Source organism: Lissotriton vulgaris, chromosome 2_1, assembly GCF_964263255.1.
Source record: "Lissotriton vulgaris chromosome 2_1, aLisVul1.2, whole genome shotgun sequence".
In the NCBI taxonomy this organism is placed as follows: domain Eukaryota; kingdom Metazoa; phylum Chordata; class Amphibia; order Caudata; family Salamandridae; genus Lissotriton; species Lissotriton vulgaris.
The window spans coordinates 951,568,992-951,641,080 of record NC_141687.1 but is presented as its reverse complement, the minus strand read 5'-3'; the positions used below and the strand labels follow the sequence as shown (position 1 = coordinate 951,641,080).

The 72,089-nt window shown below is 47.9% G+C and overlaps 1 protein-coding gene across 2 annotated transcripts; it reads right to left on the bottom strand.

Annotated features, from left to right (window-relative positions):
• Positions 1-25,951: 25,951 nt before the first annotated feature.
• C2_1H1orf216 (chromosome 2_1 C1orf216 homolog) lies at positions 25,952-59,063 on the bottom strand. 2 transcript variants are annotated; one of them, XM_086956504.1, is made up of 2 exons: positions 58,928-59,063; positions 25,952-29,634 (listed from the first exon to the last, which is right to left on the bottom strand). In XM_086956504.1, the coding sequence occupies exon 2, from the start codon at positions 29,621-29,623 to the stop codon at positions 28,778-28,780; it is 846 nt and encodes a 281-aa protein (XP_086812630.1). In that variant the 5' UTR covers positions 29,624-29,634; positions 58,928-59,063; the 3' UTR covers positions 25,952-28,777. The 2 variants fall into 2 exon arrangements, with proteins under 2 accessions (XP_086812630.1, XP_086812629.1); XM_086956503.1 differs by having other exon boundaries at positions 28,335-29,634; positions 58,815-58,952.
• Between the last annotated feature and the right edge of the window lie 13,026 nt (positions 59,064-72,089).

Below are 72,089 nucleotides of genomic sequence, written 5' to 3'. Positions count from 1 at the left end.
GTTTGCGTAGGTTTGAATAGTTAATTTCAGCCATGGCAGGGATAGTAGGGGCCAATTGGATCCCTAATTATGGGACCGCAGTCTATTCCCATACCACCTGATGTTCCTCCTGCAGATGGGCAAGAGTATGTGACGATAGAGAGATGTCCAGGGCTATGGACTTGTCCATGTTTATCTTAAAGCCTGACCGCCAGCAAAACTATGTAATTCAACAGAGAGGGCATACATAGCCGCAATTGGGTTGGAGAGGGACAGGAGAATATCGCCCGCATATAAGCTAATGGTATGGGTATCTCCCCCAAACTTAATCCCTGTTATGAGAGGATGTTGCCGAATTCTGAGTGCTAGTGGTTCCATGTATAGTGCAAAGAGGAGGGGTGACAACGGACACTCCTGCCTTGTGCCCCTCCCAATGGGGAGCCAAAAGGAAGTGTCGCCATTCACACGGACTGTTGCCCAGGGGGAGCGGTAGCAATTTAAGATCCTAGTCCCTAGCTTCTCACCTAAGCCAGCCGCCATCAAAACCATTTCCAGATAAGGCCAATGCACCCTATCGAAGGCCTTCTCTGCATCAATGGTCAGAAGCATGTATTCCCCCTGGGTGCGGGAAGCCAGCTCAATCTGATGGAGGATGCGTTTAGTGTTGTGGCTGGTCTGCCTTTGCAGGATAAAGCCTGCTTGGCCAGGTTCGACCAGTTAGGCCATGTACAGAGCAAGGCGGGCAGCTATGATACTAGTGTAGATCTTAAGGTCTATATTTAAAAGAGAAATAGGCTGGTATGCCCCGCAGGTCGTTGCATCCTTCCCTGGCTTGGGGATAACCACTATTGCTGCCTCTAGCATGTCCCCGGGAATGGCTCCCTCCCGATCAAAGGTATTATATGGGGTCGTCAGGATTGGCACCAACTGAGCACAAAACGTCTTATAAAAGGCGGCCGAGTATCCGTATGGGCCTGGAGATTTACCCAGTTAAGACGGGAGATTGCAGAGATGACTTCTTCCTTCTGGATCGCCCTGTTTAGATGCTCAGCCTGGGGCTGCGTCAGAGAAGGCATGTGAGCTTTAGTTATGTATTTAGCACTGTCCTGGTTATCTAAAGTGGCCCCAGCGTAGAGACCGGCATAGTAGCCCTGGAATGTCTCTGCTATGATAGCATCCTCGTTTACCAGTTCTCCTCCAGATGTCCGGATCGTGTGGACCCCCTATCACTGTCTAACCTCCCGCAGTTTATTTGCTAAGAGGCGGCCACATCTATCCCCTCCCACATAATAGGAATGGCGAAGTCGAAGAGCAGCTTATTCGGCCTTGTCCTGGTCTAGGGCAGCCAGGTGCTTTTGTTCCGTGCACAATTGACTCCTGGCCCGAGAAGCACCAGTGCGCTGATTCATCTGTTCCAAATTAGAAACTCTCTGCGTGAGCTCGGCTCGCTTGCGTTCCCTCTCTGCATTATCAGCAGCAGATATAGCTATAAATACTCCCCGCAAAACTGCCTTTAGTGCTCCCCACTGTGTGGTGGGTGTAGTGTCAGTATTAGCATTGAGATCTAAAAAGTCTGTGATGGCCTTCTGGACTTGTTCTACCACAGAGGTGCGATGTAGCAACGCATCTCGCAGGCGCCAGTGTCGCTGAGGACACGTCGAGGCTGGCAGCAGGAAGGAGGCCAATACCGGGGAGTGGTCTGATAGGGAAGCTGTGAGGATATCAGCGTCTAATACATGGGCCCTGAGTGAGGAGGAGTAAAGGAAATAGTCTAGTCATGCATACGTTTTGTGTGCCCCGGACTAGAATGTGTAGCTACGAGAGCGGGGGTGTAGATGGCGCCAGAGATCGGTTAATCCCAGCTCCCGAAGGCAGGCCTTTGCCCTCTGGATGTGAGTACCCCTGCCTGGTGTGTCCTTTGACAGGAACGGTCTAAGTCATTATCAAATACAATATTGAGGTCTCCCCCAACCGTCAAGTGACGGTCTGTAGTGGCAGCTGCCTCACTGAGAGCCTGAAGGAGGAACTTGAGCTGCCCGTCGTTGGGCACATATATGGACCCCACCACAAATATCATCCCACCCAGGGAGAATTGATAGGTAAACAGACGGCCCCTAATCTCGGCTTCCTTCTGAAGGACCCTTCCTTGGAAGAAGCGGAAGACCAGTATGGCTACCCCAGCTGTTTTAGAGGTACTAGAAGAGAATAGCTGTGTCTGGAAAGCTCGGGATTTTAGCCTGTGGTGGTCATTAGAGAGGAGATGCGTCTCTTGTAGCAAACATATTTCTGTTTTGGAATGCTCAAGGTAATTGAGGACAGCCCTTCGCTTAATTGGATTATTCAGGCCTCTTACGTTGAGCGTGAGGATGTTAAGCGGAGCACGTGTCACCTAAAGGCGGTGTGATGGGTGGAACGCTGTGCACAGAGCGAACTGATAGGGGGAATAAGTGTCAGCAAAGGACCTACATCACACCGATGCTGGGGGAGAGCAAAGCCAAAAGCAAAAAAAGGAGGTGGACGAGGGAACCCATACCCCGAAACAAAACCCTAAATGAGGAAAGTCCCATTGAAAATACAAACAACAACTTGGAAACGGGAAACATGAAAAAAGGATATGTCCAGAAAAAATGTCCGCCATCCCGTGAGAACCAGGAGGTCGTCATGGTGGGCTCGGAATGTGACCAACAGAGGGGATCATGCCTCCCCCCGCCGTCCGCCGCCCTTCAAAAAGCCAGAGCCAAGTCCGCTGAATGTCCCTTTATCCCTCAGCCGTCTGGTTCTCTCCTGCTAGGGCCTCGGCAGCCGAAGCTAGGGCCTCTTGCTGATTCTTAGCAATGTCCACTTTATCCGGCTTCCGAAACCCCCTGCGTCGTCTCTGGCGTTGCCACCCTGTGGCTGTGACCTCGGGCCCTGAGGTGCCGCTCTGGGTATCGTCTTCACTCGGGAGGGTCAAGCTCAGGAGTCGACAGGAGTCAACAAGGGAGTGCATCTGATGCAGTTTGCCGTTGAGGTGAAATATGAGTCTGAACGGGTGCCCCCAAGAGTATTGGATACCCTGCTGTCGTAGGTGCTCCGTCACAGGTTAGAATTGGCGACGGCGTTGTAGAGTAATCAGAGCCAGGTCCTTGTAGAGCACTGGGTTGTGCCCCTTGTACGAGATAGGGTGGAAAGATCTTGCTTTGGAAAGGATAGTCTCCTTGATCTTGAAATCCTGGAGGCACACCAGAATGTTGTATCTACGTGACCTGTTTTCTAGGTCTTCGAGGTGTACTTGAGTGTCCAGGTGCTGATCCTGAAGACAGAGGATTTCATGCTGCAACATGGTGAAGGCCGGTCGTGGTCGCGTCGCACCTTTCTTCCAATGTAGCTACTCTTTCCCCCACCCCGTCAACATCTCTGCGTATCTCCTTGAGTTCGGCTGTTAATTCCGTTTTAACAGTCTGTATGTCCGCTCGGAGGGTGTTGAAAAGGGACTCCATGAAGACTTTAGTAATGGGCTCACCGCTAGCGTCAGGAGCTGCTTGCGGGGACGCCATCTTGGGTGTGAGCGCCGTCGCGCCATGGCCAGGGTGAGCTTTGCCAAATATGTCCGTTTGGGCCTTCGTTTTCCGGGTCCTGGACGATGACATACTCAGAAGCGCAGCAATGCGCGGAGATTACCGACCAGCGCTCCGCCGATGTGCTTGAACCTTCCTTCCGCGCTCGTGGGGCTTGATTATCTCGGCGATGGAAGCCCACCAATATGCGCAGTCTCCTCTCCAGCAGGGGCTTGTCGCGGCCCAGGGGGCCGTCTGACGGGAATATGCAGCTCTGTCAGCCGAGCGATTGCCTGGTTGTCGCCAATCATCAAAGTCTACTGCGGCCCCTCTTAGACCCAGGCTTCAAAGGATCCCACTTTAGTGTATTAGGGCAAGCGAAGCTTTCAAGCCCCCCCGCTGCTGGCACCTCGCCGTGGCTTACCGCTATGTGGACTCAACATGAACATCCCACTCCGTTGCGAGCAGTAGAGTCACCACACCAACCAATCCGCTGTGGCAGGAGGGCTCCGCCGGCAAGCCCGGTTCCGGCCGCACCCAAGTCACACAATTGCACCCATCTGCCACGCTTCACAGGTGCAGCTCCAGTCACTCCTGTTACCTGCGCCCCTCGTCTGTGGGCCTGTGGCATCTGATCACCTCGCTTAAAAAATGGCGGCTCAAGGTCCGTAACGCCAGCTATGTAGGGAGGTAGCAGGACGGGGGACTCAGGGGGGCCACACCTATCTGCTTTAGCGCTGCGTCCCAACACCTCCTGTAGCGCTAGACGTGCCTCTTCATCTGTCAGCCCAGGGTTCGCTGCGTCCCGCGGTTCTGGGTCTCCGCCTCCGGCAGTCCACCACTGTTGCGCCAACGACGAATCACCCACCAGACAGCACCCGACCCGACAACTGGCGCAGAAGGGTGTCGAGCTGCTGCCAGCCCTGTTCTGGGGTCCGGGTCCGCGGCCTGAGGCAGGGGCGTCTCTCGTGCTCCGCTGTGGCCCCTGCGGTCCCGCCCCGCCCCACCACGGCTCTCAGCGCCGTCTCTCTTCAGCTCCAACCCGGTCGTGTGCTCCGGGGCTTCCGCCAGCAAGGTCCCGGGCAGTCGGCACTTCTCTCTGGGGCAGGTAGCCCGCGACTTACAGGCCTCCGCTGTTGATGCCGGCCTCAACAGCCCACAGCTGCCCCTAAATCAAGGCCGCAGCGTGTCACCCTGGCGGGAGGCCTCTCCCCTTGTCCGGTGCCAGCGCCCGTGTCCCAGAGCAGCCTGTCACCAATAGCCTGTACCGGGGGGGAGTTCGGACTTGTTCACGGAGCGATAGGGACACACTGGGATCCGGTGAGTGCTGGGAAAAGCTGATTTGGCGGACGGCGAGCAGGAGCCCAAAAAGACTTGTCCTAGCTGTCCGCCATCTTGGCCACGCCCCTCTAAGGTGTGATTTTAAATTGAGAGTTCAGTGGCCCGAAAACTTGAAAAAGAATCTCCCTTCACAATTTGGGAATTACACTTAAAATATATAATAAGTTAATGACAATGTCATCCTACGGGAGAAATAGGTCTTGCAGTAGTGGAAGATTAAATTGGTATTTTTTCACTACCAGGACATGTACAACTTAAAAGTACATGTCCTGTCTTTTAAATACACAGCACCCTACCCTGTGGGTAGGCAGGGCCTTAAGATTGACTTATATGTATAGAAGGGGAAGGTTTAGGCCTGGAAAGAGGTTTATCATGCGAGGGTGAAGCAGCAGTGTAACTGAACACACAGGCTCTGCAATGGCAAGGCTGAGATTAGGTTAGAGAGCTATTTAAGTGGGTGGCACTAGCAGTGCTGCAGGTCCAGTAGTAGCATTAATTTACAGGCCCTGGGCACATGTAGTGCATGTTAATACGACTTATAAGTAAACTAACTATTCCATTTGGGTAAGCACCAATGTGACCATTTTATGAGGGGAGACTTTAGCACTAGTTGCAGTGGTAAAGTACTCAGAGTCCTTAAGCCAACAAAAACAATGTCAGAAAAAGGGGAGGAGGAAGGCAAAAAGTCTGGTATGACCTTTTAGAGAGGACCATTTTCCAACAAACATGTTAGCTGAGCTCAACCCAGATCTTTTCTTCATTACTGAAATCTGGATAGGAGATGATGTTGCACCCATACTTCCTGTCGTATACTTACTACTGTTCAGAAACCACATCCATAAAAAATAGCAGGGGAGGCTAGCTGTGACATACAAAAATACTTTACCAATCTTCAGCATTAAAGTACACTATTGCTTGGGATGTGATTACATGTGTGCTGCACATCCGTATCAACTTTCTCCACCTCCTTCCTTCTCACCTATCAACCCCGACTTTTATAGATGCTCTCAGCATCTTACACTGGAATAACACACTGCACTACATATCACAGTCACTAAGAGGATTTGTAATAGGATTCTGCAGCCAGTATGAAAATTGTTTATTTTTACTTTCATACAAGGGAGTACACAGAATAGTCAACACAAGAGATATTGCACATACTATATGTGTGTGTGTATTCACGTTTTATGACGCTTAAACAGGTGCTGCACATATTTATAAATGCAAGTGGTGGAGCACTGGCAGACACAAAGAATGAATGGCCTATAAGCAGGGCCACTATAATTATGCGGTAGCCAAGGGCCACATTGTGTGACAGGATTCATTAAATAATGCGGTAAGAAAAGGCAAATTGTGTTGCATTATGCAATGCGTTCTGTGTCATAGTTACCTCCCTATTTTGTGATCATGAAAACATATTGATACAAAAAGAACCCAAACAAAGCAAAATACTAATGTTTTCTAGGATCAAAAAGTATACACATTCATAGATCGTACTAAAATGTAATTCACCCACAAATAATGATTTTGTCTTGCCCGGAAGCACAGGAACACAATGTTATAACAACCATCTCTTACCACCTCCAAGAATGAAATAGTGTGTGTGGAGCTATAGACTTTTTGCCAGCATGAGTACCCTTCTTAAAATTAAAGAAATGTCTCTTTTATTCAGCATATCCAAGTTATATTTGAGACCTTGTCTTCAGTTTGGGATTTAATATGAGTCCACATCCGAAGCAGTCTTTTCTCTTAAGAAAAATCCCTGCAGATCCGTATTGTACATTAAAGATGTATCATGAGTGTCGCGCTAGGAAGCACCTTAAGATTCAAGACAACAACCTTTAGAATATATGTAAAATGTTTTGGATTTTTCTACATTCTGAGTAACTTCTTGCTCAGAGAATAGTCCCTCTGGTCTAACATAAATTTACATGAATATTGAGCTTAAAAAATGTTCATGACAGAGGAGGAGGAGTCATTTCTACCCTGCTTGAATAACATTTAAACACTTAAGGTTCTTTTTAGGTCTCGCCTGTCGATGCGCATGCGCATCGAGCTTGCGAGACTATGGGGGCTTAAACAGTCTTTAACCAACTTGCAAGGAATCGTGGCGATTCCTTGCAGTGCCCGTGAAATTCAAGCTCAGTGCGCATGCGCATTGAGCTTAAAAGCGCGTGCACATGCCCCCAGCCGCCTGCCTTGCATGTATTTTCCCTCAGGCGCACTCCTCCCACACCCCCGCTCCGCCCCCTCCCCTGCCTGCCGTGTCGCATTTCTTCAGTTCCCTCAGCCGCACTCCAGGCCCCTGCTGCTTTCACACCCTCTCCCCGCTCCGCCCCCTCCCCTGCCCGCCGTGTCGCATTTCTCCTCCCCCCTCCCCTTCTCTGCCTTCCCTTCGTCTTGTCTCTTTTGGTCTTATTCTTGTTTTAACTTTTTTTTCATCTTGGTTTGCCTTTCTTCACTTTCTACTGCAGTACCACACTCAGTTTGTCCCTTCACGCGACAGCATCTCTCAAATTGCAGTAAGTCTACAGCGGGTCACTTGTTCTTTTTGATGCTCTACTTCGTTGCAGTTTGTATTTTAAATTTGCACACTTTTGATGCGGCCCCTGCTTTCACTTTCGCGTGCACAGGGACGAGTCCTCTTCACATCCACCCCCTACAGGTGGTGCCTCCCGCTCACGTGCTGCTGGGTGGCTCTTGTTTACCCCACACTACCCAACCTCCCATCTTCGGGGCACTGCACTGTCTCGCCCGCCAGATTTGCATTTTGCCTAGCACCCTTGCCTTCAGTTCTCGTTGACAGTAAATAATAAAGCGTTTCCGCTATGCCGGCTCTGCAGTGCAGGGCCATGAACCATGTATGATAACATCACCCAAAGTCGCCATTCACATACCGTCTATACTACCGACTTTCAAAGGCCCTCATGCTTGTCTGGCTCCTCCCTAAGTAAAGCAATCCAGAAGTACAACTCTGAATCAAAGACTCTCTGCCTCATCTCTTTTACGCTGCGGTATCACCAGGTTAATATCAGGTTAATATCAGCGCTCAAGAAAACTGGATCTTCGGTGCAGTGAGGAAAGAAATCATTACCTTTCTGTTTATTTCTATTTACAAACGTCTGCCATCTAGCCCCCCTCCGCCCCCGCCCCTGCCTGCCGTGTCGCATTTCTTCAGTTCCCTCAGCCGCACTCCAGGCCCCTGCTGCTTTCATACCCTCTCCCCGCTCCGCCCCCTCCCCTGCCCACCGTGTCGCATTTCTCCTCCCCCCTCCCCTTCTCTGCCTTCCCTCCGTCTTGTCTCTTTTGGTCTTATTCTTGTTTTAACTTTTTTTTCATCTTGGTTTGCCTTTCTTCACTTTCTACTGCAGTACCACACTCAGTTTGTCCCTTCACGCGACAGCATCTCTCAAATTGCAGTAAGTCTACAGCGGGTCACTTGTTCTTTTTGATGCTCTACTTCGTTGCAGTTTGTATTTTAAATTTGCACACTTTTGATGCGGCCGCTGCTTTCACTTTCGCGTGCACATGGACGAGTCCTCTTCACATCCACCCCCTACAAGTGGTGCCTCCCACTCACGTGCTGCTGGGTGGCTTTTGTTTACCCCACACTACCCAACCCCCCATCTTCAGGGCACTGCACTGTCTCGCCCGCCAGATTTGCATTTTGCCTAGCACCCTCGCCTTCAGTTCTCGTTGACAGTAAATAATAAAGCGTTTCCGCTATGCCGGCTCTGCAGTGCAGGGCCATGAACCATGTATGATAACATCACCCAAAGTCGCCATTCACATACCGTCTATACTACCGACTTTCAAAGGCCCTCATGCTTGTCTGGCTCCTCCCTAAGTAAAGCAATCCAGAAGTACAACTCTGACTCAAAGACTCTCTGCCTCATCTCTTTTAAGCTGCGGTATCACCAGGTTAATATCAGGTTAATATCAGCGCTCAAGAAAACTGGATCTTCGGTGCAGTGAGGAAAGAAACCATTACCTTTCTGTTTATTTCTATTTACAATTTAGAAAAGGGGGTGGTGATGAACAGAGTGTCTGAGTTAAACAGACCACTCTTACCCAGTCCAAAGATCAGGGCTTGATCCATCACCGTTATTTATCTCACTGCCCCATCCCAGCTCAGAACCTGGCTATATGCAAATCAGTCTGTCCCTGGCCCAGTGCATCATGGGAACAGGGCAGACTAAACTACCAAGCCAATTCTTCACCAGAAAGGAGACAAGCTACCGGGGACCGGTTTCTGGCATTTCAGCCTTCTTCGGCCCGGCTTGCTTGAATCCTGATGGAGCAGTGAGAAAGGGACTCATGTCTGAGTATACCCTGCCACACCTATAGTGGCCAAAAACGATTTAGAAAAGGGGGTGGTGATGAACAGAGTGTCTGAGTTAAACAGACCACTCTTACCCAGTCCAAAGATTAGGGCTTGATCCATTACCGTTATTTATCTCACTGCCCCATCCCAGCTCAGAACCTGGCTATATGCAAATCAGTCTGTCCCTGGCCCAGTGCATCATGGGAACAGGGCAGACTAAACTACCAAGCCAATTCTTCACCAGAAAGGAGACAAGCTACCGGGGACCGGTTTCTGGCATTTCAGCCTTCTTCGGCCCGGCTTGCTTGAATCCTGATGGAGCAGTGAGAAAGGGACTCATGTCTGAGTATACCCTGCCACACCTATAGTGGCCAAAAACGATTTAGAAAAGGGGATGGTGATGAACAGAGTGTCTGAGTTAAACAGACCACTCTTACCCAGTCCAAAGATCAGGGCTTGATCCATCACCGTTATTTATCTCACTGCCCCATCCCAGCTCAGAACCTGGCTATATGCAAATCAGTCTGTCCCTGGCCCAGTGCATCATGGGAACAGGGCAGACTAAACTACCAAGCCAATTCTTCGCCAGAAAAGAGACAAGCTACCGGGGACCGGTTTCTGGCATTTCAGCCTTCTTCGGCCCGGCTTGCTTGAATCCTGATGGAGCAGTGAGAAAGGGACTCATGTCTGAGTATACCCTGCCACACCTATAGTGGCCAAAAACGATTTAGAAAAGGGGGTGGTGATGAACAGAGTGTCTGAGTTAAACAGACCACTCTTACCCAGTCCAAAGATCAGGGCTTGATCCATCACCGTTATTTATCTCACTGCCCCATCCCAGCTCAGAACCTGGCTATATGCAAATCAGTCTGTCCCTGGCCCAGTGCATCATGGGAACAGGGCAGACTAAACTACCAAGCCAATTCTTCACCAGAAAGGAGACAAGCTACCGGGGACCGGTTTCTGGCATTTCAGCCTTCTTCGGCCCGGCTTGCTTGAATCCTGATGGAGCAGTGAGAAAGGGACTCATGTCTGAGTATACCCTGCCACACCTATAGTGGCCAAAAACGATTTAGAAAAGGGGGTGGTGATGAACAGAGTGTCTGAGTTAAACAGACCACTCTTACCCAGTCCAAAGATCAGGGCTTGATCCATCACCGTTATTTATCTCACTGCCCCATCCCAGCTCAGAACCTGGCTATATGCAAATCAGTCTGTCCCTGGCCCAGTGCATCATGGGAACAGGGCAGACTAAACTACCAAGCCAATTCTTCACCAGAAAGGAGACAAGCTACCGGGGACCGGTTTCTGGCATTTCAGCCTTCTTCGGCCCGGCTTGCTTGAATCCTGATGGAGCAGTGAGAAAGGGACTCATGTCTGAGTATACCCTGCCACACCTATAGTGGCCAAAAACGATTTAGAAAAGGGGGTGGTGATGAACAGAGTGTCTGAGTTAAACAGACCACTCTTACCCAGTCCAAAGATCAGGGCTTGATCCATCACCGTTATTTATCTCACTGCCCCATCCCAGCTCAGAACCTGGCTATATGCAAATCAGTCTGTCCCTGGCCCAGTGCATCATGGGAACAGGGCAGACTAAACTACCAAGCCAATTCTTCACCAGAAAGGAGACAAGCTACCGGGGACCGGTTTCTGGCATTTCAGCCTTCTTCGGCCCGGCTTGCTTGAATCCTGATGGAGCAGTGAGAAAGGGTCTCATGTCTGAGTATACCCTGCCACACCTATAGTGGCCAAAAACGATTTAGAAAAGGGGGTGGTGATGAACAGAGTGTCTGAGTTAAACAGACCACTCTTACCCAGTCCAAAGATCAGGGCTTGATCCATCACCGTTATTTATCTCACTGCCCCATCCCAGCTCAGAACCTGGCTATATGCAAATCAGTCTGTCCCTGGCCCAGTGCATCATGGGAACAGGGCAGACTAAATTACCAAGCCAATTCTTCACCAGAAAGGAGACAAGCTACCGGGGACCGGTTTCTGGCATTTCAGCCTTCTTCGGCCCGGCTTGCTTGAATCCTGATGGAGCAGTGAGAAAGGGACTCATGTCTGAGTATACCCTGCCACACCTATAGTGGCCAAAAACGATTTAGAAAAGGGGGTGGTGATGAACAGAGTGTCTGAGTTAAACAGACCACTCTTACCCAGTCCAAAGATCAGGGCTTGATCCATCACCGTTATTTATCTCACTGCCCCATCCCAGCTCAGAACCTGGCTATATGCAAATCAGTCTGTCCCTGGCCCAGTGCATCATGGGAACAGGGCAGACTAAACTACCAAGCCAATTCTTCACCAGAAAGGAGACAAGCTACCGGGGACCGGTTTCTGGCATTTCAGCCTTCTTCGGCCCGGCTTGCTTGAATCCTGATGGAGCAGTGAGAAAGGGACTCATGTCTGAGTATACCCTGCCACACCTATAGTGGCCAAAAACGATTTAGAAAAGGGGGTGGTGATGAACAGAGTGTCTGAGTTAAACAGACCACTCTTACCCAGTCCAAAGATCAGGGCTTGATCCATCACCGTTATTTATCTCACTGCCCCATCCCAGCTCAGAACCTGGCTATATGCAAATCAGTCTGTCCCTGGCCCAGTGCATCATGGGAACAGGGCAGACTAAACTACCAAGCCAATTCTTCACCAGAAAGGAGACAAGCTACCGGGGACCGGTTTCTGGCATTTCAGCCTTCTTCGGCCCGGCTTGCTTGAATCCTGATGGAGCAGTGAGAAAGGGACTCATGTCTGAGTATACCCTGCCACACCTATAGTGGCCAAAAACGATTTAGAAAAGGGGGTGGTGATGAACAGAGTGTCTGAGTTAAACAGACCACTCTTACCCAGTCCAAAGATCAGGGCTTGATCCATCACCGTTATTTATCTCACTGCCCCATCCCAGCTCAGAACCTGGCTATATGCAAATCAGTCTGTCCCTGGCCCAGTGCATCATGGGAACAGGGCAGACTAAACTACCAAGCCAATTCTTCACCAGAAAGGAGACAAGCTACCGGGGACCGGTTTCTGGCATTTCAGCCTTCTTCGGCCCGGCTTGCTTGAATCCTGATGGAGCAGTGAGAAAGGGACTCATGTCTGAGTATACCCTGCCACACCTATAGTGGCCAAAAACGATTTAGAAAAGGGGGTGGTGATGAACAGAGTGTCTGAGTTAAACAGACCACTCTTACCCAGTCCAAAGATCAGGGCTTGATCCATCACCGTTATTTATCTCACTGCCCCATCCCAGCTCAGAACCTGGCTATATGCAAATCAGTCTGTCCCTGGCCCAGTGCATCATGGGAACAGGGCAGACTAAACTACCAAGCCAATTCTTCACCAGAAAGGAGACAAGCTACCGGGGACCGGTTTCTGGCATTTCAGCCTTCTTCGGCCCGGCTTGCTTGAATCCTGATGGAGCAGTGAGAAAGGGACTCATGTCTGAGTATACCCTGCCACACCTATAGTGGCCAAAAACGATTTAGAAAAGGGGGTGGTGATGAACAGAGTGTCTGAGTTAAACAGACCACTCTTACCCAGTCCAAAGATCAGGGCTTGATCCATCACCGTTATTTATCTCACTGCCCCATCCCAGCTCAGAACCTGGCTATATGCAAATCAGTCTGTCCCTGGCCCAGTGCATCATGGGAACAGGGCAGACTAAACTACCAAGCCAATTCTTCACCAGAAAGGAGACAAGCTACCGGGGACCGGTTTCTGGCATTTCAGCCTTCTTCGGCCCGGCTTGCTTGAATCCTGATGGAGCAGTGTCCTGTTCCCATCATGTACTGGGACAGGAACAGACTAATTTGCATACAGCCAGGTTCTGAAACTGGGATGGTGCAGTGAGCTAAAAAACGGTGTTGGATCTAGCCCTGATCTCTTGACTGGGTGAGAGCTTTCTGCTTAATTCAGAGACTCTGTCCCTCACCACCCCTTGTTGTAAATATTTTTGTCCACCCTAAGCGTGGAAGGGGATTCTCAGATGTGAGACCCTTGCTCATTGCACCATCAGGATTCAAGCAAACCGGGCCGAAGACGGCTGTAATGCCAGAAACCGGTCCCCGGGAGCTTGTTTCCTTCCCAGTGTAAGAATTGGCTTTTGTAGTTTGGTTTGCCCTGTTCCCATCATGTACTGGGACAGGAACAGACTAATTTGCATACAGCCAGGTTCTGAAACTGGGATGGTGCAGTGAGCTAAAAAACGGTGTTGGATCTAGCCCTGATCTCTTGACTGGGTGAGAGCTTTCTGCTTAATTCAGAGACTCTGTCCCTCACCACCCCTTGTTGTAAATATTTTTGTCCACCCTAAGCGTGGAAGGGGATTCTCAGATGTGAGACCCTTGCTCATTGCACCATCAGGATTCAAGCAAACCGGGCCGAAGACGGCTGTAATGCCAGAAACCGGTCCCCGGGAGCTTGTTTCCTTCCCAGTGTAAGAATTGGCTTTTGTAGTTTGGTTTGCCCTGTTCCCATCATGTACTGGGACAGGAACAGACTAATTTGCATACAGCCAGGTTCTGAAACTGGGATGGTGCAGTGAGCTAAAAAACGGTGTTGGATCTAGCCCTGATCTCTTGACTGGGTGAGAGCTTTCTGCTTAATTCAGAGACTCTGTCCCTCACCACCCCTTGTTGTAAATATTTTTGTCCACCCTAAGCGTGGAAGGGGATTCTCAGATGTGAGACCCTTGCTCATTGCACCATCAGGATTCAAGCAAACCGGGCCGAAGACGGCTGTAATGCCAGAAACCGGTCCCCGGGAGCTTGTTTCCTTCCCAGTGTAAGAATTGGCTTTTATAGTTTGGTTTGCCCTGTTCCCATCATGTACTGGGACAGGAACAGACTAATTTGCATACAGCCAGGTTCTGAAACTGGGATGGTGCAGTGAGCTAAAAAACGGTGTTGGATCTAGCCCTGATCTCTTGACTGGGTGAGAGCTTTCTGCTTAATTCAGAGACTCTGTCCCTCACCACCCCTTGTTGTAAATATTTTTGTCCACCCTAAGCTTGGAAGGGGATTCTCAGATGCGAGACCCTTGCTCATTGCACCATCAGGATTCAAGCAAACCGGGCCGAAGACGGCTGTAATGCCAGAAACCGGTCCCCGGGAGCTTGTTTCCTTCCCAGTGTAAGAATTGGCTTTTGTAGTTTGGTTTGCCCTGTTCCCATCATGTACTGGGACAGGAACAGACTAATTTGCATACAGCCAGGTTCTGAAACTGGGATGGTGCAGTGAGCTAAAAAACGGTGTTGGATCTAGCCCTGATCTCTTGACTGGGTGAGAGCTTTCTGCTTAATTCAGAGACTCTGTCCCTCACCACCACTTGTTGTAAATATTTCTATTTACAAACGTCTGCCATCTAGCAAAGTTAAGAGGCAGCTTCTAAATGCCTTAGCTGAACACCTGTTGTTTCTATCATCCACTATTTCCCACAGAATATTAAAAAGATAAACCTGTACTCCCTAATATGAACCTTTTGTTTTGCCTCGAACTTGTTTCTTAGTTTGGAGGCCATTTCCTGTAATATAGCTTGTGTCCTTATAAAATGGCAAAGTGACTGAAGCTGGCGTATTTTTTTTAATGTCCTCGTGGGAGTGACCAGAAGCCCTCTAACCCCCTCTCCCTGCTCTCCTCTCTCTCTCTCCCTCACTCACTCCACTCCCTCTTCTCTCCCTCCTTCCCTCTCGTCCTCCCTCTTTCTCTCTCCCTCCCCTCACTCTCTCACTCTCCCTCTCTCTCTGTCTACCTCTCTCCCTTTCCCTCACTTCCCTCTCACTCTCACTCTCTCCTCTCTCCTTTCTCACCCTCTCCCTCTCCCTCTCTCTCTCCTCTCTCCTCTCTTAACCTTCCCCCTGCTCTCCTTTTTCCCCCTCTCCCCATCTCCCCCTCTGCCTGCTCTCCTCTCTCTCTCTTCCTCCCCTCTCTCCCCCCTCCGTCCTTCGCTCTCGTCCTTCCCCTCTCTTCTTACCCTCCCTCTCTCCCTCTCCCTTTCCCTCTCTTCCTTTACCTCACTTCCCTCTCCCTCTCTCCCTCTCCCTCTCTTCCCTCTCCTCTCTCCCCGTCTCCGTCTCTCTCTCCTCCATCCCCCTCGATCTCTCCTCTCTCTCCTCTCTCCCCCTCTCTCTCTCCCCCCTCCCCTCTCTCTCCCTCTCTTTACCCTCTCCTTTTTCTCCCTCTCCCCATCTCCCCCTCTGCCTGCTCTCCTCTCGTTCTCCCTCCCCTCTCTCTCCCCTCCGTCCTTCGCTCTCGTCCTCCCTCTCTCTTCTTACCCTCCCTCTCTCCCTCTACCCTCTCTCCCTTTCCCTCTCTCCCTCTACCCTCTCTCCCTTTCCCTCTCTCCCTTTCCATCACTTCCCTCTCCCTCTCTCCCTTTCCCTCTCTTCCCTCTCCTCTCTCCCTGTCTCTCTCTCTCTCTCCTCCATCCCCCTCTCTCTCTCCTCTCTCCTCTCTCCCCCTCTCTCTCTCCTCTCCCCTTCTCTCTCTCTTCTCTCCCCCTCTCTCTCCACTCTGTCCTTTGCTCTCGTCCTCCCCCTCTCTTCTTACCCTCCCTCTCTCCCTCTACCCTCTCTCCCTTTCCCTCTCTTCCTTTCACTCACTTCCCTCTCCCCCTTTCCCTCTCTTCCCTCTCCTCTCTCCCCGTCTCCGTCTCTCTCTCCTCCATCCCCCTCTCTCTCTCCTCTCTCTCCTCTCTTCCCCTCTCTCTCTCTCTCCCCTCCGTCCTTCGCTCTCGTCCTCCCCCTCTCTTCTTACCCTCCCTCTACCCTCTCTCCCTTTCCCTCTCTCCATTTCCCTCACTTCCCTCTCTCCCTTTCCCTCTCTTCCCTCTCCTCTCTCCCCGTCTCCGTCTCTCTCTCCTCCATCCCCCTCTCTCTCTCCTCTCTCCCCCTCTCTCTCTCCTCTCTCCCCTCTCTCTCTCCCCCTCTCTCTCTCCTCTCTCCCCCTCTCTCTCCCCCCCTCTCTCTCCTCTCTCCCTCTCTTTACCCTCTCCTTTTTCTCCCTCTCCCCATCTCCCCTCTCACCACTCAACACTCTACCCTCTCACCACTCACCACTACACTCCCTCTCCAATCCCTCTCTCTCTCCTCACTCACCTCTCTCTTGCCTCTCTCCCCTCTCCTCACTCACCCCTCTCCTCACTCTCTCCAGGCCTGACTCTCTCCTCCCCTCTCACCACTCTCCCCTCTCACCACCACTCTCCCCTCTCAACACTACTCTCCTCACCACTCTCCCCTCTCCTAATTGCATTTTTTCACGGCCGCCTGGCCGTGACACCACATCAAAGGGCTTCTCCTCCCCTAATTATTTTTTTACGGCCGGCCGGCCGTACTTTAAGTTTCACGCCCGCCATACAACATACAACCACACATACAACCACATGCACAACCAAATCAGTGCACGCTTTCACCAGTCACACACACACCACAAGCCGTCGGTGCACGCTTTCACCAGGCATACACCACCAGCGTCAGTGCATGCTTTCACCAGGCACACACACCACCAGCCGTCAGTGCACGTTTCCACTAGGCACACACACCACCAGCCGGCAGTGCACACTTCCACCACTCAGCACCACCACAGCACCACTCAGCACCACTACAGCATCACTCAGGGGCACCACAACATCACTATGTGCTACAACAGCATCACTGAACGCCACAGCATTACTTGTCCCCAAAACAACATCACTCAGCGCCACCACAGCATCAATCTGAACAACCATTCAACAACAACTGGTTCAAATATTTTCTGTCAATGTTTCAAGCTTTATTACAAATGTCATAAAAAGATGTTAAATGTTTTCACTTCTGTTCTTGTTAAAACATTGTGATTTGTCAAATCAATACATGTAAAACAGGGGAAAACTAAACATGTACCTTTACTAATGCTATGGATGTAACATTTGCTAACTTTATAACTATTGGCATTTCTAATAACAAAATTAATACTTTTATATTTTGAAAAACATAAACAAAAAATAAAATGTATTTACATTTTACACACCAAAAGCTCAAACTTTTCACATCCACAACCACATCCACCGCCACATCCACCGCCACCAGATCCACCACACCCACCACCACCACCACCACATCCACCACCACATCCACCATCACCACCACATCCACCACCACATCCACCACCACATCCACCACCACATCCACCGCCACATCCACCACCACATCCACCACCACATCCACCACCACATCCACCGCCACATCCACCACCACATCCACATCCACCGCATGCACCACCACCACATCCACCACATCCACATCCACCGCATCCACCACAACCACATCCACATCCACCACATCCACCACCACATCCACCACCACCTCCACCACCACATCCACCACCGCATCCACCACCCCATTCACCACCACCACCGCATCCACCAACACCACATCCACCACCACCACCACATCCACCACCGCATCCAACACCACCACATACACCACCACATCCACCACCACATCCACCACCACCACATCCACCACACCCACCACCACCACATCCACCACCACATCCACCACACATCCACCAACACATCCACCAACACTTCCACCACCACCGCATCCACCACCACCACATCCACCACCGCATCCACCACCACTGCATCCACCAACACCACATCCATGACCACCACCACATCCACCACCGCATCCACCACCACATCCACCAACACATCCACCACCACCATATCCCCCAGATCCACCACCACCACATCTATATGTGTGTGTGTGTGTGTGTGTGTGTGTGTGTGTGTGTGGCTCTGTGTGTGTGTAGGTGCACATGCAATGTTCTTGGATTTTCGTCACAATAAAATACACTGAACATAATCTTCACAAAAGTTATTTACAAACGTTTAAGGTATTGCCATTATAAATTACAATAACTTTTATTTAAGTATTAATTATTTACAAAAATAAAAGCCATTGTTATTTGTAATATCAATACATCTAAGTCACGTAAATACAACACACATTGCATTACAAATGCTATAGGTGTCACATTTGCGAAAGTTAAAACTATTGACATTGTAACTGACAAAGCTATTAATTTTGCTATTTTCAAAACCAACACATAAATAAAAAAGTGTCATTTACAATAACAATCGCTCAAACTTTCCTAATGCGAGACCTATTGCATTTCCAATGCTTGTTAATTTTGCAGACAAATGTCCTTCCCCAGTCCATCAACTAGAGACATTATTGCCCTATGGCAATAGTGTTGGCCAATCTAATATGTTTCTGGACAACAGGTTCACATCTTCTGCAGAAAGACTGCATGTTTTGGCCTACGAATATATTGCCCTGGCCTTCAACTAACACCTCCCATACTTGATTGGTTACAAAACAGCTTCATTAATTGAGTCATATTCTTTTTGGTGAGGCCCTAGCAAGATGTGTCTGCACACTGAACACAAGCTCCCCGCTGGTCTCACTTTCCACACTTAAGCAGGACTTATCTTTAGAATAACAATATCTCCAAAGTTCGTTGAAACCAAGAAACAGAGAGGAAGGAAGGAGGAAAACCAAAATAATTGGTGAAAAGGAGATTAATGGTCATTACAACTTCATACCGTCTCCTCGTCATACTTATCTTGTACCTGACGAAATGTAACAGCAGCAGTAACACCAGTAAACACCAGTAAAGCAGGACACAGCCCACATTAAAAGAACAATCAGTAAAGTTCAAAATGGAGAACATTGGCCCAAAGTTCAAAGGATCCCAGATCTGCAACTTTAACTAGAAGCGGATACCCAAATATTTATTCCACGAAGGTCTGGCAAAAGGACTAATTTAGATTCTGTAAAGCAAGCAGCTACTCCATTAGTGGATCTACCATGAACCAGGAGAGTGAGCTAACAAGCATGTGGGCGCAAGTGGTAGAGCAGACCATGGAAAACAATACACTACAAGGCACCAACGGAAGCTTCAAAACCAAGACATCCTTGCCAAATAAATCCACATAAAACAACTTGTAACACAATCTTTGGATTTTGATTAATTGAAGAAAGGGCCTTTGTCAGAAAAGATGGACCAGGCAATGAAGAGCTTGACACAGCTGAGACCTCATCTCCCATCAATCTCGCCTAAATGTCTGGCTGATGTTCCAACCATCAACAAGAGCATCTTGTCAGAAAGGTGATTTAGGAGAAACTCCAACAAATGCTGTACTGTACAACACTGTAAAAGTTGTAGGGCCACAGAAAGATTCCATGGCAACAAAAGAGTGAGCTGGGAGAAGCTTGCTCTGTAAAAGACAACTGGTATCCGTGTCCATCTGTAGCAACACCCTTCCCTGCTCATTTATCTATTATTTATTTTCTTTTACTTGCAGAACACGGAATCACCCATATATAAAGAGTTATGCTCCTTAATTATGAAAAGGAGGGACTGTGAATACTCATTCTCTACAGTTCATGAAAAGTGTAAATTGCAGCCCACCATCTATTAAAAACTGAAGCACATAAGTGGCCTCTCCATGAAGGCCAGAATCCCCGTGGAGCGTGCTGTGCTGAAAATAGGACCAAAGCTAGACCTACACCTGCACAGTCGAGGAATGGTAAAAATGTTGGATTACCATTGATGGGTCCTAATTCTAGATTTCTCCTCTTTCAACCTCCAGGTCCAAAAGCGGAGATTGAGGCAATACTGTAACCATAGAACCCAAGACCTAAAAGATGAGAAACAACTGGAAGAACCAAATATTAGGCATTTCTGTGGCATCCGAAGCCACTGCATCTGTTGCCAGAAATAGACACTCATCATAACCTGGATCCGTTTTCTCCTGGCCTAAGTGATAACCTGAAAAACGTAACAGAACCTTCGAAAGGAGGGGATAGTCAAGTGAAGTAAAGAAAGCCTATCGGGAAGATCTGAATCACCTGCAAAATTGACAAGAAATATTTGAGAAACGGCAGCAGCCTTACAGAAATCACCGGTTAGGGTACTGCACTTTCACATTGACTCCACTCCACTCCACGGATGTGAACAACTAACCAAGAAATCAGGTGTTCTTTTCAGGAATTGATATGAAAAGTCACCCTTGCTAGACCGTTTATCATGAAATTCACAACCAGGGCCGGTGCTAGGCATGGGCAGCATGGGCAGCTGCCCAGGGCCTCACACTCAGCTCACCAGCATGGGGCCCCGCCCTGGTGGTGTGTCCTGTTGTTTCCCTGGCGATCCATTTCAAAGAAAGGTGTTCCCTTGCAATTAAGGTCCTTCGGAGGGGCCCCCCTCTCCGGGCCTCTCAGGGATGGTGTCTTGAGGCATAGGGGAGGGAGACGCTCCCTTCAATTGCAAGGAGACCCATTTAAAGACACAGTGGGAGGCCTATTGTCCAGCATTTTGGCACCCCCACAGGCTTAACTTTTAGCCCACAAGCAATTCTCACACCTCTCGGACTGAAGGTGTGAGAAATGCTTGTGGGCTGAAAGTTAAAACTGGGGGGGGGGGGGAATGCTGGACAATGGGCCTCCCACGGTGTCTGTGATTGGTCTCCTTGAAAGGGGCCACTTATCTACATTAGAGGGGCCTCGCACATTCCCTTTTAGCCCAGGGCCTCGCAAATCCTACAACCGGCCCTGTTCACAACCATAGTGTCCGTTCGGATCTGGATATTTGTCCCACTAGAAGTATGTTTCTGCATATTATTTGCTACAAAACATACTTTTATCTGCTTATTGTCTGCTTCATCAAAGTTACAGTTCTAAAAAAAAATCACATGATTTGCAGAAGCATGGTGTCCATTTGGATCTGGACTGGAAGGCCCATCAGCGGACAGGGAAACATCGGAAGGGCATGTAAAATGACAGCCAGCCCCTTCATAGGCAGGGAGTGAGGAAGCCCATCACACCTGCCTCTATTGAGTTGAAATGAGTCAATTGATTAATCAGATTGAGCTGCGAAGATAGTGCACAGTCTTTTAAGGATTGAGGGGTCTAATAACTGTAGCACAGCACCGTAAACAGCAGGAGATGATGGAACTAACTCCTAATATCCCCAGACCCTGGCCATTAGTGTCAGTAAATATATGTCTTACCAAGGCTCTAGATGAAGCATGCTCAAGGTTCCACGAATATCCAGGCCCCTTTGCCCGCATGAACTGGTACCCACCTCTGGGCGAGAGACACCTGCAGCTGATGAACAACAAAAAAGGGACAAGAAATCAGCGTAACTCCGCAAACCTCAGAAATGCACTCAGATCTGTTAAAAAAAGAGGCTTGAAGAATTCTAGTTTGTCAGGAAATATTTTGTCATACTGAAAAGCAACCATTGCATCTGAAGAATGCTGAAGACCACTTGTGTGTCCACATTCACTTGATGAAACATGAGTGACTGTATGACACATTGGTCTGGATACAGCTGCATGATGATGGCCAGGTAGTGCAGAATGGACACCAGCAGTGGCGGTTAACACTATTATAACTTCAGAACAAAGGGGAAGACTGACCTGTCATTCAGGGCCCTGGACAATGATCTTCAGGAAGTATTGATGATATGAATGGATAGGAACATGCATAAGCTAGGCGAGTGCACACTGCTAAATGACCTGCTCATGTACTTTGCAGGCAAAGTTGTGCCGCAAAAAAGGGTTTTGTAGAAGGATTTTCCTATAAAAGCTTTCTTGTACCACAAGAGTATGTTGGATATTTGTCCCACAAGAAGTATGTTTCTGTTTTGTTTTTTTTTTGCTAAAAAACATACTTTTATCTACTTATTGTCTGCTTCATCAAACTTACAGTTCTAAAAACATTCATATGATTTTTAGGAGCAAAGTTCTGCAGTTTTACAAACTCCGAGAAGTTTCAGTTCCTGAAGGTCAAGAGATATCATAAACCACTCTAGGAAGTACCAGAGATACTCCTGGCAGGGGTACATGCCCACCACCATGCAAAACATATTCCATTTTGAACGAGTGAATCCATCTTGAAATTATCTTTAGAAACATGTTGGCACAGTTTAGATCTAGCGCTGAACACATATGTTTCTATACCTTCTGGACAAAGAACAGGATTGAATAAAATACCAGACCCTGTTCACCAAGCTGGGCCCCAACAGTGATCTGATGAAGGAGAGACAGTATTTCTTCTCCAAAAATCCTTGTCTAGCTGCTATTCCCAGGCAAAGAAGTGTAAGTAAATGCCCAAATTTGGTCTGGAGGCTCACAAATGTGATGACATAATAGTTGCTGAACCCTCCCAGGGCACAATGATCGGAATTAGTGCCCATTTTAAACAATTCAATGTAATTTGCATTGAAATAGCTAAGGAAACCAAGCACTTCTGACAGAGTAGTCAAAAGAGCTATTGCTTCACGGGAGTCAAAGGGCCTTGAAGGAAAAACTCTTACCTTGAGGCCTCTACCTCTACAAGTCCAGGGCATCTAAAATAATTCCCTGAAGAAGGACAGAAAATGAAAACATGGTTATCATTCAGATCAAAACAGAATAGCTCACGATCAAGAAATGGAGGATTCAACAGCTTAGACTTTTGGACAGTATTCAACCTTTCATTCACAACCTCAAGGTCCAATGAGACTCCCACTGCTGAAGCCATTATACAAAATCCATCAAAAACAATATCAGATAGGGACTGTACTTGAGACTCCATCTTGAGCCGAGCAGAACATTGTACACTGTCATGAACTACCACAAAAATTGCCTAAAGTTCTTTCAGCAATGACTGAAAGGCACAATCAACATTGCATATCACTTCTAGATGGTAGCCTCGATATTTTTGACAATTGCATATCCAGCAAGCACCCTGTGAAGGTAAGGTAACACCAATTGCTAGATTTGATAAACAGGGAATTTGTCTGAAGAACTTCTGACAATCTTCCAGAAGTCTCTCCAAACCATATATTTGTGCAATAGACTTGAGTTTTGGCATCCTGTAATATTTACTTAATTGCTAGAAGATGGCATCCAGACAGTGGGGCAAAGATGAATTTTGAGTGTGGGTCCTGGTGATAGCACAGGAACACACCTCCCCCCGAGCTGCAAACGCTTTAGAATGTCTTAATTGATTTACATTACGCTTTTTTTTATTTTATGGTCCAAGTCCACCTCGTGAGTGGGAGAAAAATGGGAAAAGAATGGAGACTCATAGCAGCCAGCATTCGAGAAACCTCCTGGGAAGCAAATAACTTGCCCCGTCTATCAGAAGCTTGTTTTGCTCCTACGACAGAGGCGCATTGGGGAAATTGGAAGAAAGAAATGGTCACAAGGATTGGCGAGTGCTTGCATAGTGGAGGTTCTTTGCATTTCTTATGCAGAGAAAAGACATTGTTCAACAGCCATGTGTCTGCTATTTGGGCTTTTCAGGCTATATCCTGATAGGTGCTTTTGGTCTTCTTTGCTGGGAATGTACGGCGTGAAATAACACCACTCTTTCACTGCCGCCCTATGCCACAGAGTCCAGTGACACTTTACGTGCAGCTCAGGAGCGTAAGGGAAGATATTTTCTTACGTAGATCATTGGGCAGAGGTAACAGCTTTTTCAGACAGACCCAGAGACAGGATACTCCAGTTCTGTTTTTCCTATTCAGAAATTAACCGATAAGACAGAAAATTGTTGGATGTTATGGCACAGTACCCCGCAGCTCTACCTTACTAGATTTGCTTATTCTCGCTTGCATAGGCAGTAATAGAGTGGTTTATATTAAACCCCCTCAGACCCCCTTTGAAAATGTAGTGTTGACAACAATTGCATAAGTTGGATCCCTCATTCCAACACAGGACTCGCAAAGGAATACGCACTCTGTACTCTGCATCAACCTTTCTTATGTAAGTGCTGCAGCACAGCTGTCAGTGGGTCCGGTTTTTCGCTGCAGCTCCACAACTCCATGCCTAAATGGCGCACTCGGGAGGGATGGTGAGCCCCGCCATGTAAAATTATTCCAATTAGAACACCAGTCTCAGCCGCTTTACTAAGGTTCTTTTTTAAATCAGTATTGTTATTATCCCTACCTATCTGCCACAGATCATCAAATACACACTCACGGTGTCTGAGGGACTTTTAATAATGTTCTTATTTGGTGGTGGTTTCACTTTGGGGAACCAATTAACATTGATTCAGAAGCAAAATTCCTATTGCTGATTACCACGGGTGCCCTGGATTTGATGAAGCCAGAATACGGTGCGTTTGCTGGAGTGCAGCATCCTGCACAGTATTGGTATTCATCTCCCTGATAAAAAGCTCACTTGGGCCAGAGTACCTCCTGAGCAATCAAGATGCCTGGGGAGGATGAAACAGGAGCACTAGGCCAAGGAGATGGATAACTGGGCCAGGGAATGCAATATCCATCCCGCCACTGGCTCAAAAAGACCTACTTCGGATTATAGATACACTACTGCTGGTTTTATATGTATAAAATATAAGTTCAATGTGTGCTTCTGCTAAGCAAATGCCTATTTACAAGTTTGTGGTGAATGTATTCATCTCTTTTTTTTCCCCACAGGTTTGGGATACATGAAGCACATAAACCATACCTTGAGATTTCTGTGACTAGGAGGCCAAGATGCAGGTCTTACCGCTAGGGTCAACAAACGATGTTTTTTTAATTTAACAGTTCTGCTTACGCATAATTTGGTGGGATTGATTCCCATTAAGGGCTGTTTAAGTTCAAAGTCTCATCGCTATAGAGAGTACACCTAAATAAGCCCTGAATAGAACTTTCTTTCTACTGTATATATTAGATGTCCAGACTGTGTGGGGATGTATGGCATCCCTCGCTTGGTATAAGAAAAGATGGGGAAGCAGAAGAAGGGGCTGGCGACAATTGGCACTTCTTGGTTTGTATTTCCCCACTCAGGCTTCCATGTTTGAGGAGGAAAAGAACGGAATCTTGGCCCCAAAGTAAAGAAACTTTCGAGTTATAAACATCCTTGCTGAAGCCTCCAATGGATCTTGTTGTTGTACTGTATTACTGGGTTACACAGGTCTGCCTTGCCTCAATAAGCATACAGACGCTTGCACTGACTGTCATCACATAAAAGACTCCTATACGGCAAAAGAGGTCTCCAAATCACATAGGAGCAGCAAGCGGGGATCAGTGTTGCAAGCCTCATGGGAAATGGATACCAAGGTCATGTGGTGTTCGAATGACCCAACAAGGGCGCAATACCTAAAGGAGAAGGACAGCTTTCCTTTCAGGGATGTCCATCTCATCTTGAACCAAAGACCTTCCTCAGGGCCACGATCCTTAGGTGTGCTAGAAAAGCGGGTTATTTTCAAGAGTAGTTTACCCAAGCCGCTCCGCAGAGATCAGAGTCTGGACCAAGTAACTACAATGCAAACATCAACCCCAAATCAACCAAAGGCCACAGAAGAGATTTTATAACAATACCCCCCCCCCCAATGTCACAGAGAATACGGGAACTCATCTGCTTTCTGAGACAACCTAAACAAGGGGAACTAGTGAAATACCCTAAAGAAGAAGAAGCAGGGAATCTGGTCCATTATCTAGGCACTCTGGAAGAGGTGGACTTTATTTAAGAACAAAATCAAACTGACCAGCGAAAAGCCAACAATGCAGGCTGCCTGCCTACATGGTGAGAACTCACCTCAGGTGAGGGAAGGCTGCAAGGAGGAGGCGGGTGTGGTGAAAGAGAGAAGATTCTCATGGTTTACATACTTTTTCTTTTGTAAATTGGAAAAACATACTCTAAAATATAGCACATTGCAGAGAAGAGCACCGTAAAATGAGATACAACGGCTCTCACCGTTACACAAACAAGCCGGTCGATAAGATTTTGATGCAAGCCAATTTTAATCATAATTTCTTGATGCAAGTAAAGCTAATCCTCATAGAAATAAAAACATATTTACATTTTGAAATGGCTATTTTTCTTATAGTGAATACTGTCTTGTTAGTTGGCAGTACATATAAACGGCAACATATTTCAATTAAAGACCTTTCTTTATCTGATAAACCGAGAATGATTGCAATTAGGCAAAAAATCGATACCATAAATTTGATACCTATTTGTTATATTATATGTTATGCTATGTTATACCACATTACATTATATTAAATCAAAAGCACATTAACACTGTTGACATCATTCAATGAAATGAGATGGCCAGAAATTGAGTTACCCTGCCTTGTTTTACTGCATTACTGTAGATTTAGCTTTAAATGGAGAATACCATTCATAACCTGTGTATCTGCTTTTTTCCTATATTTAAATGCACCAGCTCATTATGTCTGGCGTTAGCCTAGACCTTTTGATTTTACTAAAATTATACGTATAATATACTAATTTCTTGGTGCTTTCCACCAGCCCCCTTTATCTAACGGTCTGTCATTTTTCCATCACATATTTCTTCTGCCCATTACAGAATACAGCATGGGGCAGTGGCTCAGCCCACTTCATCTATTGGCAAACTTGACTGTGAGTGACGGTATTCTGCCTTTCACAAGCAGCACATTCAAACAAAGTAGTTCCTTTCAGTGCCAGGGACTACAATGGCAAGGAGTGCTTATTCAGACCAAAAATTCAAAATAATTGTAACTTTTAGCTAAATATTTTTCAGATTGACGAGTGTCCGTCAGTTTTCCCAATAATACAGTTTTGCAGAAACCATGACAATACAAAGCAAGTACTGGCAAAACAAAAGGTTGGCATACAACCCCAGACCTATTGGCTTTGTCAATGCGTGTTGCTAACAAGCATCGCTGTCCCGCACTATGATACAATATTACCACCATTTTGCATGCAGTGATTGCACATTACTTTGAGAACTAGGGATTTTTTTAATTTCCCGCCTTCTCTAAAGGAGAATGCAAGATGGATTATTGGCCACGCTGAATGATAATCTGTTTATATATCATTGGTAGATTTGATGACATTCCTTGTGCGGAGTTTAGATGACATGCTCCTGAGCAAGTCATATTAATCCTAAAAGGATCTACCTCCAAGTCATGCCGGTCTGAAAGAAACAGAAGACAACAAGAAGACCACCGCAGGACTAAAAAGGAGGATTATTCTGGACTGCACAAGAAGCAGCAATCCATTGTCAAATTAGCTCAAAGATCCAGGCATATCATTTTTAACATCATCCTTTCTGCTCCAGAGCCAATGAAGAAATTTTAGAGGAGTGGACATTGGGCCAAATTTCTGCAGTTTCAGCATTACCATGCCCTGAGGACGCTGGATGTCCCTGATGGCATAGCTCGGAAGACCACAGTCAAGGCGAGAGGATACAAGCACATTAATGGCCAAGAGCGAAATGGGAAAAGCACTTAATCTGCTTAAGAGTCCACACAGATTGCCAGACTCCTGGCTTAGGCAAGCAGGCCCATTTGGTGGCTGATGGAGGGCAGAACCTACTTCCCAAATGAGGAGTTATTTGAGTAAGTAGCACCTGAGAAACTCATAGCATCCAAGCAGTATTCTGCCCTTCGATGGAGCTGATTTCCCATTCTGGTGGCATGGACAAGAGACATCAAAGGGAAGGAGCAGCCCCATGGTTGTGGAGCTGTGAATACACACCATGCACAACATACACAGTGCACTTGGTTCAACTTTGAATCTGTAAATTATGCTTTAAGATTCAACAGGTCCCACAATTCTTCCCACTAAATTCCACTGATTACCCACTGGAGACCTAGACCTGTTGTAAGGGCTCGTGGATGCTACACAGTGGCGGCAGGACTCGTTATGACACTATCCCCACCAGCTGCTCTTGTGTAAGGTTACCAGATGATCCCTGTCACCAAGGACACTATTTCCCAGTACTGGATTTTATTTTACAACCCAGTGTATTCTGGTAGTTGCAGTCCTGATTCACCCACTGAACCAATTACACTGAATTTCCAGATTACAGTAGTTTGTAGAAGGGAAGATTGAGTTGAAGTAAGATGCCCCTGACGACAATGATCCATTTTGTAACCTTAATCTTGAGACTGGTAGATCCGGCATGTTTAAAAGCAATATTGTCATGGTAAGAAGCTAGAGGCGAGACAGATTCCACCCAACAGCAATACATAATGTTCAAATGTAAGTGGTGGGTAGGCAAAATGGCGCTTGCATTGGCTCGGACTTGAAGAATCACTTTTCCTTGGCATTGAAATTAAGCCTGATTACCAAGACAGCTGACAAACAAGAAAAGGCCAGACACGCCTTAATTAGACAAAGCACCATATATAATAAATGATATTATTCTAGATATGCAATGTTCATGGCAGACAGTAGGATGAAAACACATGTGCCAATCGCAATTAACAGTCATGCAGCTTTCCAGCATACTCTTGAGTTTTTAGAAGTGTAATACGTCACTGAAGCTTGCTGCTTAATGAGGCAGCCTCAGGAATTGGCAACATTTGGCATCCACTAACGTCTGCGGGGTTGTGGTGTAGTAATGTTCAACACACGCTATAAGTGTGCCATTTGGACCTGGTTTTCTGACTGGCATGCAATTTGGCTTTTGCATGCTCGTTTACTCAATGAAGAGAGGACTACAATGACCATGATGCAGTGGGATGCAAGCATGAGAGTCAGATGCCTATCCTTATTGCACACCGAGGATGTACTGATTTGGCAGAGGTGTATTGGGGGTCTTGATAATGGTAGATCACAGGGTCTCCATTGTGCTCTCCTTGGAGCAACCAACGCCATGCTGGATATAACGGAGGAGCTCCTTGCGATTGTCCAGGATGGTGTCGAAGCTCTCCTGCAGACGATTCTGCTGGTCCACCACCCTCTGTTGGAGACCCCGGATCCAGCGCAGAAGGGCCAGACGGCGATACATGGTCAGGTGGACTTGATGCTTCTCCTTCTCTTGACGCTTCAGTTTTTCTTTGTCCTGGAGGGCCTCGGCCAGCGATGGAAAGTAAGCATCTGAGTCAGAAGAGGTCTCGGCATCTGCTTCGATATGTTCATGGTCCTCAACCAAAGCCTTTTGCTCGTTCAGAGTGGTGGCAGCAGGGAGATCCCAGGTGTTCCCAGTGATGCTGTCGGGGCTGTCAATGCTGAGGGAGCTGCTAGCGTATCCGTTGTCCTCCATTGGAGACCCCGCAGAGTCCTCACATACTCTGACTGTGTCTTCAGCAGTCTCAGCATCTTCCTCCACAATCCTGACCTCTGCCCCTTCAGGTGGGCTGCGGACCTCCTCTTCGGATGAGAGACCGATGCCTTCAGATCTCATGGCCTGTGAGAGGTCCTTCAACATGTGTTTGACTCTCTGTTTCTGGTTGTCATCTGGGGAAGAAGTGCCCTCTTGTTCCCCGGCCTTCTCGTCGCTCTGGGGCCTGGCCAGGTTCCAGTTCTTGTTGCGGTCACAGGCCTCCTCCACAATGTTAAAGTTCTTGTCCTGCTTCATCTCCTTCTCACTGAGGAAGGAGTTCCCAGCAGCGGGCTCCCACTTCACTTCTTGAAACATTGACTTCTGGGGCATGTTGGACTTGTGAACAGCAAGCATCTCCTTCAGTGCTAGCAAAGAAAGGAAAGATATCATTAGATAAATATAATAACCGTCTGTACAGCACTCACGCAAGCGTCATTGACTATAAATAAGAGAGGATATAGGTTTACCAGTGTGTCCCCTGTGTAAATACCTGTAGTACCACAGATTGCTTCAGTCAGCAGGAATAAAAAAGCCTGTCGGCCTAGAGCAGCCAGAAGAAACATTTATTATGCTTTTGGTCTCCATTGCATTCACCTGTGTCATAGTGCAAGAGCATTCGCCTTGTGTCCTGTAGTGCCTGGTTGGTTTACATCTTGCGATACACCCCATAGGCCTCAACCTTCACCTCTTGAATAAACATGTGCTGAGGCTCCTGAAACGTCTACAGTATTTTTGTGAAAAAGAGAAGCTGACATGACACCATACCATGCCAATTCAAGCAGTGGAAGTGGCTGTTTTGTACACTATACCATTGAATACACTTCTCTTACAAGAATGCATGCTGGCCTAATTCTAAACGCAGGATGAAGCCCATTTGAGATGCCGTTCACTGCTCTACTTAAGCAGGAATGCCAGGTATCCATATTGGGTACCCCCTTCCTTGTATCTGAAAACGGCAGCTAAAAGAGGACGACATTAACAGGAACGTGTAGCTGGCGACTGCCATGCTGCACAAGCCCTGCTTACAATGAGCTCTGGCCAATGTTCACCCCCACTGCTTAATGTGTTACATAAATAAGTGTAGGGGCCTAAAGTTTATCTTAGCAGTTGATTTCCAGCACTGCCAAATGCAAACGTACCTAATACCACAGCTGCGTAGTCTTAATTCCACCTTTATACCTCTTTCTTCCACCATCCTACACTTCTTGTCTCTATCTCACACTTACTGGTTCTCTTCATCCCTACTTCCTCCTTTGGCCACAGTTTGTCTATCTTTCTCCCTCTTGCTGTTTTCCGCTCTCTTGTTGTGGGTCAGTGTTAATGTGCACCCTGCATAGTAAATCAAGAATATCAAAGCATTCAAATATCAAGAACAAAATGTTGAATCTAAAATATCGAAAGATGAGTAAGTATAGATTTTCTATACCTGATTCCACATATATGTGACTTGGTGACATATATCTGCAAGGTACGTAGAGGTGAAGTTAAGAATATTAAATATATACTTCCCTACATGCACTTAGCTTTTGATGTTTTGTCCCTCTATATTTTGTCCGCAGTATTCTTGTATGTTGATATTCTTGGGCTCAATATTCAGTAGTACAACCGTCAGTGTTTGATGAAGAAAAATAAATCCTGGTCCCCAAAAATGAGTGCCAGTACCCACTACCAACATCTATGGGCATAATATAAATGGAAAGGCTGAGAGATGTCTCAAAGAGATCAATGCCTCAAACTTATTCCCAGGACAGGACTCAGATGTTTTGGGGACAGGGTCTACCTTGTGGGAGAGTCAACATTGCAGTATGGGGGAGAAACGATGCTTTATGCCACCACTATATCACCCGAAACACAAGGGAGGGAAAAGAGGAACTAGGAGAGATGGTAAACATCCTTTACCACAAAGTTTTTACCACGCGGTACCTTTACCACGAGGCCGTTACAAGGCAAGTCGTTACCACGACTTGCGCTGGAGGGCGCTAAAGGATTAAAAATAGTAAATTTACTATCCCAACACCTTCCCTAGGGTCCACGGGGACTGGTGTTAGAATAGTAAATTATACTATTCGAAATCCGCGCCCCCAAAGCAAGTTGTGGTAACGACTTGCGTTGTAAGGGATGCGGTGTAAAGGGATGCGTTGTGACGGTACGCGTTGTACCGTCATACATCCGGAGAGATAAGCATGGGAAAAACCAATAAGTTTAACGTGTGTGTGGTGGGAAGATTGAGCATGCATTGAGCATGCATGCACCGTACAAACGTCAAACCACATACTCGCTGTCTTAGTGTATGAAAAAGGCTACTTTATTGAAAAAAGGTGCACATCACACATTTACCCCTTGGCCTTAGCCTTACAAAACTACAACTCACTATACACCATGTCACCTACGACAGTACCTCCTACTATGGTAATCCTCCTCCCCTTACATCTTTTACCTTGCAACTTGGTACATCCTATCCTGTTAGGAAACTGTTGACCTTAACTCCTTTAACCTACACCTATTAACATCTAAATAAGTATCCTAAACCTTAACTTTACATTTCTTACTTCCTCTAGATGTAACTTATTGCCACCTCCATTGTCCTGATTCACTTATGTTCACAACAATGAACTTAATCTAGCAACATGTCAACTTAAACTGTAAAGCGCCTTGCACCTGCTCCAAGTGACAAACAACTACAAACCTCTTCCCCTGCGCACCTGTGCCCAACAAAAACTGCCTACAGCCCATGGATAAACAGGAAACCCCTTCCCAAGGGAGAGTAGGTGGGAGCATTTCTCCTATCTAAGCACCGGCCACTGTGTCAATTTACCCAAAATGGTGTCCGGTGCTAGAAAATGGACGATTATATCAAGGGCCACCAGTCCAAACCAACCAGCCCACTTCCAGCCCAAATGTAGCCTTGGCTGTATCATCTGCTTAAAACCACGAGGGCACACCTCACAAGCTCGGCGGCCCCCAAAGTCCATTGTTTACCTTACAGCACAGGTAGCGAGTGTAGATAAAAGCACATGTAAAATGGATGCTACAGAAAATACGGCTAGCGTTTTTTTTTGTAGCATCCATTTTTCACATGCTTCTCTGTCTGTGCTAGCTTTCTAGTGCTGCTGCCGGGCAAACAAGCATTGGCAACGATGGTTGTACAGCATGCACAAGCCGAATCCGCTGGCCATACAAACTTCAAACCAATTGGCTTCACCAACGTTTTCACTTTTGGTTTCTCATTTGTATTTCTCCAATTTCAAGATTATAAGGAGGTTCAATAGCATTTTTTGCATGTGGGATTTAACAGCAGTTGCTTTGTAGCGATGTGTAGTGCATATTGAAACCTGGAAAGGTATATGATAGTGTGACTAACTTTTAATGAACAGTTTGCTTTATGTATTTTCTGGGACCTAGTCTGTTAACTTTTACCCTGTTCGTGTCATTCTATACAAAAAGTAAAATGGTGCCATTGAAGTTATTGGTGATAAAAGAGGTGATGTCCTTCATATTATGATGTATTATTACTTGTATTATATTTATAACATAAACTTTACATTGTAAATTAGTTTACATGCAAAGAAAAAACTTTAATAAGTGTTTCATGGCCAAAATATAAAGTAAAACTGTGATAGAACAGATCAGAAAAGCTTGCTGTCACAATTCTGATCAAATAATGGTTGTGTTTTGTTATTCTCATTTGTATAGCGCCAACATACATTACTGTGGCATGTTGGTGCGTACTCTGCCTGGGGGCCTTTTCGTACGGATGCAGGAAAACTTTTTTGATAGTATATGTTGTGTTGTTGGCGTTTGTGTGTGTGGTTAGTAGATAGTTCGTTCAAAGGTAAGTTTCAAAGTAGTTTATCTGAGTGTAAAAGTAAGAGAGTTTGGTGTCTGAAGATCTTTCTGCAGTTTTATATTTATATTTTAGATTTATGGGTGGGTGCGCCAAAGGACTTTACATGTTTCCTTCATTCTGGAGTCAGGTGTGCATTGCTGTCCTAAAACCTACTTTTCTACACATGCACCACATTAGAAGCTGGTTTCTTTGATGTGATGTGTGCACAAGGATGTAATCATTTCATGCCTGTTTCATATGGTCTGTATAGGATGTTTGTGTGGCTGTTGGTGACAGTGCCCCTCGGTTGGCAGCGCTTTGACAACTCTATGTCTATGGAGCCTGGTATGTGCATGATCTTGAAAGAGTTCTATCTTGCGCGTGCCACCTGATTAGGACTGGTTGCTAGTGAGATTGCAACAATTGGGAGTGGTTTTGTTGTTGAATCTAGAGTGCTGTTGGGTGTCTAATAAAAATCCAAGTATGGCATGCCAAAAACATGCTGGGGACTATTTATAATGCGATAATTGAGATGATGTGTGGGGAGTCTTGAGTGCTATGGGTACCACACTGTAGCAATCCTCTAAACCAGAACGGGCGCATATACTTTTGTGATGTTAGGATTGACCTCTTCAAGGGCGAGTGGTCAACAGTATAGAATAGAGGCATGGCAAGCATGGCAGGCAAACAGTGAAAAATTGTGTTTTCAGAATCTTCACAACATGGCTGCAAGAGTTAAAGCAATGGGTAAGAATAAGGCATGATAGAGGAGACAGCACTCTCTAGAGAAAAATGCTAGTGAGAAGGGGATGTTCCAAATGCTAAGATATTTGGTAAATAAGATTATTCTGTAGGAGAATATGCAAGGATAGGTAATACAAGCCCAGGCGGTCAGGTAAGGCCAGACCACAAAAGGGTTTCCTACCAAACCACCCTCCACATCTGTGCCTGTTCTAGGAAACTCGTAATGCGGTCCCCCAGGTTACACACTCGGTAGCCAGTACACTGATATATGTTATATAATATATTGATATTGTCCAGATCTTCCCACGTAAATTACTTCATTACTTCTGTAGTGTAGCATAATCTTCTGAGGTCTGTGTTTTCCAAACCATCACTTCTAGGGCCTCAGTCCTGCCACACAGCCTTACTGCTCTAAACTACTAATGTCATGACCTGCATTCTACCTATTTGTACCTGATCCCTCACAAGGTGTACACCTTTATGTGAACCTTTGTTTATATAGCTTAGTGTCTACGGAATGTCATGTTCTACTCAGTCGTCGCTTGCCTCCAGCCTATTCCTCAGGTCCTTGGAAACCCTTCTAGATAATACTTGTTTAGCTCTAGCTGTCCTGAGACCTCACAGCCTGGGTAATGTTTATGACTGGATTTCATGTTTTTTATTTTTATTTAAGTTGGTTAAAGGAAAGATTCTTGTTACCTTTTTAACATTTCAAAAACACTGCATTTTTTTCTGTCCACATATTACATTACATTTCTGTAGATTATGATGAATGTAAAGCATACAATTCTGTTTCCATTATTCCCGCACCTCATTTAATCCATGGAACAAAAAAGTGTATTTTTCCTTTTCGAGGTAATTGGCAGGGTTTTACTGCTGCTAGACATCATATCACAGCCGTACTGCTACCAACGACTGCTGGCAAAAATGTACTACAACTAATCCTCACTATCAGGGTCTTATTGCCAAAGACCGCCAATGCCAGTGTCTTACTGCCATCAACCATCACCTTTTAATTTTCTCTATATATGACAACAGTACCCGGCTGAACTACCTGTAAGTCATTTACAATTTTTATCACGTATGGTGAGATAACAAGCTATCATTCAGGTACCTCAGTCCCTTGTAGATATACAGTATATATATATAATAAATGTCACACATCATACTCACTCTCACTCTGCCTTTTTTAATTGTAGATGTCCCCCATTGTCCTGTCCTGATGAGACCCATATTCCTAAGGGTCGAAACGCCGTCGACGCCATACGGAATTGAACCAACAATTAGTGCCTAGGATCATATATAGACACTACGATTTATTCACTATCAATATTTTGGTCATTTTCCTTTCTACCTGTTATTTTATGAGAAACCTTTGTGTATGTAATTAATATATGTTGTTTATGTATTTAACTTTTTTGGTTTCACATGTACACTTGGGACACTGCGCACCTTTTCTCTTTTTGTGTTCACATGATTATGTGACAAGCTGTATATAATTGTACAATCTTGTGATTTGTGATTTGGTTTATAAACAGTATTGAGTATTCTCTCAAATTGGTGGTGTAACCTTTTTTGACATCCCTGATAGCCCTTGTCGTGCGTTTTGAATTGCTATTTAGCTATATAGTTAATGATATATTTTCAGTACTAGCCCACATGAGCCGTTGTTCTTTGATATAAATCAACCATCACAGCATGAACCTTACTGTTACCGCAAACCTCACTGCCATACGCATCCATCTAATACCAACATGGCCTTGCTAAAATCAACCTCCACTGTCAGGATCTTACTGCTGCCACACACTACTTTAAGGCATCATTGCTATCAACAACCACTGCCAGCACTGATCTCAGTCACCTCTCATAGGGTCCGATTGCTTCAACCCACCACTGTCAATGCCTTAATAGCAGCAAATATCACTACAATGGACGCACTCCTACTAGACACCTACTTAAAGGTATTCTCTGCTGTTGCATGCCAATGCAAGGCTATTCTGCCACCATGCACCACTGCTAATGCAGCTCGGCGACCACATTTGAACCCAAGGGCATACTGCCATCACAGCCTCACCTGCAGTCGCCTCCTACAGACTCAAGCTGACCGCATCTCTTTTACATGTCTTTGCTCCTTTCAAATGGTGTAGGAATTTATACCCATGAAGAGGTGGACAGGTAGCACGCTACTCTGTGAGAGTTAGTGATTACTAACAGGAGACCTACCTCTGAGAATTATTTTCTATAAAAGAAAAGTGTAACCTATTTCCTGGGAAATGGTCCTCCTTTTTTAAAGGATCTCTCACTTTCACTACCGTGTAGCATGCTTCATTACTGAGTCCTACGTTCGGTACATCTAGTATTACCTGACTGGCGCAGCCCAACTTTTGGAGTGGTAATACTTTTGTTGATAATGAAAAAGTAGGGATCTGCAAATTTTAAAATGGACTGCAGGTAAACTCTTCTAATTTTATTTAGGTTATTCTTGGCTAATTTAAAACTGGGTGGGGTGTAAAGAAAGTGGTTATCGACTCCCACATCCTTTGGCCAAAATGTTTCAGGTGGTTCAATGTAGCCCAAGAGTTCACCTGGCTTTCATCAGAACGCAGTTGATCCCTACTATATGTGGTGCTTGAGGGGGGGGGCCCCGCTGGAGTTTGTGTGATGCAAGACTCACTTGCCCACAACTTCCTATAGGGCTACTTGAGCCGGAGTCTAAAATGCAAAGACCAGGGGCCATATTATTGCTGGGTGCACCTTTCAAAAGGCACTAAAAAAGGAGAATGCGCCATATTACATTGAATGCGCTGCCCTTGCAGGGCAGCTGCAAACTCATGCTGCCCTGGGGGCAGCACATTGAAATGAAATACAGAGCTGCTGCTTCAAAGCCGTTCCGTGTTTCACTGTGCAGGTGGCAACCAGGGGGGCTCCTCCACTATCGCGGAGGAGCGTCGCCCAACTGCTTTTAAGCAATGCAAAGTAGAGGAAACATAAATGATAACTTTAAGTTATTATCATTTTATGTTTCAATGCTGCTTTGTGGACGGGCGGCGGGGCTGCTCTGCTCTCGGAGCAGGGATGGAGTGGTTTGCCCACTCCTAAATGCACATGACTGTTTGGTCGGCCCTCTCGGGCCGTCCAAAACAGTCATGCACACTTTCCATGCTCTCCATGCAGGCTGCATTACAGCCTGCGTGGAGAACATGCCTAGGCCCCACTTCCCTGGCTGAGCATCGAACCAGGACACTCAGACCAATCACAACACTGCATTGCATCATTGTAATTGGGTAGGGGAGCCTGGCTGTGCTTCCTGTTCTTCGAGGAGTCTGACGAGGAGAGCAGGAGCAGAGACGAGGGACCCGGCAGCAAGGTAAGTATATTTTCTTAATTTTTTTATATATATATGGGAACCCCGAACCAACCAACAGGTGCAGTCAGTGACTGCACCCGCCAGCAAGGGGATGTATGGGGGGTCCCTGCCACCCTGTTTCACCCTTCTAGAGGGCTGCCATCAGGGGGCGCACTGCCAGTGCGCCTTCTGACCGCTTCTTTGCCTCTTCACTCGAGTCTATAATACGGTGCAGAGGCAAAGAGATTCCATCATTTGCATGGGGCCACACCCTCAAACAAACGAGGGAACACCCTCCAGTGATAGCGCTGGGGCTATATGTGCACCAGCGCTATCTGTATTACAGAAAGGGCTGCACATGCGTCTGCAGCCCTTTCTGTAATACCAAAGTGCCCCGGGGATGCGCAAAGCAAGCGTACATGTCTGTTGCGCCCTTGGGGCACTTTCTATATTACAGCCCCTGGTAGTGTTCAGACTTCCTGAGGCTTTATTCACCAGAATTGAGGGTGATGTAATAGAGTGTGAATGTGATATGGACAATTAGTTGTATGCACCAATCAATTGTTGGATGATTATCTTAATCTAAAACCCTGCTAATCTCAGTTCTAGGTTCAGGCAAAGGCTTCAATAATTTAAACCGGAGTTCAACCTTTAGTAGCTGTGGCACAGAGCAGACAGGCTTAATTTAGAGAAAAAGTGTAAACATTTAGAAGTACCAAAGCACTTAAAAAGTCTAAAACAAAAACACAATAAAAATCATTCCAATTTCTAAAAACAGAATAAAATGTAATAAACAAAAAATAACACCAAAATGACAAAAATCCAGTAGGGGAACTGAAGATGTGAATTTTAAAAGATTTAAGAGGAAAAAAACAAGAAATATAAAAGCACAAATAGAATGTACTATAAAAGTGTTACCAGGACCAAAGCACAGTTTCAAGCTGATCGCGATGGAGAGCGAGTCGGATATGCCAAGTGGATTTGTCTCAGATACAAACAATACCTTCTTACTTAGTCTCTGAAATGGAAGTCAAAATTCTTCAGCGGGGCAAAGTTGCAGGTTGTATCCATGAAAATCCACTCCAAGCCAGATAGCAGTTAGACAAGTCCTACTAAATTTCTAAATGTCCCTCTTTTAAATGACAAGCAGCTTGCCTTGGGGGCTACATTGCCTACAGTTTACTTATTTAAATAGGGTATTTTTCCCTTGTCAAAAGTGTTATTTTGACTGGGTGGACTGTATGTTTAAAAGCAGCATTCTGGTTACCACGGTAGGCCTGAAGCCATGTTTTCCTTTGTCGCACTATTGGATGGCACAATAAGTGCTGTAGCCCACAGGTTGTACTTAACTTTCCATGCCATGGGTATATTTTTGCACCATATGCTATGGCCTTATAGGAAAGTTAAATATGTCAACTAGGAGTAAGCAAATGTTATCAGATTTTAAGGGTAGGGGCAAAGGCACTAGGCCTGATTAGCAGTGTCCCAGTGCAGAGACTAAAAAAATGTGCATCATCGTCCAAACAAATGCGGTGATCACACCAAAAAGGGCACTTTCTCACAGTGATTAACCCCTTAGCTGCTATTCCGCTAGAGTGCTAAGGGGGAGGGGGGGCCACGCGGCGCACCCGTACTCGTGACGGAACCGCTCCGTCACGAGCCTCGGGTGGGCTGTGCTTGTGACGGAACGGTTCCGTCAAGGCCCCGCCCGCTTAATAGAACGCACCGCGCAGGCGCGGCAAGCGGGCCATGACAGAACCGTTCCGTCCCCAGCACAGCCCACCCGAGGCTCGTGACGGAGCGGTTCCGTTATGAGCACGCAAGTGCTTAAATGGGGTGCCAGGCTGGAATACAATGTCGTTTTTTGAGACCATCTCTTAAGCTTCGTCTGTAGAAAAACTGGTCTTTATACTGTCTTATGTGTATTGCAGAGTATACTGAATGTGGATCTAGCAACACAGGCACTGTAAATAACTTTTAGGAGAGGGGAGATGTGGTCTTGTAGCTTTAGGTGTAAGAGGTGTCTTATTGATGCATTCTGGATCCATTAGAGGCATTGGGGGGTGGGCTCATGGTTGGCACGGACACTTCTGGTCATCGCAGCATCTTTCAGAGAATAAGGCACCCAATCGGTGGTATAATTTGGAACTCAAATGGGGCCTTTTGGTTCTTTAAACTTTCAACAAGGGTTAGGGACGGTGCTCCACTTTTGTGACACTTTGCAGTGGTGCGAGACGAGGTCTGTGCCAGGGAACTAAGTTATGGCCTAGTTGCAGTCAGTCTCTCTATTAGGTGCTAGGCAGCTCCCTAGGCCTGGCGGGATTGCCTCTGGCATTGATAACCAGGGTTGCATCTGAGTGCGCCTTTGCTCACAGTTACAGGGGAAATTTACAGGGAATCTAAACTTCTGTCAATCCTGAGTCGCTGGGGCCACTGTGTGGTTAGGAAGATACAGGGGGAACCAGAGGAGGAGTCGGACCATGACCTCACAAAAATGAACATATGCATGGCAAGGATGGAGGTGGATTAGGAACTTCCTGGTCCAGTATACTCAGTATTGGGTTCACAGAAAAATATACAGATTTATAATAGTATTTTTTACAACTAAGTTTGCCTTGTTTTAAGTTGTGAGATTTTCGTTCCTATGCCATTCGTTCTAATATATACAGCCTGACGTTTTTTTCTCTAACTTATAAAGTAGTTCTTGATCTCAGTCTGGTTTTCTGTTTCTGTGTTGCCAATCATGGTGCTCCGAGAGTCAAATGATAGCAACCATTAGCAAGGCTTTATCACTGTCACAAAAGGCCAATCACAAGAAGGTATACTGCAGCCAACCACCCCTCAATGCTTCACTCCGATACCACAGTTTGAGTCTTTAGGCCCCAAACCACCAATGAATGGGCCAGCTGACACTAATCACCACTTTCAGATGGCACACTCCACAGCCAAGGCCTGTCATTAATTACCAAGGCTTCCACTACAGCGGCAGGTTTACATCCATTGCCAGTGTCTTACTACTGCTACAGAAGCTGTTGAAGGCTAAACTGCCACCAGGTACCATTTCAAGGCCTTTATCTAGCACAACAAGAGAATAGGTGGTACAATCACCGTACATCTTATCTATCAGATACACATAATCACAAAAGATACAGTGATGAAAAATGTGGGTCCATCCTATGATCAACACTTCAATAAAATATCAATATATTGGATGAGGAAGACTCATGCACATCATGTGGCATGTTTCACCATCATCTTCCTCACCACACCCTGTTAAGATGATACTTCCAGGGCGAACTCAACCTAACTAGAGCCTGTTAGGGCCTCATGGTCTGGGTGGAGAGAGCACCCTCTGTAGTCACACATTTGTCATGAGGAGGCTCTTCTGGTTCACCTATACCACCTCCGGTGTTCTAGCATATTCAGTTTTAAGACAAATGTAGAGGTAGGAAATTCCTTGCCCCATGTATGTATGATAAATAGTTATCACAGGAGCAGGGATCATTTGAACCCTGAAGAATGCCTTTGACCTTTTAGGAGCTAGTATGGTAAGAAATGTGTTGGCAAACTTAGGATGACTGGACCATTATATCCGTTACCATCCATAAATGTATTTTTAACCATACCCGAGGTACCTTTGAATAAAGGGAATTATTTCTTTGTTTGCCCCGAGTTATTTGTAGTTTTTCTAGATTCTGTTTTATCCAGTTGTTTTTTTTTTATAAAGAACTACCTCCCCAGGGATCTACCCTGAGCCCCACGCTCTTTAACTTATATGTATCCCCCTTAGCTAAAATCATCAAGGACAACGGCTTTGACACACTGTTGTATGCCGATGATACACAGCTATAAGTCACTCTTGGCTCTGATGTCGCAAGCACCAAAAACAGATTTGGACAATGTATGCTGGACATAGACAATTGGATGTCAATCAACAACCTCCAGCTGAACGCTAATAAAACGGAAATTGTTCTTTTCGGTGATGCACAGACGTTATGGACTAATGACTGGTGGCCTTCTACTCTAGGTACCTGCCCGATCCCAAAAGAAACATCCCGTAACCTCGGCGTAATGATTGACAACCAACTCTTTATGCGTGATCATGTCAACCACACAATACGCAGTTGCTACGGGATAATGCACGCCCTTCGGAAAGTTTTTAAATGGGTCCCTCTGCCTTCCCCTCTGCCACTGGTCCAGGGTCTGATTGTCAGCCGCCTGGACTAGGGGAATTCCTTGCTGGCTTCCATGAAGTTCAAGTTCAAGTTCAAGAATTTATATAGCGCACTACTCACCCAGAGGGTCTCAAGGCGCTTGGGGAGGGGTTCATTATTTATCAAATAGCCAGGTTTTAAGTTATTTTCTGAAGGAGATGTGATTCTGTGTAAGGCGGAGGTGAGTGGGGAGTGAGTTCCAGTTCTTGGCCGCCAAGTAGGAGAAGGATCTACCTCCCATGGTGGATCTTTGGATACGCGGAGCTGCGGCGAGGCCTTGATTGGAGCATTTTAGTTGGCGGGTGGGTGTGTAGAAGGATAGTCGAGTGTTGAGGCATTCGGGCCCTAGTTTGTAGAAGGCCTTGTGTGCGTGGGTGAGGAGACAGAATGTTATTCTCTTGTTGACGGGAAGCCAGTGGAGGTCTTTCAGGTGGCCGGTAATGTGTTCTTGGCGAGGGATGTCCAAAATGAGTCTCGCTGATGCGTTTTGGATGCATTGGAGTTTTTTCTGTAATTTGGCTGTAATTCCGGCGTATAGGGTGTTTCCGTAGTCTAGTCGACTCGTAACCAGTGCGTGGGTGACAGTCTTTCTTGTTTCGGCGGGGATCCAATGGAAGATTTTTTTGAGCATACGAAGTACGTTGAAGCAGGAGGATGAGACGGCGTTGACTTGTTTTGACATCGAGAATGAGGAGTCTAGGATGAAGCCAAGGTTACGTGCGTGGTCTGTGGGAGTGGGTGCTGAGCCCAGGTCCGCAGGCCACCAAGAGTCGTCCCAGGCAGAGGGGATGATCCTAGGATGAGCACTTCCGTTTTGTCTGAGTAAAGTTTAAGGCGGCTGTTTTTCATCCATACGGCTACTTCTTTCATGCCTTCGTGAAGATTGGTTTTGGCGGTGTTGGGGTCTTTGGTGAGGGAAAGGATCAGCTGGGTGTCGTCCGCGTAGGAAATGATGTTAAGGTTGTGTTGACGCGCGATGGAAGCGAGTGGACTCATGTAAACGTTGAAGAGGGTGGGACTGAGTGAAGATCCTTGTGGTACACCGCAGATGACTTTGGTGGCTTCTGATTTGAATGGGGGAAGTCGGACTCTCTGAGTTCTTCCAGCTAGGAACGAGATGATCCAGTCCAAGGCTTTTCCTTTTATGCCGATGTTGCTGAGGCGTTGTATGAGGGTGTTGTGACAGACAGTGTCGAAGGCGGCGGAGAGGTCGAGTAGAATGAGGGCCACTGTTTCTCCGTTGTCCAGAAGTGTTCGGATGTCGTCTGTAGCTGCGATGAGGGCGGTTTCGGTGCTGTGTTTGGCTCGAAATCCGGACTGTGAGGGATCGAGGGAGTTGTTGGATTCGAGGAAGGCGGCGAGTTGGCTATTGACGGCTTTCTCAATGACTTTGGCCGGGAATGGGAGGAGGGATATGGGGCGGTAGTTTTTAAGTTCAGAGGGGTCTGCTGTGGGTTTCTTCAGGAGGGCGCTGACTTCGGCGTGTTTCCAGCTTTCTGGGAAGGTAGCAGAGTTAAAGGAGCAGTTGATGACATCACGGAGATGGGGTGCGATGATGGAGTCTGCTTTGTTGAAAATGTGGTGGGGACATGGGTCGGTTGGCGAGCCAGAGTGGATGGAATTCATTAGGCGGATGGTGTCTTCAGTGGTGATTGGGTTCCAGGCGCTGAGGTTGTTAGAGGGCGGTTTAGGTTCTGAGGGGGGTGGAGAGGATTGTTCGTTGGGAGTGTTTTCGAAGATGTTATGTATTTCGGCAATTTTGTTGTAGAAGAAGGAGGATAACGAATCGCAGAGGTCTTGGGAGGGAGTGATGTCGTTTGAGGCTGCGGTGGGGTTGGTGAATTCTTTGACGATGTTGAATAGTTCCTTGCTGTTATGGGCGTTGTTGTCGAGTCGAGTCTTGAATGCTGATTTCTTGGTGGATCGAATCAGCTGGTGGTGTTTGCGGGTGGCTGCCTTGAAAGTGGTCATGTTGTCGGTGGTTGGGTTTTTTCTCCATGTTTTCTCGAGAGTACGGCATAGCTTTTTGGATTTCTTAAGGTCATCGTTGAACCAGGGGGCCTTTATGCTGTCTTGTTTGGTGTGATGGTTTTTCAAGGGTGCTAATTTGTCGGCGCTGTGAGTGATCCATTGTTTGAATTTGATGGCAGCTTGGTTTGGGTCCGATGAGAGGGCGGGTGGGTTTTGGTTGAGCGATGTGAGAAGTTGGTCGGTGGTGATTTTCTTCCATTTTATTCAGGGGATAGGTTGTGGGGGGTTGTGGGTCGAGGTGGTTTTGCAGCTGAAGTGAACACAACTGTGGTCCGTCCAGTGGAGAGCTGTGGTGCGATCGAAGGAGATGTGTTTGCTGGAGGTGAATATTGGGTCGAGCGTATGTCCGGAAACATGGGTGGGGGTGTCAACAAGTTGTTTGAGACCGAGATTGGCTAGGTTGTCAAGAAGGGTGGTGGTGTTGCAGTCGTTTTTCTTTTCCAGGTGGAAGTTGAGGTCTCCTAGTAGAATGTAGTTTTCGGAGGCGAGGGCATGTGTGCTGATGAAGTCAGTGATGTCTTTGCTGAATTGTTTACGGGTTCCTGGAGGCCTGTAGATGAGGGTGCCTCTGAGTGTGGTCCTAGGGTCGGTGTGGATCTGGAAATGGAGGTGTTCGGCGGTTGTAAGGTTATCGTCGGAGCTGGTCTTGATTTTGATGGTGTTCTTATGGACGATGGCGATGCCTCCTCCTGTTTGGACGGTGCGGTCTTTTCGGATGATCTTGTAATTGTCCGGGATGGCTATGGCGATGTCGGGGGTTGATGAAGCGTTCATCCATGTTTCAGTAAGGAAGGCGACGTCCGGTGATGTAGTGTGGAGTGTAGTGGAGAAGTGTGGCTCAGGGGTTAGAGGCGGCAGACCCGGAAGCTGAGATCGGCCCTGGACCAGGGCCCTGGACCAGGGTTCAATTCCCCGCCTCGGCGGGTCTTGGGCTCAAAAATTCCACGGACTCGATAATTCTCGCTCCGGTGCCTTCTCGACTCACGGGTTCACACTCTGCGACTCTGGGCAATAGCTTGCTTAATCTCCACAACGGCCCCTCGCGGCAGGATGCCTGGCTTTCACCTTGTGGATACCCTGCCGGGGGTTATCTCACAGGGGAATACCAGGACGGGTTCCCTAAGCAAGCGCCGGGAAACCCTTTGTGGGTAGCTGTGCGCTATATAAGCTCAAATACATTTACATTTACATCCCAGAGTTCGGTGGCGTGTCTGTGGATCAAGCGGGTGTTCAGCAGGATGCACTTCAGGTGGTTGGAGTCGGAGCTGGTGGTTGGAGTGAACTCCTTCATAAACTCCATGTCCTGCAAAACACAGCAGCCAGACGGGTTTTATATCTTCCAGCACGATCTCCTTCTGCTCCAATTCTAAGGTCGCTTCATTGGCTGCCCATCAAGAAACGAATAGATTTCAAAATCTGTTGTTTAGTCCATAAAACTCTAAATGGTCAGGGCCCTCAGTATTTGGTAACAAAACTACAGAAGTACCAGCCTTCTAGGAGGCTTCGCTCTGCAAACAAACACCTACTTACAGTTCCCAAGGTCCGCACAGTTAAACACAGCAGTAAATCCTTTTCAAAATTGGCCCCTACCCTTTGGAACTCTCTGCCCATACATCTACGAATCGAGTTTGAGCATTCAAAGTTCCCTAAATCTCTTAAGATCTGGTCATTCTCCAACCGGTCGATCGCGAGCTACCGGTAGCTCGCGGAGACCCCGGTAGTAGCTCGCCTAGCCCTTCGCTTGGATTGGAGCTAATCTGTGGATGGGGCGGAATGACGCAATAACGCTCCTCTCCTGGAGCTGCAGACTCCTCTCGTGAGAGTCTGACGTCACCGTCTACTCAAAACGCGCTGGCATCACACTGTCTGCCATTGTGCGACGGGTGCCAGCGCGGAGCAGTAGAAGACGTGACTTCCACCGCCTCAAGCAGTCAGGAGACCCCACTGCAGGTAAGCTCGTTTTTTTCTTGCCTCTGCTCGCCGGCTTGTGCCGTTTTTCTTTTGCTAGACTTATTGAAACTACTTTCAGCGCTTTGAAAGCGGCCTTTCTGTAGCATTAGCGCTATATAACCTAGAGCGCAGCCCAACCTAGAACTGTCAGGGATTTTTCTTGTTTTGTCTTAGCCTCGAGTAAATCCCTTCTTCTGTGTCTGTCAAGTAAAGAGATGCTTCACCTGCAAAGCATTCGGCACCTGATGGTAAAACACGTTTCGTGTTTCTTCCTTGCGTTCCGTGAGGCGCTAGCTTAGCTCAAAGTATCCACCGTGTCAGAGAGAGAGAGTGAATGTGCAGGACTGGCAGTGGAGGGTGTCACGGGGAGTAATCGTAGTGTAAGAGCAGCGAGAAGGCGCCGGAGCCCATGCTGGGTCCACCAGCATGCAGCAGGCAGAGACATGTCACACTGGATGCCACCCTCTGCATCTGCGCATCTTCTGGGACACAGGACGTCCACGTGAGAGCCAAGAGGGGCTGGAGAATTGATGCCCAGTGAAGTCCTACAGGAGGCATGGCAGGGGCAGGCTAGGTGGGCCTACATCGATTCAGATGTAGTTCTTTTCCCTTCCAGGCAGCTGATACACCTCTGGACACCAGGGAAGTTTAGGAAGGGGTGAGCATTCTCTCGTCGGAGAACTCCAGGGTCGCTTTTCAAAAATACTTAGGATCAGAACCGCCGGGGACCCGTCTTCTTTCTCTATTCGCATCTGTTTGCTATTTGCTGACGTTCTAAAGCTGCAGAGATTGAAGTGCGTGGAAGCCAAAGCATTCACAGGGATCATTACATGGAATTCCTCAGGTATCCACCTGAATGTATGCAAAAGTCACAATAAACTACCGAGTAATATGCAGAAGAGGAGGACGAAAATAGGTCGTCCCAGCCATGTTATATGGTAAACTAGTTCCCGTGGGGCGCATCTGTTGGACCCACACACGTTTTTTAATCAGCAACTGGATTATAGGTTCCTATATCAGTTAAACTGGGCAGAGACATGTTATACTTGGGCAAGGAATTGTCTGTTTATTTATGAGGATATTGAGCAATTAAATCTAAGTATCTGAAAAAAAAGATTGTGATAGTGCAGTTGTTGTATAATTCCTGCTGCTGTACTTAATTCTCTTGATAGTTTTGCTGCCGGAACATTTTTGTACATATAGCCTTCACTACGTTCCATGGGAATACAGGGCGCCTCTTTCCTTTCTATGGTTGTGCTTTTTTACTGTCACATCACAGAGACAGCTGCTTTATAACAATATTCCGGAGGTTCCCGAAAGCTACTTTGTAACAATGTATGGGTTGTTCCTTTCTGTGCTGTCATAGAAAATGCTGCAGTGTGACAGATTGTTTGCTGCTTGTACTACGACTTCACAGGCTGCAATGGCCATGTGATCACTGCAGCTGATATAAGGGATGTCTGTATTGGAGCTCATCCAAGCCCCCTTATTTTATTCAATCGAAAATGTGGGTATTAATGTCACCTCGGGCAAAGCAACTTGATTTCTGGAAGACTAGTAAGACTGTAGCTGACCAGCGTGAGAGGAGGAACTGATGAAATTAGGCTTAAAGTCAATGAAACTGGGTGTGGGGGGTCTCTCGGAAAAATGCGCGACTTGCTTCGGGTTCAGTAGCTCACGACGATTTTCAATGGCAAGAAGTAGCTCTGACTACACAAAAGGTTGGAGATCCCTGTTCTAAACCATCTTCTCTGTCTGTGCCTGTGTCGCGGCAAAGCGCTTTGAGACCCCTGGGTTTATATATACGCTCTACAAGAAACAGTACATAGACATAAGTTGATTCTGCCCTGGTAGTATCATCTTACCAGCGTGGGGTGAGAAAAACAATGATGAAGCATGCCACATGCTGTGGGTGAGTCTCCCTCATCCAATATGTTGATTTTATATTGCACTGTTGGTCCTAGGATGGTGTCTATGTAGGACTCGCATTGTTTCATCCCCATTTCTTTTGTGGTTATGCAACCATTTCAAGGCCCACAAACAACAGCCAAAGTTTTTGTTGCCAACAATTAACAGAGATAAAGGGCCATATGTATCAACACATTTTCCCATAGACACAGAATGGGCAAAACCCTTTGATACATCTGGCCCAAAGCCTCTCTGCGACCAACCACAGCTCTGAAAGCTGCCCTGCTCAAATCACTACTGACAGACCCAAACTGCCACCAAAAACCTACACCAGAAACTTAGTGCAACTTGTAACACTTCTATGCCATACTTCCATGCTATAATGACGCAGTCACCTCAACCCCCATGTCCTTACTGGTGCTGATCAATCATGAGGTGTGCTGTTCTTAACAGAAAGAAGGAAATTAGTTTGGAGGTCTAAGCGGAAAAGGGGATAGCTCCTATAAGGAGCAAGGGCCACCACAAACCCCTGCTCCAGATCCACAGGGGTAAGGTCAGTCACACAGTATGACCTCCATTGTTCAGTCGGCTGTGACGCCAGTGAGCGTCCTGTGACTCCGTAGCACCTGCCCAGTCCCCCTGTCACCTACTCAGGAGGAACCTTGTTGCAGTTCGTGTATTTTGGTGAAGGTATGGTTTAAAAAAAGAATTTCTATACACATACCAACCCTCTATGAGTAGCAAGTAGGGTACCTAGGTCCTGACGAAATGCCATGATCTTTATGACGCACAGGGCATGAAATATGTTGACCATTATCCAGAACTCATAACGCTTGATGAGGCCATTATAATCTCTTTCTACAAGTATCGCAGGTGTTAATTATGACATTGAACCCACGAAATAAAGTTAACACAGCTAGTTCCCATACTCATTTTTAACTTTATCCGCCCCACACTGTACACACCTTTGTACATACACCACAGTCCCTCAACCCCTTCATCTACGGCTAAAACCACAGGGAAAAGATATCAGGCAAAGAGTCCCCGTGTGGGACACGTTGGGCATTGCAGCTCCGGACCAATGAGGATCTGCCCTATTATGAAGAATGGCACCCCTGTGGTGTTTAAGGGTCCTTGCTCCTTATAGAAGCTAAATCCCTTTCCGCTTAGACCTTCAAACCCAGTTCCCTCTTTCTGTTAGGGACAGCACACCTCATGATTGATAGTACATACCGTGGGGCTTGTGTGCTGGACCTTTATTGCCCCCTGGTCCCCCCCTTGTTTATGACTTACTGGTTCTCACTCATAATTATCCCACCACCCTTCAGCACTGATAGTGCTTACTGCCTTAAACAACTATTGTCCACGTCTACCTGGCACTGCACACCACCTTAAGGTGAAACTTTCATTTTTTACCACTGCCAGAGCTTTTCTATACCAACCAGTCAGGATCATTCAACCAACAATTATCATTGCTGGGCGCGTGGCCAGCAGCATGGCCGGCTAGGACGTGCCTCGCCGGAGCTCCGGCCGGGCTGCACCATAATCCGACGAACACAGACACCCCGGAGAGCACACCCTTTCATGTACAGGTGTGTGACCGCTGCGGGCATCCAGCGAGCAGCTTGAGGGATCGACATCTGCGCGGGCAGCCTGAAACCTGGACGACCGGAGCCTGGGCCGGGAACAACCACGGAGTGCAAAATGGCGACTGTGGTTTAGATGGCGGCTGAGACGGAGCAGAACGAGCTCATGTCCCTGCTTCAATAACGGAACAGGGTCGGAGCCACCACCTTACCCGGCCCTAGCCTGAGCCTCGGTGAGACAGTGACATTGGTGCCTGACCCGGAGCAGGAGACGCCCTTCGGAGATTCGGCCGCCTTTACCAAGATGGCGGCCGACTGGTGACTGACCTGGTTCCCAGGGAACAGCGGAGAAGAGGAGCCGTACCCCTCACTGCACAGCGAAGGGGAGCGGCGGCGGACGAGCGCTTCGCTGGAGGGGCGGTCCCTGTAGACGGGAAGGAGCGGAGGAGCACAAGGGCCGAAATTGCCGAGGTGAGCCTGTGGAGGAGGGGCTGCTGCGGCAACAACGGTGGAGGTGAGCCCGCGGGGACACGCACCGGCGGCGGGGGCTGCCTGGGAAGGGACCTCCTCGTGCCAATACAGGCTGCCCACGGCCCCCCCCTGCGCCATCAATCGGAACCTCACCTGCGGGTCGCACCCCCACCCCCCCACCTACCCCGACACTAACCGGAGCACCACACAGGGGAGAGCAGGGTGCACTGGTACCAGCGATATCCGGAGATGGAGGGACAGCGCCCAGCGGAGTCAACCCCGGGGTGCCCCCCCCCCCCGCTGGGCGACCTGGAGAGACGGGAACTGAGCGGTCAGGGAATCCGAGGGGAAGCGGGGATCAGACCAACTCCCACGGCACTGCGGAGGAGTAAGCTGTGAGCCCACCCACGTAGGACAACGGAGCTCGAATATACGGTGGGGAGAGAGAACACAGGAGTGGAGGCAGTGTCCCCTCGGCGGCGGTCGAGCCGGAGTGGGCGAATTGAAAGTGGAGGCGATATCCGGGAGTAGGCCGGAGGGGCACTCAGCAACTTATGGACACCATCGGAACAGGGCCGCCTTCTGCACCCGCCCGTACACCGGCAGCCCCCGCTAAGTGTTGAGGACGGTGACCCTCCGGGAGTTGGGGCGCTCCTGGACGTGGAGCAAGGGCCGGAGCTTGGCGCACCTGGATGACCGGCACTGGGTGACTTGGTGTTGGTTACGCGGGAGGAGAAAACCAGGACAGACCGTGCAGTGCCCAGATCCGGGTAAGAGCCCACAACACCGAGGAGGGGCGCCTGAGGGAACTTGGCGGTGAGGGTGGCCCCCCCCCTTGGAGGTGTTCCTACTCAGGAGGCGAAAGCTAGGGTTAGGACGTACTGGGAAACTACGGCCCCCGGAGTAGCGTTCTCTCAAAGCTTGTGCGTTCCACACAGTGCAGACAGGCCGCATGCAGCGCCAATCCGCTGGAGAAGAGGATCACCATGGGGAAGAGAGACCCGGTCCCTAAGTCATCTAAACAGGGCCCCATGGATAATTATGCAACGTCACGACCAGCCATGGAGAACCGACCGGAGTCCTCCGGTGCGCGATCCGAAACGGCGATGCTACTGGAGGCTATCCAGGCCTCTAGGAGTGACATCCAGGAATCCCGGGCGGCCCTGGAGGTGAAGATTGGAGAAGTGGGCTCCGAGATAGCATTGCTGAGGCAGGACTTCCGGAATCTAACAGACAGGGTGGCCGTGGCCGAAACTAGAGTCACTGACAATGAGGCGTCGATCACAGCCCTGAAAAAAGACATGGCGGAGCTCCAGGCCTCCCACCGTCACCTGCAATGGAAGGTGGACGATGCAGAAAACAGATCGAGGCGCAACAACCTCCGCTTTGTAGGCTTTAGAGAGGGAATTGAAGGGAGGGATATGGTCTCCTTCCTACAGGCCTGGCTGAAGACCACCTTTCCGGCGGCGCAGTTCTCGGCGTGCTTCGTCATTGAGAGAGCACACAGGGCGCTCCTGGCTAAGCCGCCGGAGGGCGCAAGACCGAGACCAGTTATTGCGAGATTCCTGAACTATGCGGATAGGGATCTGATTCTAAGAGAAGCTAGGAAGCTGGGAGAAATCCGTTTCGAGAATGCAATCATACTGATATTCCCGGACTATAGCCAGGAGGTGTCGAAGCAGCGCCGCTCCTTTGACTCAGTCAAGACGAAACTAAGATCCCTGAACATTGCTTACATGCTTCTTTTCCCTGCGAAACTCAAAGTGATCTACAAAGATAAACCCATTTCCTTCACATGCCTGGAGGACGCCTGGCAATGGCTCGAGGAACGCCCCATCCTGAACAGTAGAGAGGCGGCCGGAAGGGAAGCCATGGACAGGTCAATGAGGGAAAGGACACGCTGGGAGCAACCGAAACCGCAACGTAGAAGATCTGGCAAGACAAGGAGACGTCAGCCGGCAACGCCCTATCAGACCCGTGGTGCCAGTGATAGAAGGGGGGCAGATCTACGTCCCCGGGAAATGACTCAGTAGCGGGCTCCAGGTTTAGTTGCCTGCGGAATGGCATCCGTTCAGAGGGAGACGAGGAGGAGGACTCGGAGGGTCATGGTTCTGGCGGGGATGAGGAGGAAGGACTTGGAGATTCGGTCCATCCGTTGGTCAAGGAAATACAACACTTGGAGCAGGATTCATCGGGGCAGGGACCCACGGCAGACACGTAGGACTCACATTCTAGATGCTCAAGGGCCAGTGAGATTGCAGCCCGGCCACCGGGAGCACGCAAGTTGACACGCCCTTCGAATGTTGTTTGAGTTGTTTATACAGTTCTTTGGTGTGTGATGGGAGGGAGATGTGGGAGGGCGACAGGCCTTCTCCCGTGGATAGTTAGGTCCCAGGTAGGGAAGCGACTGGAAGGGGAGGGAGGTGGGGAGGGGGGTGCGGGAGGAGTTTTGTTACTGCATTCCTTCAAGTTGGGGTACAGGAGGGGGAGGGGGGGTCAGTTGAGAAGCAGCAGCAATATGCCAGGCCGCACCTTGAGCCACCCCTAAGCCAGGGACCTACATGGGAAGGAGGATGTGACACACAATGGCAGATACACTGGGTACTCCACACGTAGGTGATGCAGGGGTCACTGTGTTAACATGGAATGTAAATGGCCTTGGGTCGAAGATTAAGAGAAGCCTAGTTAACGCCTACCTCAAAAGACTAGCGCCTGATATCATCCTTCTCCAAGAAACACACCTTAGAGGCAATCAGTGCGCGTTTATAGCGAGAGGCAGGCATGTAGTGCTGGCGCATGCAGGATACACAACAGACTCTAGGGGAGTAGCGATTCTCATTAAGAAAACGGCACCATTCACTATCACTCACACCTGGTTAGACCCGCAGGGGACCTACGCGGGAGTCCAGGGGGTCTGGAAGCGGCGCAGGTACACGATCCTATCAGTGTATGCCCCGCCCAAGTTACAGGCACGCACACTCAAGGCAATCACCGCTATACTCATGGACACGGCTGACACGATACAAATAGTGGGGGGTGACTTTAATGACGTAATGTGCGCTTCACAGGATCTGTCGGGGACACCACATGCAATAGGGTCCACTTCAGCCCTAGCGCGGCAAATGAACATCATCGGCCTCACCGATGTCTGGAGGTGGTTTCATCCTACGCAGGAGGCCTACTCCTTTTACTCCGGGGCCCACAAGGTCTTCTCTAGGCTAGATTATATCTTCATATCCAGGCAGGATGTTTCAGCGAGTGATTTAGCAGACTACAAAGCAAGGGGAATTTCAGATCACTCCCCGCTGTATGCGCAGTTAGGGCGGGAGAGAGGAGAGAGGAAGGCAGAATGGCGACTAGCGGCCTGGGACATCCAAACACCGGAAATACTATGGGGCATTAGAGCGGACATAAGGGTGTACATGGCTGAGAATGAGGGTACGGTGGACTCCGGGGTTACCCTTTGGGAGGCAATGCATACAAAGTAGGCTGGGAGATGTCAGACGGAAGCAACAGGACAAAATAGCCAGTGAAGAGGTGTCTATCTTAGCCCTAGAAGCAGAATACCACCAGCGAAAGGGAGAGGCACTCCTTAGGAAACTGTTAGACACTCAGAGACATTACAGGGAAATAGTCACTGACGAGGCACGTACTCAAGCGTTGGTGACACTCCACCGACTATATGACGTGGGTGACAAGTCCGGCAAACTCTTGGCATGGTTGAGCAGGAAAGAAAGAGCGGCAAGGTGGGTGGATCAGATTACGTTAGCGGGGAACAGACGGGCGTACATGGATGAGGCCATAGCAGATGCCTTCGCGACATATTATGAGAACTTCTATAGGGCAAGAGATTTGGGTGGCAGGGAGGAGGCGCTACACTACATGTGCGATATGGAGGTGCCGACTCTGTCCCCTGAGGCCAGCAGAGCGTTGGAGGCGGAGGTGACACTGGAGGAAATATCAGAGGCCATAGCATCGCTGAAACCGGGGAAGACACCGGGACCAAATGGCTTCCCGGCAGAATTCTTCAAGCGGATGGCTGACCTGTTACAACGACACATGAAAGCTTTATTCGTAGAGGCATACCAGGCAGAAAGTCTACCGCCGGATCTCGCCTTAGCCACTATCGTCCCGATTTACAAAGAGGGAAAGCCCAGGGACGATTGTGCATCCTACCGCCCCATTTCCCTCCTCAATATGGAGACAAAGATCTTGGCCACTGTTCTGGCTAAACGTCTACGACAGGTCATTGCAGATCTGGTGCATATGGACCAGTCCGGTTTCCTCTCGGATAGGGCGACCAAATTAAACCTCCGCCGCACTCATAATTGGCTACAGGAGGTCCGAGGGTGGAGTGAACCCCACTGGTTCCTCTCCCTGGACGCGGAGAAGGCCTTCGACGCAGTTCATTGGCCTTTCCTGATGGAGACCCTCCAGCGATTTGGGTTTGGCCCCAAGTTTTTAAAGTGGGTTCAACTCCTATACTCAGCCCCGAGGGCACGAGTACGGGTTAACGGGAGGTTGTCCCGCGAATTTCCAATCAGCAGGGGAACGCGACAGGGTTGCCCACTGTCCCCCCTTCTCTTTACCCTCACAATAGAAATATTGGCGATACGGATTAGACAGAATCAGGGGATCAGGGGCTTCAACTGGGGAGACTCGGATGCCACACAGGAGAAAATATCCCTATATGCCGATGATGTCCTGTTGTTTGTAACTGACCCAGACACGACAATCCCGGAACTGTTTAGAGAACTAGCGGGTTTCGGTGCAAGGGCAGGCCACACTATAAACTGGCACAAATCAGTCCTGTACGACCCGCAAGGCATGGAACGGAGGGAGTGCCTGCCAGGGCTACTCATTTACACGAAAGAGGGCTTTCAATACCTAGGTACATATATATAACACTGGACAGGGAACTCTCCTTCACCAACAACGTGGCCCGAGTCATGGTAGGCGCTACGGCTGAGATGGATAGGTGGAGACAGCTCCCGCTCACTTTGCTAGGTCGCGCAGCACTATATAAAATGATCCTACTTCCGAAGTTCCTCTACGCACTTCAAAACGAATATTATCCACTGCCAGCCAAGACTTTGACTAAAATCCATGCGGATTTGCGGGCGTTCCTGTGGTTGGGAAAACAGCCGAGAGTCGCTCTATCCACACTACAGCGCCACCAATACAGTGGAGGGATTTCTCTTCCCAACTTGGAGGCATACTATTGGGCGGAACGCCTCGCCCCAATTAATGAGTGGTTACATGCGGCAGCGGATCACCCCACCTATGCACTAGAACAGTCTAAGTGGGCAAACAAAACCATACTGCACTACCTCTATGGAGGGACGGTGGGGAAGCAGTTCCTGCCGGCCACGAAGATAACGCTGATGGCGTGGTATAAGGCGACGACGCGAATGGGATGGGACAAGCGGCCCACCCGACAGACACCGTTATGGTGCTGCGCGTGGTTGGGAGAACTCAATAAACTAAGAGGCTTCAGCCGATGGGATGATATCGGTATTTCTACAATAGGAGACGTGATTGCGAGGGGGGAACTGAAAACCTTTCAGGCGCTTCGGGAAGAATTTGGCTTGCACTCCACCCAGTACTACAAATATGCACAGCTGAGACACGCATGGAGGGCACAAAACATCACACTCATTGACATCCCAGAATACGCGCCACTGGAAGGTAGATTACTGCAGGAACAGATATTGGGCGGGGCGATATCCCTCACGTATAAAACTTTGACCAACAATATGTTAGGGGACTTACAGGACCTACGAGACAAATGGGAGGCAGACGTGGGGGGTATGGAGGACCTGGATTGGGAGTTGATTCTCATGCACCCACGCGAGGTAGCGATCAAGTCGAGGCTTCGACTCATACAATTCAAGGTGCTACATAGATCCTATTTCGACAGGGGGCGCCTTTTTAAAATGGGGAGGATTACTGGCACAGCGTGCCTTAGGTGTCACCAGCAGAATGGCGATTTTTTCCACACACTCTGGGGTTGCGCAGTCATTCAAGAATACTGGGAGGGTGTATTCATGGAATTGGATGAAGTACTGGGTATGAACCTACCGCGCGACCCTAGATTGGCGCTACTGGGCATGACGACAGAAGTAGACCTGACTCGCCCTTTGATCATCTTTCTGGTACTGGCTTTAGTGGTAGCGAAAAGGGATATTGCACGATACTGGGGGGCACCCGACAGACCAGATTTAGAGGAATGGAGGAGGGGGCTAGATCTGAACATGGCGGCAGAAAGAGTGACCTACAAAGCCAGGGGTTGCCCAAAAAAGTTTCGGAGAGTGTGGGCAAAGTGGAGACAATACCATGGACTGGAATGAGGCCGTGAGGACGATGAGTAGGAGGTCGGGGGAGTCCCTGACGCGGCAGGACGTACGACAGTGACAGTTGTAGGCCATGTTCATACGTGAATGCTCAGACCATGTATGCGAGGTGGGTAAAGGCTACATAGAGGGAGTGGGGTGGTCCAGGGGGGAGGGGGAAGAGGTGGGTAGGTAGGCTGCTGTTTGGGGGACTGTTTTATTTTATTATGTTCTCGTTGTGTTTTAAACTAAAGAACTAAGCGTTCTAATGATGCTTGTGGAATCCAGAAATAAGAAAAGTTGCGCAACTAAGGGATAAGGCAGTATGTTGACGTCCTACCGTATGATAATTTTTTCATTTGTGATACTTCTGATGCAACAATAAAAAGAATTTAAAAAAACAAAACAATTATCATTGCCATGATCCAATAAACACACTTTACTGCTTTACACTTTGCTGCTACCAACCATCTTTGCCAATGCCAGCATGTTCCTACTGCCACAAACAACCACATAAACATGCAACCAAATCCATGGCTGTCACGGTCTTAATGCCACTAATCATCTATGCCTCATCCTTATTGCTGCTGCCCATCTCCTTAAAGTAACATTGACCCGCTATCAATCGCCACAGCCTTCCTACTACCAGGGTTGGATTAGGATCTATACCCCTGCATCCTTAAAAAAAGTGGCCCACATTTGCAGATTGTGTATTTTCACAAAACACTGCTTCAGTATTTTATGCATTGTGAAAAAAAGGAGGGGGGATTCTCTAAAAGAGGCATGTTTTCTTAACTTCACTGAGATAAAAAAAAATACAAATGTTGCCAAGATTATTTGTGCATGTATTAGCTCACAATGGTGAGCCACACATGAATATAAGTGAGGCCACTTCTGAGCAGGCCACCTTCCCCTGCTTAATCTGCATACATTGACGGCAGGTCAAGCAAGAGACTGGGAATGACACCTCTGCCCCGTTGGTAAAAGGAAGGAGGAAATAGAGGCCCATCTGCAGTGTTTAATTTGAGCTGGTGGTTTCCGGTGCTCGGCATCAGCACTTAATTGTCAACACCGGAACTTATGACTGTCTGCCACAAGCTGGTGCTGTTTGTCTAATTTAGAGGTGAATACAAAAACAGCTCTTTATTAATGTATGTATATGTATGTATGTATGTATGTATGTATAGGCATTTATATAGCGCACTACTTACCCGGAGGGTCCCAAGGCGCTTCGACCGCTGCGAAACCCTTCCTGGCTTCCCTGAGAGATGGTCCCTTAATGGGTATCTCCAGGGTGAGACCAGGCATCCCCGGCGGTCTGGTGGGGCCATTAGTGAAGATGAGGCAAGCTAATGCCCACAGTTGCCGAGTGTGATCGCTGATCAGAGTGGGCACTGAGGCGAGAGAATTATCGAGTCCGCTGACCCTGGTCCAGAAACCTGCCGCGCCGGGAATTGAACCCTGGTCCCGGGCCGTCCTCTGCTCTCGGGTCTGCCGCCTCTAACCAGTGAGCCACACTACTTCATGCAATATACTAATGCAATATACATTAAAAAAAATGACTGATACCAGGCGCCGAGGCCATTCTCATAGCTCTAGGGGCCTAGAATATTCCCAATTGTTACAACTGTAGGTGTATGGTAGCTGTGTTTGTACTATCATTAATAGTGCTAGCATGGGCAATGCTTGTTTCATGGCAGCTGTGAACATGTCCACAAATTTGAGGGCCAGTAGGTCAACATAGATAGCATAACATTCTACCAGTAGACCAAAACCTGGGCTCTTTACCCTTGCCCACTTAAAATATTGTCCTTATTTCATATGAATAACCAAAGAAAGTCCACCATGTATTTATAACTATCGTTCCAGAACTATTATTTAAGGAAAAGCAATAAGTTTTCTTAAAATAACCCTCACCCACCAAAAGGTCCCTTGGTGGCATGCTTCATCATCGGGTTCTTCCCGCCCTGCTGCGGGTCTAGTGTGCTACGACCTACAGAGACATGGAAGCACTTTGTAGCTTGTGGGCTATATAATCATGAGAGTGGTTTAAAGAAGCAGCCGCTGCTAAGAAAGTGAAAGCGCACATGGTGCAGTGAATGTTGCAGGAAAGCATGTTGTGCCTGAGGAGAAACTCATAAAAAAAAGGGCTTACAGACTAAATAAGACGTACTGTGTAACAATAGAAGTAAAAGGGCTAGTCCTCATGGGAGGTTACAAATGAAGACAAGACAGTACTAAGGAGGGACTTACACATCTATTAACGAATCAGAAGCCAGCATTTAAAAAGGACAATGACACAAGCCAATGAAAAATATGTGCGGAAAGTGGGAGGATCTTTACGTCCATACTCGAATACAGCATGCCTCGCAGAGCAGCGCATGGCCTGCCCAGGCTCGATCTAAAAATGAAGTAATACTATTACAAATGTGGCACATGATGCCGCATATTTTGTCTTTTATTGCTGCATAATTTGGACGTCTCCCGTCACATCATTCCAGTGGCTCTGAATATATCACAGGACAACTCAAGTCTTGCCCACCCGCCAAGGATGTTACTCCTACTGCCAATTAACTGGAGGACCGGCGCTGTACAAACACTCCGTGCCCGAGCACAACGCTGGGTAAAGAACAGGACTCACTGATGGTGCCCAGCACCGCCACCTTGTAGAAGGTTTGAAACTGCTAGGAAGGCCCACCTGAGAGACACGCAACCATTTAGGAGGTGACCACCGCCCTTGTCTCCCCGTATAGCATTTATAGAAAACCAATGTTTCAAAGATCCGACCTTGATATCCGCTGGCACGTGCAAACGATATAGGTTATATAATGAATACAAGCTCGCGCGCACATATACACCTGCATACAGGAGCAGAGCCACATTTAAAATGCAGATGCCGTCAGACTGCACAAACACACGTACCCAGGAGAAGGACACCAACATCGCATGGATGTTTGAAAAGAATACACCGCATACACCTAGATCTGACATTCCGACACAGGCACACAGAGGAATCATTTGCATGGATTTACGCGTACACACGATATCACGCAGAGAAACACACTCACCCACGAAGACAGACATGTATCGATAAGCCTTGCACAGAAACACCCACATGCTAACACATACGCACATACCATAAACAGTCCGCCTTCTGTCATCTCGCCCTGTGACGAGTACCCCTTTAACCGCCCCCTCCTCCGCCCCCCTCGGGCCCAGGTGGGGTCTTGCCTGGTGCGGGGACGCTTACCCTCCAGCAAAGCCCCTTCTGGACGTCCGCTGCCCTCTCCTCCTCCCGGGCCCCCTCGGTGTCCTCCTGCCGCAGTTCTGGAGAGGAAACGGTAACCACAACAACAGCGGCAGGACGACGGACAGACGTCAGTGCGCGCTCACTTCCTTCCTCCCAGCATCTGGGAGAGGCTGTGTACACCAGAGCGGGGAGAGGAGAGCCGCTGGACGGAGGGAGATGGTGCCGCACGGGAGAGAGTGGGCGGGGGAGAGATGCTGCTGCCTCCTGTACAGAAGGGAGGAGGGAAGAGGCTGGTGGTGTACCGGGGAGGGATGGATGCCGCACTGTACTAGATATCAAAGACGGGCTTCAGTGCCGCACGGACAAGAGAGACTTCCCTGAGGCTCCTGGCCTGCAAAAGCTGTACCGCACAGCACCGAAGTAGCTGCCTCCCAGCACCCCTCTGCTGGCTAAAATTCCCTGCCACTAAGTGCTGGAGTGTGGCCGGACAGTGACTGAGCTTAAAGGAACCCTTGGGTAATCGGAAAGCGTGTGCCTATAAAATAATAATTTCCTTATAATAGCAGTTTCACACCAATTTCTTGCTTACAGAGCGTCTAATTACCATGGAAGTGGAGTCAGTATTGGATTATTTTGCTCCCCACAGCACCTCGAGCAGCTCAAGTACACAGTCTGTTTGGCCTAGCGGAATACCCATAAGCCTGTTCTTCTTAGTGCCAATATCGGCCCAGACTCGCTTACATACAACCCCCCATCCCACAATAACCGACACCACACAAGTTGATGGAGAAAGTTGTTGCAGTTTTATTAGCATATACATTATGCCAACATGTTGGGTTAACTTACGGGCGATCCAGAGCAGGCCGCCCCTCGCGACCCGCCCACCTGACCGAGCTATAACCCCCTCACGGTGTTAAACCGTAGGGGCGTTATCAGTTTGGGGGGGAAGGTCTAACCCCTACCCCCGGCGAACCTCTCGTTCGCCCATTTACTCAACCCCCCCCCCTCGGGGGGGCAGAGCGTTGGCAACCCCCGGTTGCTCAGGTACACAACCGCCCGAAGGACTAACGGGGCGCCGTCAGTCCCCCAGGATCCTTTTACCGTGGATATCCCTGGGGGATATATCGCTCACGCACCCTTCCGGTGCTCCTGTAGAGGGTACCCTTCTGTACCTTCCTGTATTTGATCGCCCTGTAACTCCACGAAGGCTCTCGGTGCGGCAGCCGCCGTCCGAGAGTCCCCCCCATCCCTTATCTTTCCTCTATTTACAACCCGCTGCTCCCATCGCTTCTGATAGGTCCAGCAGGAAAATGGCTATCCCTACTTCTGATAGATGGACGCCGTCCTCATCAAAACAACCCGTATGTTTGGTGTGCAACAAACTGTCTTAAAAAGCCGAATCCCCTCTGCTCTGTGAATTTGCGCATGGCACTGTTCACTCGTCTGCGGGACGTTTCGATGGCCACCCCTGATCTAGCGTCCTTCCAATGCAGTCTTGAAGTGATCTCGGACCACCATACTTCGCACGGCCCCAACAGATTGCTCAAATCGCTCAGCGTGGCCCTCATTAATTGTAGCTGGGCCATGCGCTCCAAGAGGACCAATTCCTCGCCTCCCAAATGCACAATTAACAAGCCTGGTGGAGATTCACCCCCGTCCAATAGTTGCTGAAATACGCGCTGCACGCTACTCCAATGCAAGTCGGGCGACACTATCCACCTGATTTTTGTTGTTGCAAAACCATGCTTCCATTTTCCGCTATCAACCCACCGGGCTACCCTTTGGATTCTCACATTTCCTGCCACCCAGACCGATTTACCTACCAAATAAAAGATGCAGATGTGTAAAACTCGTTTATTACATATCCAGATTATACACTGCAAACCATACATTGACTCAACGTCACATACATATGAACCAAAAATGCCCGCCAACCACCCTTGTTTCAACCCGCTCAGGAGCGTATGTACCTTTTGTAACAGCTGAACTCCCAGCGCCCCACCTGCTTTATATTTGCCACTGGCAGCCCTGCCTGAAAAGCTGTAGTCGCAGCACCTATCCTAAATGAAAGAGTACAAAACCTTTTCCCCTGTCTGTTGCTGCCAGATAATTCTAAGCAAGTGTCCATGACGCGCCGCAGCTGGTACTTGGTCAGGGGGGACAGGCCACAAATGAAAGGCCACCGCGAACTTTGAGGAGACCCAGATGCACCCCAGGGAGGCCTTGTCAAAGCCTACCATAGCCTGGATTTACCTTGCCAAGTCGTGAACCTAGTCAACCGGCAATCTGGCCCCCTGCAGACGTGACGCTCTCTATACCTAGGAAAGCAAAGTTTGCGCTGGCCCCCTGTCTACCATGTGCAAGGAGTACCCCCAGTTGGTCTGAAAGAAGAACAAAGTCTGCCAGGCCTGCGAACAAGGCTGTGTCCCGTCATTCCCAATGACAAAAGTCATCCCAGCAATGAGGCACCCCTGCTACACGGTACGTGTCCTGGAGTGCCCATTTGCAGGAACCACTGAAAGCCTTGAACAAGCATCGGACACAACGCAACCCATGGGCATGCATTTATCATAGTATAACTTGCCGACTAGCTTGAAAACCTAGCAGAAGAAGGCTGCTCGAGTGGACTGGTATCACCTGCAAGAAGATCATGTCTGCATTGGCCAACCAAGCCCCTCTGCCCGCCCACCAGACCAGATGCAATGCTACGTCTGGCGGGCAATCTGACAACGAGCATGCACCCTCCTCCAGGCCAACAATGACCGAAGTCCCATGAGGGTATGAAAGGCTGGCATAGTCACTCCTTCCTCGTAACATCAGATAAAGGAGCTACCAAATCGCATCTCGTGTGTGCCCAGCAGAGCTGTCCGCCCCCCCCCCGATGACTGCCAACTTCCACTGCCAAGGGTGGCCAGTCTTCCTAGTGTACATACTGAGTGGATTAAACAGACTGTGATGACACTTGCTGCTAATATAACCAGCCTGTTCGACCCCCAGCCTCTGAGAGGACCCTGGAGTCAGGCTGCATGTCTACGAGGTATACCTGCCCTTGGAGTGTCCAAGTGAGAGACAGACCTTACTACAATAGGGAGTCAAGGTGCCAACGACAAGTTGCACCCAAAGGCCCCTAAGCCTCTGCTGCACTTCGAGAGAGCACGCAAAGCGCCCCACAGCGGCTAGGTAAAGAAGTAGCCGAAAAGCACGAACTGGACAGCAATAGGAGTTCAACATTAGCTAGAGGAGTGCAAAATTAGCTGCCTGAACCAGTCCAATCTTTTTACACAATTCTCTTGCTGTGCATAGAACGTAAGCACTCCCACGAACCCTATCAATAGGATGCACACAAGGAGTGCCTGCCAACTTGTGCCGGAGATAAATATGCACTCCCAACGTGCGCTATTCTTCGGATTTGTCAAAGGCACCGTGCCCCATATCACCATAGTGCGCTAAGCTATCTCCCCTACAGAGAGAGGCTCCCTGGCGCAGCCGGGCCCTGCATATAAAATTTGCTCCCCCGGAGGAGGTTCATAAAACATGTACCAAGTGACCCAATGTATTGCTAGGTTATAATGAAGTGGTGTAAAGGGATATAGTCACCCCCATGCCAACTACCAAATCAGTTGCAATCCCTACTTGCAAAAGGCAGGCCGAGACTGTCTCCCATGTTGGGTGACCCCTACAAGTCCCCTAAAGCTCAATCTTCCATGAGTGAAACCAGCACGCGTCCCACACGGGGATAGTAATGACAATGGGGCGAGAACAAGGGAATCCCAGACCCTAGCACACTGCCCACCGTGTGCCAAGATCCTTATCCTGTTGTTAGTTCATGTGGCCTCCCAAGGGGGTAGGGCTGTACTCCAGCGTTGTTCCTGCATTAGAGACAGAAAACATACAATAAAAGCTCTCCCTTTATCTACCAATCTGTATTCTCTGCCAAGAGAGAGGGCCCTCAATGCCCCACCCGCTATTCAGGCCAGGCCAGTTCTGAGTTAATAACCGATTAGCTAGCCTTACCTGCACACTCCGAAAATTAATAGATGTCCTCTCTATTATCTGAAGGAGACCATTCATTTAAGAAATACCATTTCCTTGACTCAGGAAGGGACTTCCCAAGGTGTTCTATTTGTCTGAGAGTCTCCCCCTTATTGCAGTTTTAGCCCTCTGACTGGCTTTGGTCCTCTTTAGTAGCATGCACCCGTCACCAATCTCTGTCAACACACGGCGCTACCTCCTACGTCCCTTTTTCGTTCCGGTACTTGTGCGACTTGCACCAGTACCTACATAACGTTTCACTGTCTGCCATGATTGTACTGATTACCCCACATGTACTATATACACTTTAGTGACTTGCACACTTGACCCATTCTCCTCCTGTAATGTCCATATTAAACCTATTGTCCTTGTCTGCTCATATTGTCACATTGCTTCACCTAACCAGCATTGGCCTTGTAATGAGAGCACCTAACGTACTATCGGGTATCAGTACTGTCCCCCTATGAGGCGCGCTGACACCCAAAGGCAAAGTCCGCGCCATCCGAAGCCTGAAGCTTTGAACTAGAGATACCTGCAACAATGTTCCTTTCACCTCTGCATATTAAACCAGACTGAGAAATCTGTGGCGGGCCTCTGGACTTGATCGATTATTTCAGTCCTTTGACGCTTACTGATAGGTTTAATTTGTGCATGCCCCCAAATAATTTGGACTTGAGTGGTTATGAGTTCTTGCACTAATTACCTCACGCAAAGCAATTACATCCTAGTAGGCCTGCACTGTCCCAGTTAAACTTTGATTCATTCCTAGCATAGTTACCATGGCCCCAGCACATCATGATAAAAAGATGAATGAAGGTCAATTCCGACAACCTCAATAATATGCTTCTGAATTGCACAATGATGATAACCATCACAATTAACGCACTAATTCCTAAATGATGCTATAACACCACCTACCCCACGTTTGTGTGGACCTGAACGCCATGGAGAACCCTCACGCTAAATTAATTGCAAACAAAGTCATGCACCACCATCCAATCTACTTTGACACCTTACCAAACCACAATATGGGTCAATTCAGTGACCTGCCATGAAGTGAGCCACAACGACCTCCTCTGCCCGATTGACTGCATGGATATAAAGCATAAATGTCGAACAAGCTACACTCTTGTGACCCAGTGATTGTTACCTCTTTAGTTGTTTGGTTCCGTTACTTGCACAAGTGCCACCAATGCCTCCGTAACGTTTGTTCTTGTGTTTAGAGTGTCTTCCATTCAATGAACATGCACACGTCACTATACTCTGAAACCCACTGATATCTCCCTCTTACCTAGTGTTATGTTCCGGTACTTGCACAAGTGCCACCATGCCTACATAACGTTCGTTCTACTGAAATGTGTATCCCCAGTTAAAGTGACATGCATATGTCACGGTTCTATTTTACACACTGATAGCTACCTCCTACTTGAAATTTCGTTCCGGTGCTTACACAAGAGCCACCAATGCCTGCGTAACGTGTATCTATTGTTTGCGTTCCTTCCATTTAATGTAGTATTATCCCCTACTTGATTTGACAAGAGGTCAAACAAGGGTCCCCATTAGTAGATGCATAAATCCACTATTACCGCCGCCCACTGACAAACCCTCCAATAGTTAAAGTAATAGAATTTAAGTGGGCACTCTGAGTGTATGTAAAACCTTCCCCAGGCAATGCTTGTGGCCAACAGGAAGCAGAGTTCGCCATCCCTACTGGGGTTACATTCCTAACCTAAGTGGACCGTTGGGGTCTTAGCCGTCATAAGGATAAATACCCTAGTGCATTACCATGAATGTCCAACATGCATACCGTTAGTTTTTTGTGTTTGAGTGTCTGCCACGTATTGCAGTATGCACATCTACTTGTCCCTTATCCGCCTTTGTGACTTGCACACATGTCACATATCCTCCTGTAAAGCACTGTACGCTACCTCTTCTATTGTTAGCTCGCGTTCGTCCCTTTGCTACATGTAACTTAGCATTTGCTTATGTAGTGTGCCACGTATAGCGCTCTCATGTATCAGAATCACTATTATAGGACCGTGCTATATAAAGGCATACATCTCCCTTCCCTATGTATAAAGGAATAACTACAATCACCAGTCCCTACATTGTGAGACATTACATCTTGTTCGTTAGCAGTTGTACTTCTTTTGTATGTATCCTAATGTAACGCATTTGATCCTAAGTCCTTACGTACTGTAACCGGTTCCTATGCAAAGCGGTCTGGCCCTTCGAGGCAAAGTTTGTGCTATATAAAATTCCATTAAATAATAAAATTGTGAAGGGCTCTTTTACCTTCGCGGAAAGGCCGTGCTATATAAAATTATACATAAAATTATACATAAGAGTGAGTACATGATTGTCACCTGTGGCGGGATGCGGAGCTAATCAAATCAAACCCCACTGCGAAGTGCGGCAGTGGCTAAACCTCGAACATTCAAAGTTCCCTCTGAGCTCCTTAAAATTTAGACTAAATAGGCCCAGTGGGCATACCAACACATAAACTGCCCTTAATGCAGTTGTTCCCCCACTCCTCCAAACCGATTACCCTACGTGAGCCTAAACGTGGCCATGCCTTGTCCAGACCGCCTTCCACACATTAGCTTGCCTGCTATCCTGCAGTAAGACACAAGAAAAGAGTCAAATCCCCCCTACCCCCCCGCATGTAGTGTGTGTTATCCTCGCGGGTGGCGACCTTCTCATGCAGCCATCCTGCAGTAAGACAAAAGAAAAACGTTAAATCCCCCTTACCCCCCTCCCCGCATGGCACCGGTGATTATAACCTCCAAACAAGCCACCAGACGCTCACCCCATTATATATAATACTTAAACAAGTGCATTAACGATTGCAAGAAAAGTGTTCACGTTATAAATTAACCTTGAGTGAACAGAGCTGTTCCTCAACTGTATTGACGCCTACGAGGTACTTCACGGATAGATTGCGAGTATTGTGAAAGAATGCTCCTGCAGGCCCAGCCGAAACACCCAGGCTCGAGCCCGGGCAGGGGAGAGCGCGCCGCTAAGAGGGAGCGGGGGGGGGGGGGCGGCACCAGCGGAGGCGTGCATGCGCGAGCTGTAATTAATGCCACAGCCAAAATTGCCCCCGAGTCCAGCGTGGGCCTCAACCACGAGAACAGCCGGACCAGCGAGGCCGCCGGAGCAAAGCCCGGGCACAGGACCATGGGACAAAACACTCCTACCAGGCCCGAAGCAGGCGCCACCCACCCTACCCCCCCCCCCACTGGACCGGGGCTCAAGGGAGGGAGTCAGGGCCCGAAGCGCACCTACCCCCACGTCTCACCAGCCCTCCAGCAGCCCCAGGGGAGATCGGAGGCCCGGGCAAGCAAGAGCCGGGCACGCAAAAGCGTGAACGAGCGGCCCGGCATGGGCACCAAACGTGGAGACTCAGGGGGGCAGGACCTGCTGACCGCAGGCACCACGCGGTCTCCCCGGGGAGTGCAGTCCACCAGGGGAGGTGCACTCTAATCCCAGGAAGATGCGGGTGCTCAGCCGGGCCCCTGCACATGGAGCACGGTGCACACACAGGGGGAAACAATAACGGACCCCGGGAGCGACCCGAGAGAGGTCCGCGTGGCCAGAAGACGGGACAGCGCTGGCGAAGCACCCACCACCCGCAACCGAGGGAGCAGGAGACGAAACCTGACGGTGAGCAACCGGGGGGAGGCCCAAAAACAGCCGCGGAGAGCAGGCCCCCCCCCCCAGCAGCAGCGCAACCCTCCGCCCCCCCTCCCACTCTTAGCAACCCCGGCTAGATCCCGCACCAAGAGAGGGAAGCAGCCGCCCGATGAGCGCCACAACGTTAACATGCCCCAACCGCGTGCGCCCCCGCCCAGGAGACCCCACCAGCACAGGCTGCCAGCACGCACCCCTGGGAACGGGCATGTAAGAATCACTCACCGTACAAAAGAACGCCGGGCAGTCCTGGTCCACGCTGCGGGATTCTCCAGAGGTGGGGGGCGAGGGTCTACACGCCGCTGCACAGGAACAAAAGAGGACGCCTGACCCTCGCCCCCGGGCTATATAGCCCTCCCCCCCATCTCCCCCAGGACAGGAAATGACCTCACGTGTGGGGAATCCCAGGTTGACCACTGGCTGACCACCGAGTCAGCCAACCACTAGACCGCTCAGGGTCCGTGCCATCCTATGGCACTAAGGATGGCCGCCCTCGCAGGTAGCCACCTTTGGTGTCCCGGGGCAGCCTGTCAAGAGGTGCTGGGGCTGGGGTAGATAATATCTAATGAGATACCTTCCCTTGAACGAGATAGAGTCAGTCAGTCTTCCGACCTACCCTGTTTTATGTTAGGTTATCTGTATAAGTGAGGTGCACATATTCACCCCTGTAGTGTCCTGCTGCACACGTTCTAGTGCTCCACCGACCCATCACAGGCGTCACTGGTCAGGTGACCCTGCTAATAAAAGGGGCTGTGCGCATATGCCCTGGGCCAGTTACAGTACTACACTCACTGTTGTTGCGTGCTTTATTTCCTAAGCATGTGGGCCTAGCGCTCACAAGCTCACAACACCATAACCCCCAGGGTTGTCCTGGTGCCGATGGAGCAACGCTGGCCAGGAATCTACTTAGAAGAGACATAAGGCTGGAGTAACCAACTTTTTAGTTTTTCCCTAAGGTCCTGCAAGGAGTGGGCGCAGTGGGTGGCGAGAGAAAGCTTGTTTCAGGCAGTGAGGGCAAGATAAGGAAATGACCCCGTGATCTGGTCTTGTAGATACATGGCGTGTTCGCTAACAAGAGAGATGCAGTGGGAAGATGTAAGTGTAATGTAGGAGTTTAAAGGTCGCACCTTTGTGAATGGGAAGCAAATGAAGGATTTGCAGGCGGTTGGAGACTGAAGCACAGTGAAGAAGATTCAACATAAGCCTGCAGCCGCGTTCTGGTCCACCTGTGGCATCTTGAGAGCTAGTGATGAGGGATTCCCTACCGTTTAACATTGCTAAAACTGAACTGATGCATTTCAAGACGCATAGGAACACGGAGGGCCGCCCATGAATCTGTGGCCCCCAGAGTTTCCCAACCCCGGCCAACCGGTTAAAACAGTCCGTAACCTGGGGGTAACATTTGATTGTAACCTCTCCTTGGAGGCGCATGTGGGGAAGGTGGTGAACTGCTACCTGGCGATTATTTGCTCTCTGAGGAAGGTTTTTCCTCTCTTACCCCATCAAGCCCGCGCCCTGATAGCACGAAGCACGATCCTTAGTCGGGTGGACTATTGTAATGCTCTGCTCCTTGAGTCCCCTAAATTCCTGCTAGACAGGTTACAGTGGGTACAATCTGCCGCTGCTAAATTGGTATTAGGCTGGTCAAGGAGGTCCTCGGCCTCTGGAGCACTGACGGAGCTGCACTGGCTCCCCGTGACACAGAGAATTTAATTTAAATCTCTGTGTCTAGTATTTAAAGCCCTGCATGGAAGAGGACCTGCCTCTTTCCAGCAAAAGTTTCAGTGGTACGTTCCGGGCAGATTGCTCCGCTCCTTGAGAGGAATGTTAATAAAAGTACCACGCTTCAATAAAGTTAGAGCAGGGGGCAGATCATTTGGGGTGGCTGCGGCCAGGCTGTGGAACGCTTTACCTCTTGAACTGCAGCAAAACAAGGATCTCCTCGCGTTCAGAAAGAACCTTAAAACTTGGCTTTTCCCTAAGAAGTAGGCCTCTGCATTACCCCCCTTCCTGTGTTGATATGGTCTCTGAGTTACTAGCGCCAAGATGCCTGTCAGGTGGTAGCGCGCTGTAGAAATTGTGTGTAAATAAATACATTCTTTTTTTTTTTTTAAATATTTTTATTAAGATATTTTGCAATTATATACAAGGCACGGCACCATTAATAAAGAGAAGAAAAAAACACAAAAAAATGAAAACTCATGGATGCAGAACATTAAGAAGAGAAAACAATCAATTAACCATCAACAGGCGAGATAAAGAAAGCAATATACAATTAAAAGACAGCAATAAGATATCATGAACCAGAGTTTTCTTCAAGATTGTGTAACCTAGGTATAATTACACAAAGTTATCCTTTCCTACTCTTTCCACACAGTCAAATAGATTTCTCCCCTTGTGATCAGCATAACCAATTATATCTCATATATGAACCTTGTTCAGCCAAGTTGTAGACAGGCCTCGATTTTTATACTGTTAGATCATCTTTCCACCGTGTTATAGGATCCCATATTATCTTACCTAACTTCCTTCCCCTTTTTCCCTTTCTAGCATATATCTCTTTCTCCACGTTATATGTTATTAATAGCTTAGCCAGCCATTTATGAAAAGTAGGTGGTATGGGGTCTATCCATGCAGAGGCTATACATAGTCTCATAACAGACATTGCAACAAATAGAAATTCTCTCCCACAAAAAGGCCGTACATCCTCAACATTGACTCCTAGTAGAATGGTTCCAGGGGTTAATACAATTTCAGTTCCTAAAATTTTGTTTATGAAACATCCAATATCTTTTTTTAGTAAGTCTAAATGAGGACATATAGCAAATACGTGTTGTAAATCAGCCTCCAAACTTCCACACCTATAGCACGTAATGCCCACTGTACCTCCCCATTGTGCTATTTTAGCGGGTGTAAAATATAAATGATAAAGTGTTTTATAATGTTGCGCCTGTAATGGTGCTGAACATAACCAGGAATAACCCTTTTCTAAAGAAATACCAAAACTTTCAGTGCTAATTTTAAGATTATCCTTCCATTTTTCGCTCCATTTTTGGCAGTCGTCCTGCTTTACTTTTATCAGCTCAGCATATAATCTTTTGATTGTGCAATCTTGCCCCCCTTGAATTATCTCCATAATTGCATTACGCCTGAATCCCAGAATGCCTCCTTTTTTGTTTAGGAGAAAACTCCTGATTTGAAGATATTTAAAGAATTGCCTGGATTCTAAGTTAAATCTAACTTGTAAATCTTTGAATTGAAAAATCCCCTGCTCCCCTTTTATATCCCCTATAGTTCTAATTCCCCTGTTTTCCCATTCTACAAATATAGATCCTGAAAAGATATCTTGTGGGAGGGATGGATTATATGAAAGCCTCGTGTATGAATTATATTTTCCCAGGCCAATTTTTTTAGCGAAGCTTTTCCAAATTTCATATGCTGCTATAATCGTCTTGAACTTTGTCCTCTTATAGTAGCTGGCCTCTGTGAATTTCAGCAGAGCATTCTTCGCTTCCATTCCCAAAGTTAATCCATAGATTGCTAGTGATCCAAATTTGCTACACTCTTCTGATTCCTCCCCTCCCAGCAGACCAATCATGTTCTGTAGAGCCGCCGCCCAATAATAAGATTTTAAATCTGGAACTCCCCAGCCTCCCCTTTCTCTCGGCAATGTCATAAATCTAAGGGCTCTTCTCGTTTTCCCCTTTGCCCAGATAAATCTATTTAGTATACACTCAAGTTTTTTAAATATTTTACCATCAAATAATAATGGTATTGCTCTAAATAAATATAAAAATTTAGGCAATATGAGCATCTTTACTATATTCGACCGTCCCACTATTGACAGGTGCAACTTATCCCATCTATCCAAGTCTTTCTCTACTTTCCTGATCAAAGGATTAATATTCCTCTCTACTAAAATATCCAGGTCTGACATTATGATGACCCCTAAGTACGTGCCTTCCTGCACCACTCGATTGTCTGTACACGGGGTATATGAATTTTTTATTATCTGTGTTTTAGTTGTATTTAATTTATACCCTGATATCTTTCCAAATTTCATCGCCTCTAGTTCAAGATGTTCTATAGTTTCAAAGGGATTTGGAGAGATCACAGCAATATCATCTGCGTAAGCTAGAATTTTACACTGCCCAATAACTGTTGTTACCGGAGCAATCATCTCTAATGTCTCTATTCTGCGTATTAATGGGTCCATATATATGGCGAACAATAGCGGTGAGCAAGGGCACCCTTGCCTAGTCCCTCTTTTTATTTGAAATTGACCCGTGTTTCCACCATTCACTCGTAGAGTTGCTACCGGTTCTAGGTACAGAGTTTGTAGGGCTTTAATAAAGCCTTGTTTAATCCCTGTTCTTGCTAAAGCATACCAAAGATAGTCCCAGGAGACCCGATCAAATGCTTTTTCTGCATCAAGTAGCATCACTGCAATCGGATCTCCTGTGACTGACGTTACATCAAGTAGCGTTATTACTTTTCGTATATGGTGGGTAGTTCCTCTCCCTGGTATAAAACCATGTTGGGAACTACTGACAATTTTATCTATAACTTTTGCCAGCCTTGATGCCAATGCTTTAGAAAAGACTTTCACATCCGCATTGAGTAAGGTTATAGGCCTCTATGATCCTGGATCTTCCGGGTTTTTCCCTTTCTTTAATATTACAACCACCTCAGCACCCCCCCATGACTTCGGTGGTGATTTGCCCAGCTGTGCCCATTGCATCACCTTCAATATTTCTTCTATCAAGGAATCCCAAAATACTTTATAAAATTCTATAGGGATTTGGTCAGGACCTGCTGCTTTACCAGAGGGTAGATTCCATATTGCCTCCTTAATTTCTTCTATCTGCAGATCTCCCTCTAGCCCATCTGCTTCCTCTTCCTCGATTAAGTCTATAGGAATCTCTCGGAGGTACTCCTTCATTTCTTCCTTATCTATTTGAGGATCACGACCCTCTAGTTCATCATCGTATAGCTTCTCGTAAAATTTCCTAAAAACCTCTCTTATTTCGTTCGATTCTGAATGAACCGTGCCAGATGTATCCCTGATTTCTCTAACTATACCTACAGCTTCTTGTTACCTTGTCCGAGTAGCCAAAATTCTACCTACTGACTCACTTAGCTCATAACACTTCTCTCTTTTAGTATTATAGATTTTCGCTGCTTTACTAGCAATTTCACCCTCTGCCTCACCTTTAGCTTTCACTAGCTCTAACCAGGCCTTTTCCAAATCACGCCCCGACAGTACACTGTTTTCTAGGTTTTCCTTTGCCTTCAGAACCTTCAGAGCCAATTCTGAGTTCCTCAGCTGGTTTTGCTTCCTTTTATAAGAGTTGTAGCTCTTTGTTTCCCCTCGTATTCCAGCTTTAAAGGTGTCCCAAACCACTCCCATTTCTGCCGTATCTCTATTAAAAGTAAA

Excerpts from the sequence above, each read along its gene's own strand:
- C2_1H1orf216 (XM_086956504.1), bottom strand. The coding sequence starts at position 29,623 with ATGCTTGCTGTTCACAAGTCCAACATGCCCCAGAAGTCAATGTTTCAA.